The sequence below is a fragment of the Doryrhamphus excisus genome, chromosome 12 (assembly GCF_030265055.1).
Source record: "Doryrhamphus excisus isolate RoL2022-K1 chromosome 12, RoL_Dexc_1.0, whole genome shotgun sequence".
Lineage (NCBI taxonomy): Eukaryota > Metazoa > Chordata > Actinopteri > Syngnathiformes > Syngnathidae > Doryrhamphus > Doryrhamphus excisus.
Genome location: NC_080477.1, coordinates 8,706,325 through 8,778,413, shown reverse-complemented (window position 1 = coordinate 8,778,413; position 72,089 = coordinate 8,706,325). Strand labels below are relative to the sequence as shown.

General features: G+C 39.3%; 1 protein-coding gene and 1 long non-coding RNA gene across 2 annotated transcripts; one reads left to right on the top strand and one right to left on the bottom strand.

Annotated features, from left to right (window-relative positions):
• Positions 1-11,741: 11,741 nt before the first annotated feature.
• LOC131139849 (glycine N-acyltransferase-like protein 3) lies at positions 11,742-22,984 on the top strand. The gene is made up of 8 exons (XM_058089776.1): positions 11,742-11,819; positions 11,923-12,030; positions 12,238-12,358; positions 12,798-12,921; positions 12,994-13,330; positions 16,745-16,876; positions 20,025-20,091; positions 22,923-22,984. Exons 1-8 carry the CDS (start codon positions 11,742-11,744, stop codon positions 22,982-22,984), a joined length of 1,029 nt encoding a protein of 342 aa, XP_057945759.1.
• A 17,853-nt stretch (positions 22,985-40,837) lies between these two features.
• On the bottom strand, positions 40,838-55,898 carry LOC131139576 (uncharacterized). The gene is made up of 3 exons (XR_009132263.1): positions 55,831-55,898; positions 55,577-55,629; positions 40,838-41,040 (listed from the first exon to the last, which is right to left on the bottom strand). It is a non-coding gene; the product is annotated as an uncharacterized LOC131139576 (long non-coding RNA).
• Positions 55,899-72,089: the final 16,191 nt, after the last annotated feature.

Sequence of the window (72,089 nt, the reverse complement as noted above, 5' to 3'; positions counted from 1 at the left end):
ATTCAACAATGATTTCACACTGGATATTTTGTCACTTTGGTCTGGCAAGCCTGTGGTCCTCTCTGACATTACCATTATGTTAATTTGGTCACAGAAAATCTGATATATTTGGTTTATTTCACAAAAAGAAGATCTCAATTTCAGCAATTTGCTGCTTAGCAATTGACTGTTCAATACATTTTTCAAGTACTGGAAAGTAACGATAGCAATAAGACAAAGCCACAAAATTCTGTGAGGAGGAAATGAGGCTCACAATAAAAAGCAATCAAAGCTCTGTTTAGTGAATTCCTTTTCATCTACAAGATAGAATTGTCTGCAGGTGGCAGAACTTCCAATTGTCATTTTCTCGTTCTTATTAAATTGTTGCGTGCCAATTGATCTTTCTTTGAAATTACTTCAGTCCAGAGTGCACCAGTTCTCAGGAAAATTGTATAGGATGCCGGACACACGTGTATATGACACATAGTGACATATAATTTAGGGTTGATTGATTTATGAAATAGTTGAAAAACATACAAGCTGTTATCTGTTGTTTCTGATATTCTGATATTGGCTAATATCCTTCACAGCGTGATTTCTATACATACAGTATTACAGAGGTTCAACAATTACTACTTACTGTATACACACCTGCACCAGATGCAGACTGCCTTTCTTTGTTTGAAACCTCATTTCAGATGCAACTGCAGCCCTGACATTATAGTCATTTGGACCTGGCATATCTGTTAAAGACTAATTAGTGTGGAAAACACTGTCAAGATACCATATGGTGGCGAAGACAAAGCAGCTTGCAAAGGTCTGCTGCCACAAAGTATACTTAAGAAATTTAAATGGTGGGAAGATGTTCTAGTAGGTAAGCCATATGCAAATTAGGTCAAACATTACTATTTGACATATTTGTTTCACATTCATAGAGCAAGAAAGAGAACTGAAGAACAAGTGGGGGGGTTGGGTTATTTAAAGGGATGAGTAAGTGCACCATTGTGTTTATCTGTTCACCCTTGTAAATTATCTATAGAACTATGGTTCACTATATTTTACTCAAAAGCAACTCATTCAGTAGTACAGTAAACCTCGGATATATCGGACTCGGATATATCGGAAATTCGCTCAAAACGGACAGATAAAAAAGAACCAATTTTTCTGTAATGCATTTCCAATAAAAATTCATTGCATATATCGGATTTTTTATAACGGATTTCGCCTATTTCGGACAAAATCTCCAGTCCCGTTCCAATGCATTTCCATTACATTTCCCTCGCATATAGTATCGGATGGCCGCATCGTGGCGCTCTGATTCGCCGAATCGTGACAGGCCGCTATACGACGTCATTTGCAGCGTTTGCAGCGTTGCCTGCGCGTCCAGGTACATTGGAAACATAATCAAGGAAGTGCCTTTTTATAACGGATAAAATCCGATATATGCGTAAAACGGTCATTTTCCGGTATACGCATATAACGGATTTCGCTTATATCGGACAAAACCAGTGGGAACAATTGAATCCGATATATCCGAGGTTTACTGTACAACTAAAGTTTTCTAACTGTTTCCCCACGTACATTTCGAAAAAATTTTAAGATTTCAACATTCATTCATTCATTCATTCATTTCCTCACGATCCCAGCTGTCTTCGGGCGAGAGGTGGGGTACACCCTGGACTGGTCGCCAGCCAATTACAGAGCACATATAGACAAACAACCATTCACACTCACATTCATACCTATGGACAATTTGGAGTCGCCAATTAACATAGCATGTTTTTGGAATGTGGGCCTCCTAGCTGTGAGGTCTGCGCGCTAACCACTAGACCGCCGTGCCGCCCCCCACGTACATTTCGAAAAAAATTTAACATTGCAACTTGTTTACTGCAATTTATATATATATAATTTAGTATAATAGCCGTACAGGCGGAATGTTTGATGTAGCTCTTGCACTTACTTCTGTGTAGGTGTACCTAATATTATGGCTAGTCAATGCAATACATTTCAAGGAAAAAAGCGGTCTTCCTTTGTTGTTGTTGCATAAGTGACTGACCCAACACAAGCCTGAATGAAACACGTTTACCAAGTAACTTTCAATGCAAACCGAAACAGAGGCGAAAGCCTAATAAATGGAGGCAGTGGGCAATGCTATGCAAGCCGTTTTCAACTTGCCAATTGCACTGTGATTATGAATGAGACCGCAGAGCCAGCTTCGGGAGGGATGGTCGCTTTGTGTGACTAGCCAATCACAGAGCATGAAGAGTGACTACATCATTACGGATAATGGTGAGATGTACTAGTTATCCGTAACCGATACTCGTTACGAGTCTCATCCCTAATTATATGGTACAAATGTACCCATTATTTATTTCAAGCATCATATGCATCATAGCGCATATCGTAATAGAAATGTGACATGCTGAATAATCTCAATCTTCAAAGTTTTATATGATTTCTTTGAACTATGCTATAGATGAGAGGGTAAAGCACAGGGTGAGCTGTATCTCAAGAGATTATGCTAATGGTGGAAAGAAGGAACAAGAGTCTTGTCCTCAGTCAACTGAGACAAATCCTTGTGTGATGCCATTTTATAGAAGTATTCTATGTGACTTTCTACCTGATTGGTAGAGTATGTTACAGTGAAAGCAGCAATGGGAATTGTTCAAGTTGACCTCAAATGCTCCTTGCATGTTAACTTAAATGCAGATTAATATTTTGGGCATTCTATTTAAATCTATTCCAAAGGGAATGTTGTGGGTATTTTGGAAATTTTGGACGTAAGCTCTGCTGCAGTAGCACACAAATTTAAACAATTCCAGAGATTGTCAAATGCAGGCAATTTAATATGTCAGTTAAAAAACGACTTCAATTTGTCTTCTGCTTATGCAAGGTTGGGTTGCCCCTTATGGAAAAAAATATATTGCAGTATATTGGCAAATATAATGCAATGTATTAGGAAATATATTTCCATATATGGGATCTTATGTTTATATTTTCCAATATATTGCAATATATGCATCGATCATATGTGTGTATATATTGATACATATAAAAAAATATCTTGCGATCAAGACCAAAAAAGGACTATATTTTTACATATATAAAATTGCATATAATTTGGGATATATCAACTCATATATTATATATTTGGATTTAATATATTTCAATATATTGAAAGCGGCAATCATTTGTATATTCTGCAATATATTGCCATATATTACATGAAAATATAATATATTGTATAATATATGTACAAAAATATATTATTCCATGTATTTATAATATATAATGTATTGGAAAATATAATGGAAAAATAATATATTCTAATATAATACAATATATTTAAAGTAATATATTGATAAATATATTTTCTTTTCGTAAGGGCAGGGGCAACAAAGCCGAAGCAGGGAGACTCCCTGGCTACTTCGTCCAGGTCTTCCCAGCAAATCCCAAGGTGTTCCCAGGCTAGTTGAGAGACATTGCCGCTTCAATGTGCCCTGGACACCTCCCCAGGGAGGTCTGGGACCATCTTGACCAGATGCCCGAGCCCCTGATCTGGCTCCTCTCCATGCAGAAGACCAACAGTTCTACTCAACAGTTCTACTCATTCTACCGGATGACAGTGCTTCTCACCTTATCTATAAGGGATAACCTGGCCACCAAGAAAACAGAATTTGAACACTTGTACCCACAACCTGGTGCTTTCGGTCACTATCCAATAAGTGCTGGTCGGAATGTAGATTGGAAAACTGAGAGCTTTGCCCATCCTTGTCTTAGCCACTTAACACCTTTAAAGGTGTGCCCCAAGGTTCCATCTTTGGCCCAACCTTGTTCACCATCTACATGAATGATGTGGCCAAGTCTATCGGTGCCTCCAGGATACACCTTTATGCTGATGACACCATCATCCATTCATCTGGCATTTCACTTCACTCTGTGGCATCCACACTTCAACACAGCCTCACTTCCATCCAGTCTTTCAATGACCTTCACCTGTGTCTCAATTAAAAAAAAGACCAAGTGTATGTTATTTGATTGGAAAAAAGAGTCCTCCTAACCCTCCAAATTACCTGTGCTGACAGCTCAGAAATGGAGTTTGTCAGGTCCTACAAATACCTGGCTTTCTGGTTGCACCACTCACTCTTTTTCAAGTTACCTATCAATAATAAGCAGGGCAAAGTTAAGGCCAGGTTAAGGTTCATTTATCGTAATAAGGTCTCTTTCACCCGCACTGCCAAACATACCCTGGTGAAAATGACCATACTCCCCATGTTTGATTATGGGGGTGTCGTCTACAAAATGGCCCCTAAATGTGCCCTTAACGGAGTGGATGTTCTCTATCATTCAGCCATCCGTTTTGCCTCTGGGACACCTTTTTCAACACATTACTGTGACCTTTACAAATTGATAGGTTGGCCCTCCCACCAAACTTGGTGGCTTCTTGTCTGTAAGACTCTTGTCGAGAAAACACCTCAATATCTCACCAAGTTCATGCAAGTTTCCTACAACAACTATCACCTGACACGCAGTAACATTATCAGTGTATTCCAATGGTTCACACTCTTTGGCCAAAATTCCTTCAGTTTTGCTGCAGAGACACTTTACCTGGTAAAATAAAGGTGAATTAAATAAATTGTAACAAGACCAAGAGATCCCTGCATGTGACACATATATTTATTCCTCAATTACAAACAGTAGGAATGAGTTTGTTCAAGAATACAGGGTTCCGAAAGTATCTGCTATCTTGATCTCTCTCAAAGGTCAAGAAAGACCTGATAAAACCATCCTGATGATACCTCAAGAAGTAGTTCAAAAACACAAGTTCATTAAGTATCTGACATCTTCACCTCTTGAAAGGTCAGTAAAGACTTGACCCTTCTGGCGACCTCTCAAGAAGTACAAGATCAAAAGGTTCTTGAAGTATCTGATAGCTTGAATCTCCCTACCTCTCCCAATGGTCGAGATTAACTTGACAAAACCATTCAAGAAATTAAAAGGATCCGAGAGGTGAGGTGAGGTGAGGTACTTTTTCATTAAACTGAAATGACTGGGAGCTGCACTTTTTTTGGACTTTTGCCCATCATTCGCGACCCTTATGTGAAACACACATTTCTTTCCCTTTTCTGTGCATTATAAAATGAGAAAACAAGTTAATATGACCTAACTTACAATGCTGTCATTGGGACACATCTATTTTGACTATGAAACCCTTTAAAACAAATCCTCTAACAATGTTGCATCGTTTGGTATACATGTAATAGTGTGTAGACATGTAATAGTTGTAGTATCCTGCCCTGTTTTAATAATTTAAAATACTACCGAAACTTGTTTTCTCTGCGCATTGATACACATACTTATGTAAGTTTTACATAAGTATAAGTTTTTGTAAGTCCAACCCCATTGGGTTGGAGTGTGCTCCAGGCTGCTGTTGAACTCGTCACATAGCACATACTGTTTGGAAGAAAAAAAAAAGTTAAAAAAAAAGTTAAAAAGTTAAAAAACATATTTCTGTGCAACATCTTTCTCTGTACTAAATATCCCAGGATATCTACGGCTTATAGACTGGTGCGTATATGCTGCATACACCATTTGTTTTTCTTTAAATACGGCAATGTAAGGTCTGGGAATTACGGTATCTATGATGCAAAATTAGATCCAAGATTTATCCATTAATTAAAAAGGTAGATTGCATAAAACTAACAAAGCCAATTAGTTATTAATTATTTTGATTATGCGTACTTATTTGTAAGTATCCCATCTGTCAAACATAGAAATTATATTTTTTTTTCTAAATCCAATTGACTTACTTTTAATTACATTTTATATTTTAAACAAAGCATCCCTCCAAGGAGAAACTACTATTACATTATGGATGAAGTTAAGAACTAAAAATCATGCTTGGTTAAAAATGCAATATTTGTCACAATAATGTAGCAAAGCAGCAGGGAGCAACTTTTTTTTTTTTAGCTTGTCATGCAAACATGTACCATGCAAACTCCACACAGAGATGGCCAAGGGTGGAATCGAACTCGGGTCTCCTAGCTGTGTGGTTTGCGCGCTACCAACACCATGCAGCCCACATACATACTATAGCACTGAATAATACACCATACATATAGCAACTTCTGATCAATCCAAATTAATTTCAGACTTAAAATAATGTACAGCTTTGAGCCCAGCTTTAAGCCCCGCCCGTCTCTGGTTAAACCACGCCCATATGTGTAATGTTTATGCCCCACCCAGAGTACAGATCCGAATACAAATTATTTAGATTGGAGAACATATACAGATACATGTAGTGGTGTACGTGATCATACCTACTAAAAATACAATTTAACAAGAAAACTAAAAAAAACATAACAGCAGAAAGAAGAATAAATGTCAAAATCTTCCGGCTGGATTGCAACCTGGAAGCTTGTGTGTCTCAGTGACCCCTAGAGCTATGCCAGCGGGATATGTATCTCCTAGTAAGGTCCCCTATGCCGGACAGGTTGAAGGGTAGAGGCCAGACAAAGAGCAATCCACTTGTCCTGCAGGTTTTGGGGTTGAGCACAGAGCTAACAAGTCAGTCTTGTAATGAACTTTCAGGGCAATCATTAGATTCTAGGATGAATGCCATTGATGAAAGCCAAAGGAAAAAAAACAATGGCGGGAAGATAGAAAGTTGTGAATACCAGAACCAAAATTAGAATAGGTTTTTGGAATGTTAGGACAATGTATGATACATGAAAATTAGCCCAAGTGACATCAGAGATGAGAAGATATCACATGTATGTTTGATACATACAGTGAAAGCAGATGGACAGGATCAGTGAGGCTTACAACATCCAAAGGAGAAACGGTGCTGTACTCTGGAAGGGATGACCAGCAAAATAGAGCAGGAGTCGCCATCATTTTTGAAGAAAGAGGTAGAGAAGAGTTTGATAGAGTGGCAACCTATCAGCAGTAGGTTTATGACAGTAAGTCTGAGGGAGAAATAAATCAACACATCTATTATCCTGTGTTATGCTCCAACAAACAACAGCAAATAATGCTCAAAGGATGAATTCTATGAACATTCCGTTTTAGAAGTGGAACTACACCTAAACGCCAAAGTCGGAACAACAACATTGAGCATGACAGGGCAATGGCTAGAGAAAGCTACAAAAGAATGAACAAGAGTGAAGAGAGGTTGGCAGATTTTTCTCCATGTGTTCCATCACAAGAAGAACCACAAGCTAATATGGCACTCTCCAAATGGAAGGGATCAAAATAAAATCAAGCATCTACTGATAAATGGCACCTGGAGACGCTCTTGGCTTGACAAAACATGAAGCCGATGTTGGTAGCCACCACCATTTGGTTACAGCTTTGCTGAGAGTAAAAAAGAAGGTCACTTGAAAACAGCCAAAAAGCATTTTAATATTAGAAAGTTACAAAACAGCAAAGTCAAAGATTTATTACTACTGCACCTAAAAAACAGATTCCAAGATTCCGGATATGTTAAACCACACAGAATCATAGGATATCAATACCATGTGGGAGCAGACCAAAGTAGGGAAAAAGTAAATTTTGCCTTGATACAAACACAACAACAGGAAGGAATGGATAAGTGAAGACACTTGGCAAGCAATTGAAGGAAGAAGGGCTTTGAAGAAGCAAATAAATGACACTAAGTCTGAAAGACTGAAAAAAAAAAAAAACAAGAAGCAATACCAAGACAGAAACAAATCAACACAAAGAAAAACCAGAACTGATAAACAAGCGTACAAAGATGATCTTGCAAGCCAGGCAGAAGAAGCAACTAAAAAAGGGGGGGGCGAGTGTACAAGATCACCAAAGTAGTGAGTGAAAAACACAGACGAGCAACTGAGACGCCAATAGAAGACAAAAAGGGTCAGCTGTTAACTGAGGCACAACAAGAAGCTGTTTGGGCTGAGCACTTTTGAGGAAGTGCTAAACCGACCCTCACCCACAACAGAACCAGATGTAGCACCTGGAGGAGATGACCTGGAAATTAGCATCGATCCACCAACAAGGGAGGAAATTGTCTCAGCCATTAAGACCTTAAAAAGTGGAAAAGCCCCTGGCCAATGCCAAGACAACCTGATATGGCCTCCAAACTACTTCAACCACTTTTAACAGCTATTTTGGAAGAAGGAAATACCTGATAATTGTCTGTATTGTGTCAAACAAGAGGCTGCACGGCGGTCGAGTGGTTAGCGCGCAGACCTCACAGCTAGGAGACCAGGGTTCAATTCCACCCTCGGCCATCTCTGTGTGGAGTTTGCATGTTCTCCCCGTGCATGCGTGGGTTTTCTCCGGGTACTCCGGTTTCCTCCCACATTCCAAAAACATGCTAGGTTAATTAATTGGTGACTCCAAATTGTCCATTGGTATGAATGTGAGTGTGAATGGTTGTTTGTCTATATGTGCCCTGTGATTGGCTGGCCACCAGTCCAGGGTGTACCCCGCCTCTCGCCCAAAGACAGCTGGGATAGGCTCCAGCACCCCCGCGACCCTCGTGAGGAAAAAGCGGTAGAAAATGAATGAATGAATGTCAAACAAGAGTACAATTTACAGCATCCAAATGTAAATCTACAAGTCTCCTTTTCTCTGTTCACATCCGCAACTATCACGTTGATATGGCGATGGCGTCTCAGCCATACAAGCACTTGTAGCTAATTGACATAGGTAGCTACCTATGTGATGACTGCTTCCCACTCTGTCCCACTCATGCACTGCAAATATAATGTGGCATGCATTAAAGGAGAAAATGAAGAAATTTAATTTCATGCACTGTGTAATCAACAAGTAGCTCACGAGAGGCTTGCTGCTGGATCACCACTATGATGAGTGGGAGTAGCAGGAATGTGGAAATAGTGACAATCGCAGTATAATGCATGGCAGGAAATATACTTTTAATAGCGTAGAAAGCAGCAGTGGTTACCTCATATTCCTCCTCTCCCTCAGTTTATTTGATGTTTGCATTGTAAACAGGCCCAAAGCACCAATGAGTGGGTGGGGCATTTGATTGACAGCATTATTACTGAACTCGTTTGACTTATCACTACGATGGCTTTTATGTCCTTCCATGAATAATTACATATTTAAGACAAGGAATAAAATTACACAAATAACAACAGTGTCAATAATATTTAAAGGTGTGACTGTGGTTACTTTGCAAATTGGTATAACGGCACTTGGATGGTGATAGTGAAGATATTAAAGCAGATAGCTCAAACTAGTATAACCAAAATGATCATTTTGAAAGCATTCAAGGACCTGATTCTGACAAATACCACCCACCACTATCTGCCACAGCTATCCTGACTGGGCAAAAATGTGAAGCTCAAATTAAGTCTATTCAAATTAAATTGATTCAAAAGGAAGAATGTCAATTTCAGAGTAGAATAAAATATTTGTAGGATGATAACTTATTTATATATCAGTGCTCATGTCAAACTTTATCCTAATGTCACCATGCAAAATACAAATTTTTCATTTGGACTTACTATAAAAATGAATAAACCATTGAATTAAATTCAATATTTCAAGTTGATTAACATAATAAGGTTTATGTTTTTAAGTGTGCAGGAGTTGCGTACTCAGGTCAGACACTGTAAAAAGTTTGGGAACCACTGATATAAATCATTGATCCTTCCATTTCTCATGTTGTTCTGACAAGATGATATTGCAAAAGACTTTAGAAGCATATAATGTTATAACTTATTGAATGATTTATTGTTTTCTTGTTGTTGTTTTATAGTGGCAGGCGCTAGAATAAAGCCAGGATGAAGAAGAAGGAGGATGGTGACGAATAGGGATGAGGCGGATATAAGTATGTTTTACTCGCCATTATCCGCATTCGTGTTTAAACATGATAATCATTATTTATTCACTCTTCACAATCTGTGATTGGCCAGTCACACGGAGCGACTGCCTCTCCTTAGACCGACTCTTTAAGTGGCAGCCACAGAGGAGCTCAGCTGTGCCTCATTCACGTACACGGTGCAATTGGGAAGTTTAAAACGACTCTGCGTTTTTCACAATGCCTCCACTTCATTAGGATTTTTTTCAGCTCACCTATACTTTGATTTGTATCTAAAGTTACATGGTAAAGTTGTTCCATAACATGCTCCAGTGGGTTAGCATGACCGAAATCGTCACTTGAAATGTGTTTGTTTTTTTTTTTTGTCTTATTCCATGAAGTCATCATAAAACAGGCGTGCTACCTACAATATAAAAATTTTGTTAATTTTCAGTTATCAGTACACAGACAGCGGTAATGGTACGCTGCATTAACTGGTCACATTACATACAGTTGCACAGCATCACAAGAGCGATCAAGCATTCAGCATATTCAGTATATATGGCTGACATAAGCATGCTAAAATATTACACCCTCCCAATACATTACAGTATGCACCATGCAATCCTAAACTTTTTTAACTTTTTTAACTTTAAACTCATACAAGACAATCGTTCATCAGTTACTGTGCTTTTTTTTTTTTTTACCTCGCCTCTCACCCAAAGACAGCTGGGATATACTCCAGCATACCTGTGACCCGAGTGAGGATAAGCGGCATAGAAAATAGATGGATGCTTCGGCTGGTGATATACAGTCAGTTGGAAAAGTGCTTGTACTGAGTGCGGTGCTTTTGAAATAAATACAGTCAACAAAGCTGATATATTGTTTCCCTGGTTGCCATGTTGGCATGAATCACCAACTTCACACAGCTCATTAAAATTAATACAATAATAAAGTGTCAATCATTTACACAGATTCACAGTATATATATATAGCGGAACAATAAACAATACATATAGCTACTTCTGATTAATCCATTTCAATTTCAGATTCAAAAACCACACTTACGGATATAGATAATTTAGATGGGTGAACAGATACAGATACAGATAACGGTATACTCGCACATTCCTAATTATGTCAGCCATACAGGCGGAATTAACAAAATTCTTATATTGTAAGTAGCACGCCTGTTTTATGGTGACTTCACGGAATAAGACAAAACACATTTCACTGTACACATATAGCTGAATATTAAACGAGTAAATTTCAGACTTAAGTTCAGATTTAAGTCAATTTCTTGTTAGACCACGCCCACATGTGGTTTATGCTGCGGCCATTACTAGTACAGATGCAGATACAGATAATTTAGATAGATGAATAGATACAGATACTCATAGTGGTGAACTCAGTCCTTTACCTTTTAAATATTCACTTTTCTTGATCAACTTCTAGCTATTGAGCCAGTCATGGTTCTATTAAAAGATTAACAGCATCGGAAATGGATGGACGAATGGTTCCCGGTGTAAACAAACTACTTTATTGGCTACCAAGAGTAACCATAATATTTCAAGTAATTATGCGGGTAAGCTGCAGTTCGCAAGAATGTGGATATGTTATTATATTTCCCATTCACTTAAATCAGTCACAGACCCACAAAGGGCCATAACTGGGTCCGGATCCGGGCCGTGGTTGACCATTTGGTGATGCCGCTGTATACTATAGGTCTTAAAGCTCAATAAACACAAGTTAAATAAAGAGAGAGCTGTTCATATGAACCATCTCTGAATAATTACATATTCAAAACAAAGGAAAGCAATTACATAAACAATGACACTGTGGGGCTGTTCTTCACACGGTGACTAATATTTGATGGTGTAACCGTGGTTACTTTGCAAATTGGTATACATGCATTTGTATGGGGATAGTGAAGACATTGAAGCAGGCAGCTCAAACTAGTATAACCAAAATGATCATCTTGAAAGCATTCAAGGACCTGATTCTGATGAAAAATATTCTCTCCAGAAAACTGCCACACTCAATTCATGTAAGAAGTTAGCTTCTTTAGTTTGCTTTCTATAACAACTATACGACGATATCCAGCATCCACATTGTAAGTAATAATTCTTCAATGCTGCATTGTATTTCAGGTACTTGGAGGATTGTCCCATATACTGGAAGGCAACATGTTTCAACTGAAGATGTGCGTTGACTCTTGGCCTACATTCAGTACTGCCATCTGTTATCGTCAAAAACAGGTACAGCTTAAATGGACAATGCTAAGAATGTAAAAATCTAGATTTTATGACTTGTTTTATACAGTATATAATATTTATATTATTTCATATTAAATATGTTAATATCAAATAAATACTATATATTAAATATTTATTATTTATTAAATATATTTAAAATAAAACATTTATTTAATTAAATATTAATTTTACCTGCCGAAGGATTTGGAGGTCGAGGGCAGGTTGGAGATCCCTGATGTGTGCAGCATTTTTTCCAACAACCAAGACAAACTCAGAAGGCTTTTGACAGATGACAGCCTTTTTAAATGGGGGAAGAATCTTGAATTCAGAGGTACAGTATGGAAAAAGTTTTCATTTGATTCCCAAAGAATTAACTCTGAACAACCTGTTTTAAATAAGATGTACCATATCATTTTTTGAAATTTGAAGGCTCCAAAAATATTTTTCAATCAATGCCTATCTTACAAATACATTTAGACAGCAACATTTACAAGTAGCTATTTTTTCTTGTAAGCTTTGTTTAAGCATGCTTCAAATTAGAATTGGTTCTTAAGTATTGGTATAATCAATTATATTTAATTGCATGTATCCTAGTTTATTTTGACTTGCTTCAATCCTGCTTTGGCAAAGAATGTGATAAACTCATTCAATCAAATGACTGTGATCCTTTTGCAATGAGCAATTTTGTTTGATATGATATATCCAAGGAAATGTGCTGAGGGCAAGTTTAAAACAAATACTGTACATTTAGTCGTTATGTCTTTCTTTAGTTGAAAGCACTCATCATCAAATCCTAAAGGAAATTGCTTCTCTCAGAGGACTCCATCTCAAAGATATGTATGGACGCCTGCTTACCTACATCCACTACAGCCCAGAGACAATGAGCAGGCCACCGTAAGTTGAAAAGAAGTCTTCCATTGATTGAATTTCCATCTTTTTTTTCTTACATCGGTTTCTGATTATCAGGAAGACGTTCAAGGAACCAATGACAAGTTTGAGCGAGTGCCATGCTGAGCTTGTGCTAAAATCCATGTGTTGTGGAACAAGCAAGGAGGAAATCAATCTAGTGAAAACCTATATCAAATACCTCCCAAACTACTGTATGGTGGATGAGAAGGGAGAACCAGTGTCCTGGGTGCTGACAGATGAGTTCAATGAGATCAGGCTGGCCTACACCCAACCAGAGTATAGACGAGCTGGTCATTTGCGAGGATTGTACTATACCCTGATTGATCACATGGCTTCTGCAGGTCTGCCTATCTTCGGATGCATCCATGAAGAGAACAGGGCCTGTCAGAATGCTGTACAATCATTTGGCATGACCCCCTGTTTTGAGACATCCTGTGTGTTGACCTCTGATGACTGTATCACAGCACCCCCCAAAACTGGAAATCTGCCTGTATAGGCTACTAAGGCTGGTTATGTTGGACAATATCCTAAATCGAGTTGCTTTTTATATAAAAGTTTCTAAATCAAATAATCACAACTCAGTCCAATTCAGTCTGTCAGCACAGAGTCACAACAGTCAATACAACAACAACAGAATTGTCATGAACTGTCATGTTGTGGTTCTTGCAGGTTTCTGATGGTAGGTTGGGAACAGTCGGTAACCTGGCTCTTTCACTACAACTCCAAATCTGATTTATTATCCCCCTTTTTCTTTCACCTCGCATTTGCTCACGAATGCTGATACTATGTGGAAACGCATCAAGATAATATTTGATGACTTTGAGTGCTAATGTGCATAATTGTGGTAAACAAAAAAAATAAAGTCCACTAAGCGGGATGGTATTCATTTAGTGCTTTTCATTTGATGTTGTTCTTGCCATAGTTTGATACAAAACATCATAAATAGGATCAATCACATCGCTATGATATACATGTTTTAACGAGATGTTGAAAATCTTCCCCAACCTAGTTTGATACTAAATCACTAATGCTAGCACAACAGTACTAGTCAATAACAGCTATTTTTAGATGGCAGTTCCATGCAAAAAATTAGTGAGATGTAAAAATTGTAAAAAAAAAACAAAAAACACTTGTTAGTTGGGGCACTCTTATGCCTCGGTACCACTGTATATGAAAATAAAAACATTACCTGCACTGCTCCGGTCTCTGTTCCAGTTATTTATGATAACTCAAAAAGCAACATTAGCTACAAATACCTATGGTCTTGCTGCAAGAGCCATCTGCCAGGGCTTTGAAGCTAACTTCATCAATCAAAATACTATTTTCTTTCTCCATTTAAGCTCAATATTTGTTCCAGCTTGTGGCTACAGAGTTCGAGTACTTCAATAGTGTGGGCCGGGGGTCAATGAGGAGGAGCGCATGTTAATCGTGAGTCAAAAAAAAGTTTGCTCCGTTAAAGAAAACTTCTGTTAACGTGCCAACTCTGACAGCCCTAATTAGAATATATATAAATAATGAAATAATAAAGTCTGAAGAATGATTTACACATACACATATAGTTAAATAATAAACAATACATATAGGAACTTCTGATCAATCCAAATCAGTTTCAGACTTGGATGCTCTTATTTTGTATTAACTTCCTGCTTTGCTCCGTTTTCCTGTGTTGCGCTTATCGCCCACACCTATTCATAATTTCTGTTGTGTCTATTTAGTTCAGGTGTGTGCTTCTCTCTTTTGCGGAATATTTGTCATTTGTTAGTTTACTGTACTTAGTTGCTGTTTTCTGCTGCCGCAATCATTATTAAAATACTTTTTACCTGCACTCGGTCCTGCTCTGTGCATCCTGGGGTTGCACCGAAATGCCTACAAGCCTACCCATGACAGATTTAACATAAAAAACAGAAACACGGACAAAACAACCAGGCTAATAGTCAATTCGCTGCAGTGACACCAGCTGGCCTTTATCCATTAGCTCGGTAACGTTATGGCTGTTGACAGTGTAACGTTCACATTCGCTTTAAAAGGTAAAGTAAGTAAGACTTGTGAACTGTATGCACTTCTGGATGATATTTGGTACGTTTAAGTTAGTGTGGGGTTAAGTGTGGTGGGGTTCATGTTCACACAATTATATTGGCTGAATAACTACAAGTCAGGATGGCTGTATTCAGTTGGCCATTTATTTGTAACGGCATCATACAGCACTTATTTTCTTGCATGATGACTCTCGTCATGGCATGAACACTTCCCAACACTTCCTCAATCTCTTATCCTACCCTTTTTCCTCCAAATGTTTGCTGTAACCAGCATGCTGAACCTAACTGCCCTCTATAGCTTACACATGGAACAGCAGCTTTGAACAACACAATATACCCAACGCTACAATATTTTTGTATTCAACATTGTGGTATGCCCTACCTGTTAATAGTAGAGCTGCTACCTCAGTAGAAATGTTCAAGTCCCGACTTAAGGCTTATTTTTCGACTTTAGCATTTAGTTAATACTATCCCTGACCTGTTTGACTGCAGCTCCGTCTCCTCACCTGGAATCTGCAACTACAACTCCTTATGGTCGCCTCTTTAGTTAAGTTAGCTGTCATTCAAACCTGAACAAATACTACCTGGAAGCCATAAGCGCTAGCTCCGTTCTAACATGGTGAAATCAAAGCAGTGAAACAGTGCAGTAGAGCGAGGGGGGTTAACAGGCCGGTGTTAGAAAAAACTCTCTGAAACCAAGCGTTCAGAGCGATCCCAAGCTTCTTTCAACGCCCACTTCTAAATGCCCAAACCTCATTATCCGAAACTTTGGCATAGTTAACACAAGAATACAACATTCTAACAATATTTCTATGTCAGAAAAGCAAAAAAAAAGCATAGTAGGTCCCCTTAATAATAATTTTCATTATTCATTTTGACGAAAGATGACAACTACCAACACTCTAATCAGCACAAGAATAATTTACTATAGCAGGGGTCTCAAACTCAATTTACCTGGGGGCCACTGGAGCTACGGTCTGGGTGAGACTGGGCCGCATCAGGTTTAAAAAAAAAACAAAAAAAACAAACGCATTTATTAAAAACTGAAAAATGAATAAACTTTGCATTGGTTCCGATTTTCTACAAGAAAAGCTCTGATAAAACATTCCACTGTTCTTAAAAATCTTACTTTTTATTTTTCTACACAAAATAAGATGAAAAATAAATAAACAAATCAAGAATAAAGAAAATCAATCAATCAGTAATAAATAAATATAATAATAATAATAATAAAACGGCAAATAATAAAAATTTAAGAAACCACATATAGTTGGTGGGTAGACAGCATTTTTCAGATTAAAATGAACAAAGCATTATTAGAGCCCTGTAGACATGACAAAACACGACTATAGTCACATTTATACTCTTTTTATTTACAACATATTGCGCAACTGCAGGGTCTTGAGACACATGCTAACTCACAAACTAGAGAGCAAGCGACCTAAACGGTAGCCTTCAAGTTATTTCCTTTAAACTTAAATAGCCAAAAACTTACCACTTCCACATGGATAAGGAGGATAACTATTAACAGATATTTAACCTTTAACATGAACATTAATCAAACGTAATAACATTTTATGGTTACATGATACCATACAGCATCCATATCAAACAATAAATTTCATATCAAGACGGGGGCCTCAAACTAGTGTCAAGCGTGTCACATTTGGCCCGCGGGCCGCGTGTTTGAAACCCCTGTACTATAGTGTCATGATGGTTCACCATACTGACTCCTCATATTCTCTCATGACCTTGATCTCTTGTGTGTTCAGGTCACCTTGCCCGTGGGTCAGAAGGAGAGAATCCCCAGTGTGCATATTTGTTACCACTCTGAGGCTGGATCACAGATGTCCAGTGGGATTGGTTGGAAGGTGATATGCAATGTGGAGTCTTCCGGATTTCTGGTACAGCACAAACTCTCTGGGTGTTCACTGCATTATACTTGTGTTTTCTCTTGCTTTCTATCAGTATTCATTCTCATAAAATACAGCTAAAATCAGTGATGGCATTTAATGAATAGGAACAAATACAATGTGTCCCACTGTGGAATTTTCTTCATGCAACCCAGAGGGTATATTTACAATAAATGCATTTCAGCCCCTTTCTGTTGATGAAGCAGCAATTCAACATTGTGTATATGCCAGGAACTTTTAAGAGCTAAAAAAAAAGGCTGATAAAGTTGGAATGCTTTTACCCATAATATTTCCTTAATATAAACTCTAAATGAATAACGCCAGTGAAGAATGTCAGTCTCTATCCTCTGCTGAAGAGACACATTCATTTACATAAGTTTATAAGAAGCTTATTTTGTGGAATACTTTATTCAGTACATTAATTAAGTTCCTGTTGTTCACTTTTCATTGAGATATGTCTGTCTTGATTAGCTGGACTAAACTCTTGCCATAATAACTGTGTACCCTTTTATAGGCTAAACAATCTAACTAACTAATGATAAATTCCATCTCATAATTTATGGATCTTTGGTGATTGATCTGTATTCTTAGAATGCATTATCTGCGTCTGACATTCTGACATATAAATACTGTACAAAGAGATTCTACAGCTATTATTATAGGATACAGAATTAAAATAATCTTTATAAGTCTGATGGACGTTTTGCTCTGTTGTGAAAAGTTTAATGTTAATGGCAACCGTAATCACTGAATGCTAATCTATGAGCAGCAACACTTCACTCCAGATGGCTTTGGTTATATTTAAATATGACAATCTTGGTGAGTGGACCACAATTATTTTGAACAAAAAATTTGAACAAAATCAACACCTGCATTTTTTTAGAGGCTCCTATGGCCAAATGGTGTTCATGGTCTACTAAAGTAAATAACTGCTGGGTTGTCTAATGCTACGTTCCCACTAGGGTTCACGACATGGATTTTTGGCTAAAATCAGATTTTTTTATGAAGTCATTCACATTGCCAAAAAATGTGACTTCACTAATTTGTGAATGAATGACCTGGTTGTTTAGAACGGATAATGCATTTTTGACGAATACAAGCATGAAACAAGTATATCTCGTCATTATCTGTATTATTGATGAAAGAAAATACTCATTATGTATGCACTCGTCATGCTTGGCCATGATTGGCCAGGACCACAGGATGTAATTGGCAAGTTGAAAATGGCTTGTGTGCTGTCATACTGCCTCCACCTTTATAAGGTTTTTCTCCGTTTGCCTCTATTTCAGCTTGTTTTCTAAAGTTATTTGGTAAACTTGTTTCGTTCATAACGCATGCAGTGCATTTAACAAAACAGTGCTGTGCAAGTGTTGCGCCAGGCACTTATGCAATAACTGATCAGACCACTTTATTCCATGAAGTCATCATTAAACAACCATGCTACCTTAAATATAAGAATTTTGTTCATTTTCAGTTGGCAGTACACATACAGTAGGTAGTAACGCATGTGGTGCATTTGACAAGACAGCTGTGTATGTCTCATGTGTTTATTTGTTGTCTTCTTGCTTATAGTTTGACTTGTGATATAAAGTCAGTTTAAAAAATGCTTCTAGTACTGAACACAGTGCCTACTGTGAACAAGTCTGACAGATTATTACTCAGATTATTATTGTATGAATCACCACTTGCACTTTGAGATCATTTATTTGATGTAAAGTGCATTATACATTAAATTATTATTATTATTATTATTATTATTATTATTATTATTATTATTATTATTATTATTATTATTATTATTATTATTATTATTATTATTATTATTAACTTCACACAGATAATTAAAACAATTAAATAATCAAGTCTTACACACATACACAGTATTCATATAGCTGAATAATAAAAAATATAGCAAATTCTGATCAATCCATGTCACTTTCAGACATGGATAATAATTTATTATTAAGCCCCACCAATTTCCGGTCAGGCTACGGCCACTTTAAGTGTATGCCCCACCCACTCAGAATACAGATGCAGATAATTTTGATGGGTGGAGAGATACAGATACCAATAGTGGTGTACTCGCTCATCCTTACTAAATTGTTTTATGTAGGAAATTAAGAAGAAAGATTTTCTGGATAGCAGTTTGTGGGTCTGTTCCGAGCAGCCAGGAATGGTGGGACATTTATGTGAGCTGCTTCAGATTTGAAAAAAAAAAAATAATTGTACTGTTCACACTGACATGAAAAAAAAATCAGCTCCAGATCACATATGATCAAAAAGATCTGAATTATCCTGCAGTGTGAACGCAACCTATTTGATGTGTCAATGTCAAAATAGCAGCTTCTCTCCGCAGCTTATCACCTGCTTCCAAAGAATGCACCATCCTCTTTGCTCTATGCAGTAATAAATCATTGTAAATGCTGGAAACAGCGTTTAAACAGCACCATGCCACATTGCTATATGAATGTGCACACAGACATAGCAATGTCCCACTCAGGTGGAATGAATGACACAGAAGAAAAAATATTGGCTCACCTGTTACATCGCTCATGCGCCGATTTCTGGAATCTTATTTTATGTGGTGCTAATGTGACTTTTTTGTTGAAAACCTGCAGGGTCTGCAGAATAAGGGAATATATGTTCCATTTGTGGCAGTCTTTCCCGTACAGCTTAATTGTGTAACCATATTTGGTCACTAAAATTAATCTTTAAATGACATTTTTTTTCTTTCTCTTTAATTTTTCAGAAGTGCATTAACGCTAGTGTTTAACTGCAAAGTACCATTTGATTGAATTTATCATAAAAACTATATTTGAATCAAGGGAAGTCAGTGCTGACTTGCAAAATATATTAGCTTTAAATGACGAATTATCCTACCCAATTAGTCTTCTGCTTTTTAGCTTAAGACAGATAAATGTTCTTGCCTCTGCTATATTCAGCTCTCCTGCTCATTTTTCGGAACATTTTAATATTCATGTGATAATAAGAGAGATTAGAAGTGAAGTGAATCGCAGTCGGTCAAAAAGGTCTTTACTATGGATGAGCGATTGACTTATCTAATACAGATAATGCATTTTTGCCGGGATACGAGTATGAAACGAGTACATATCGTCATTATCCGTATTCGTGTTTAAAGAAAATGCTCACACGCAGCGACCGCCTCTCCCAGGACGGCGGCAGCTCAGCCATGCCTCCTTCAAAAGGTGCAATTCAAAAATGCCACTTTTTGCATTGGTTACACTTCCTCCACTTTATTAGGATTTCTTCAGCTTGCCTCTATTTTGGTTTATGTCAAAAGTCACTTGGTAAATTTGTCACGCCTAGGGTCAAATATTACACCCCCCTCAATATGCTACAGTATAGACATTGCAATGTTAAACTTGTTTCCTACGCTGTGCATTTCACAAGAGAGATTTATATGGCTTGTTGTGTCACAACGTGGCTGATGAGATAAAGTCCCTTAGAAAACTTTGCTTCAAATACTGAACACTTTCCTTTTTGAGAAAAATACAGTGAACAAGGCTGACAGATGACTCCCCTATCCGCCATAATCGCACATCTGCATGAATTCTTGGTTGATGGCAATCATGCACTCATTGCCCATTTTATCAGGTGTATCTGGAATCTCAGGCAATCCAATAGAATAGAGGATAGTCTTCAGTTTTGACTGACATTGCCAGGGATTCATCAATTTAGTATTATGTTCATTGGTAAGGTTGTAGTTGGACAGACTTTTTAAATAGACTTCACTACCCTTGTTCTCGGTATTCATGCCATGCGTGCTGTTTCTCTGTTTTCCTTCAATTTAATAGTTCCTGGTGTACACTCTTATTTTTGTATGCACTTGCCATTTTTGTGCAGCCACTTGATGCCAGGCTGGCAGTGTGCAGCAGCTGTCTGCAATTAAGAATCAATTGGACACTTAAGCCCATCAAAGTGTCAGAACTTGATGCAAGCATTGTGTTATGTCATTATTTTATACTTCTCAGTCTTTTCTAATGCTTCTAGTAGATAGATACTTTATTAATCTCCAAGACAAATTCATAGTACTAACCTGTATCGAGGTATTTTATCACAGAGCCCTTTCTTTCTCTGTCGACTTGTTTTTTCAATTCTGGCTGCAAAACTGAGTACTTGCATCAGCTCATTAATGAAAGACCTTTACCTGCGCTTCAACTCTGTCTCTGCATCCTGGATGTGCATAAATACTACCACAAGTTTGTACATACTTACGATGCTACCAAAGGCATAGGATGCAATTGGAATATGTTGGACTGTGTGACTACTGTTTTCTTCTTGACTTGTTAACATCCTACTTGTGTTGACATATTAAATCAAAATATGAGGAATGTTTCTTTGTTTACGAAATTGGCTGCTTCAACACAATGAGAACGATATTAAGCCCAGATTCGCACATAGTGCTTCATTTCATCCTTCTGCAATAGAAAAGTAGTTCTCTTTTGTTTACCGCTTTTTTCTATATATTAGATTAAATATGAAAACAAAAACTTATGTGTAAACATGTAATTTTGTCCACATTGAAACATTCTCAAGGTTTAAAGAAGATTTTTTTAAAAGGTCATAGCAGCTTTTTTTTCTCCCCTTTACTCCCCTTTAGCCCCTGTCCCCAGGTTCTCACTGAAAATTCACTTTTTTCAATGCTGTGGTATAATCCAGGTTAATACTGCCTTGCTTTTATTTTGAAGTGGATTTTGCACTGAACACAGGGCTTAAAGTATTCCGGCACTGTACCGGATCTCTGGCGTTTTTATATGAAAAAAAAGTGTCGGACTGAGACAAACACAAACTCATTGTAGCCATGCGGTAGGGCTCTGAATGTAGCTATTGCTCCAAGAAGCTTGTGTATGCTACTAGCGGCAAAAAAGTCATCCGCCGCCACGACGAAGATGCTGGGCATAAAGCCGCTGTCCGCACCCTCGTACATACAAGCCGGTTACTAAGAGCAACAGCCACATCTGATGCAGCTACGTGTTTGCTCTTTCATCGCAGAACATCTTCATCTTTCACAATTACTCAACCCTCGTGGATATGTGCAAAAAAGTTTCAGTGGCTAAAAATGCCCTGTCCAAGTTGTCGATATCAAATCAACATGCAAGCTACATGAATACTCATGGGATGGCTCTTGAGATTTAAAAAAAAACTTTCTGCGCAGTTGAAAGGATGCATGTTTTCCATGAATATTGATCAGGCAACCACCCAAACATGGAAAAATATTAAATGTAATGGTTCGCTTTTTTTTGACAATGATGCAGGCAAAGTAATCACTCAAAATTTAGCAAGCAGGAAAGTAAACAATAGCAATTAATCTGCTCTTATGGCTGAAGTTCAAGATGTCCTGCGCTGCTAAAATCTTGTTTGGCAGCAAGTTACTAGTGTTTTAAAGGATAACTGTGCTGTGATGAGAGGCAAGAGGAAGATCTCTGGATCTCTGGAGACAAACTGCATATGGTGGCAAATGCTGCCATGGATGTGTTGAGCCCAGAAATGGAGGACTTGTGCTCTGATCTTTATTATGACATTGAGAAATCACCAAAGCAGAAAGAGATTTTTGCTGAGTTTCAGAGTTTGCTGCACCTCCTGCCCAGGACCTTGATACGACCTATGAGCAACAGAGTTATTAAAATTTTGGAGTTGTGCAACAGGCTGAATGAGCTCCTGGATGCACTGGTGGTGCACTACTATGACTGAAGTTGCTAGTATGATCCACTCAGCGGTGAGTCAAACTTTACTTAAACTTTATGAATCGCTGCAGCACTGCACTCGTGCTGTTCAAGAGTTACATTGGCGTAATGGCTAATCTACCATAGCAACAACCCCGGTCGGCGTAAACTTGTTAAATGCCCGCATTTTTACAAATGGCCCTATCAAGGAACTTTATTTTACAGCTTTTTTTCACCCACTGAACCTCTCTGACATTCCACACCTGAAGGCGACACGCATGATGGCAAGCTACCCTCACCCCGCTTTGCAGTAGGAACAATCTAACCCTTTTCCTTTTGGATCCCCCCATCAGCTTCCCTGCTTGTGGACTGGATCATGGATATCAAGGACACCATGCATCTCACCCTGGACTGAATCCCGACTGAAATCCATGTGTTGTCGAAAGTGTGTTGCATATTGTCTATGATGAAGCCATATCTACTTATACTAGTCCAAGTATCTATATACCCTGTACATGACTAATGCTTTATTTTTGTGTGTATATATAAATAATTATAACTATGAATAGCAATCTTTCTGTCCTTTTATTCACACCATGAGGCTCCAATAGTCAAACCATCTTCTGAGCGCTAAACTGCCCTATGCAATTGGTCGCAGTCAGCCCCTAGCCCCAGTAATGCATTACAAAAGCAGCAGAGTTCCTCCTCAAAAACCTACCACTGGACAACAGCATAATATCCTCACTGTCTCCTCTGAACCCATCTCTAATGCAGTGTGACGCTGTCTGTGGAGCTTTTGTCACATTAGGATAGGCCTTGCCCAATGCTGTTCCTCCAGAAGAGCTTGGTCAACTACAGGAAGAGGCTCAGGCATACCAGATTGATGTAGACCTGGTGCCTCATGCCCAGACCTACAATGAAGCCAATGACAGAGTGGACGTCAGTTGGTGGAGCTGCATCTCTGAAAAACCCAGAGAGAGGTGTAAGGTATCCAAACCTGTGTGAGCTGGTTAAAGCTCTTCTCTCCATTTTCACAGCCCCACTGGTGGAAGGGTGTAGAAATCCTCCCCCGAGGACTCTAAGTGGGTTTCGAATAGAGGATAAGGGAATCTTAAAGAATCAAATTGTAGAATGAGAACCAGATTATTTATTCCTGACAACAATACCTAATACAGACGTCCGGGCTTATTTGCAGTCCCTGTATGCCTACAAGTAAGTGGGTCTTATTACAGTGCAGCTGCAAAAAAGCACCTTTCCTTTCCCTCCCTGGTGTTTTATACACTCGAGGCTGGAGTCCTGGACCATTCAGTTTTCGCCACTGTCCTTGCTTGAACCACTTTCATGGGGTTTCTCCTTTTGTTTGTTCGCTGTGGCATCAAGGCATCTTTCCTTTGCAGGGGCATCAGGGCGTATTTTCCTTTGCAGGGGCATCAAGGCATCTGGAACATTCTGCTTTTCCTTTGTTGCAGAGCAAGCTGTCATATGTGTACTCGATGTTTCCACCTTAACTGTCAGTTGTCATGTTAGTCCTTTTTTTTGTGGGTGTGCGTGTATAAGTATATTTTGTCTGTATTTGTGAGACTATGTGTTTGTTTTAGCTTATATATTTAGCTAGCACAATTGAGCGAATATCTTCAAGGGTCATTCAATTTAATGGATGACCTCCTTGAAGCAGACAGGTGCTCCATGAATGTGGAAACCTATGAGAGCCTTGCAGTTATTAAGTCCTCGAAAAAGCCAGCAACTGAACAGCCTCAACTATGACCATAGACCAGTCTTTGAGGTGGTCCTGTCTGTTATCATACCAAAATTATCCGTTATATATGCACAAGAGGAAAGCAAAAGATCAGACACTAAAGGCAAAAAGGCTGAGTGAGGCAGCAAGAGTGCAGTCAGCAAAGATGGCAAACAAACTGGTACAACAGGCCAGGAAAACCAAAAGGCTAGCCACCACCTCCTCTGGAGCATCATCCTCCTCAGGACCAGCCAGAACCCCTCTCTCAGGAGCAGCCTCCTCCTCTGGACCAGCCAGACCTCCTCTGGACCAGCCACACCACCTCAGGACCAGTCAGAATCCCTCTCTCAGAAGCAGCACCCTCCTCAGGTCCAACCTCCTCCTCTGGACCAGCCAGACCTCCTCCTTTAGGTCCAGCCTCCTCCTCTGGACCAGCCAGACCTCCTCCTCTGGACCAGCCAGACCTCCTCTGGACCGGCCAGACCTTCTCAGGACCAGCCAGAATCCCTCTCTCCGGAGCAGCCCCCTCCTCAGGTCCAACCTCCTCCTCTGGACAAGTCAGACATCCTCCTTTAGGTCTAGCCTCCTCCTCTGGACCAGCCAGACTTCCTCCTCTGGACCAGCCAGACCTCCTCAGGACCAACCAGAATCCATCTCTCAGGAGCAGCCCCCTCCTCAGGTCCAACCTCCTCCTCTGGACCAGCCAGACCTCCTCCTTTAGGTCCAGCCTCCTCCTTTGGACCAGCCAGACCTCCTCCATTAGGTCTAGCCTCCTCCTCTGGACCAGCCAGACCTCCTCCTTTAGGTCCAGCCTCCTCCTTTGGACCAGCCAGACCTCCTCCATTAGGTCTAGCCTCCTCCTCTGGACCACCCAGACCTCCTCAGATTTAGTAGCTTTACTGACTTGACTTAGTTTTACTTTTCACTTACCACAATCATTTACTCTCTTCACATTTAACTTGTATGCCATCTTGTGCATTAACAAACAGCATTCCAAATAGTTGTTTGCCAAAGTGCTTATAATATGAATCGGCTCCACCCTCGCTCTCTGGGGAAAATAGTTCCGGCTCAGGATTTTTGTTTACTTTAAGCCCTGTGAACAGGAAGTCACTTGGTACATGTGTTAATGCAGTATAAATGTGGAGAAAAGCAGTTAATGTTTAAGTGTTCACTTTTTCATAATAACTTGGTGGACTGGTAATCAATAAGGTGTTTGACATAGATGGTTTGGTGACATAAGTGAATTGACTTAAACGTGTTTCACTGTACTGTACTGTAAATATAATGTGGCAGTCAAAACACAGTCAAAACATTCCAAGTTGTTACTTTCCATTCTTCTTTTCTAATAATTCAACAAAGAAAGTGAGTGCCCTTGAAGAATTTATACAGTATCACAAGGGGCTTCCAATTCACTTGTGATTCTTTGTAGATCCACAAGTGCAACTGACATTTCTTATTGAGCTGGTACAAATGGCATTTCCCCAGACAACTTGTTAACTTTTAAAGGTTGATGGATTCAATACACATCGGCCTCATATAAGCAGTGGATCACTGTGAAAAACAAAGCTCAGAGATTAGCCGCTGTCAACCCAAGGATGAGATGTGCAAGTTTGAGTGGCAAAAATGTGAACACCATTTTTCTGGTGACATGGAACATATTGATCTTGATGCATTTGTTGGAACAAAGACCCTAATTTGAGGGTCTCAGTTGTTCTGGCTGCAATTGTCCCACAACTGTAAATCCAGAGGCCTTTTGATATTAAAAAAGGCTCTATGGATTTCATGAAACAAGGACAGTTAGCTTGTATAACAAACTTTGTCAGGTTAAACAGACTTTAATACTTTCTCAGAGGACACCTTTCCTTAAATGATCAGCAATGAAACAAGGTAACCGTAAGAATTCATTAACAATAATTGTACATTTATGGTCATATGGAGGCTGGTACATCAGAACACTAAATTTAAAGTCATTATCCCTGCTTTTTCAAGGTCATCTCATAAACATTAACCTTCCAGGTGTGTGCATTTAGGCTCCACAAATGAAACTAACTGTAAAGATCAAAGTGGAGTCAAATTAAATTAAATGTGTATGACAGAACTTACAAAGTATATATGTATATCAATTAGGGCTGTCAAGAAAACGTCCCTATCTGCACTATTTTTTGCACACATCCTATTTGACCCTCAGCCCACACTTTTGTTTGATGAAACACAGTAGTGGATGTGGAGCCACAAGCGGGAACAAATATTCAGCAGAAAAGGGTATTTTCAATGGTAAGTTTAGCTTCAAAGCACTGGCAGATGGGTATCGCAACAAGATCAAAGTTATTTGTATTTACTGTCGCTGTGAGTTGTCACAGAGTACGTTGACTGCCAGAGAGAAGTGAGAATGTCCCGAAGCGCTGCCGGTATCTTTTTTTAATTGTCATTTATACTGTGGTATCTGGCAGTCAACAGCTAAGACCAAGCACTGTGGAGAATTTCCATCAAATAGATGCTGAAGTCACAGGACAATCTGAGTCAAATTAACTGACTGCAAGAGAGACTGTGGTACTTTTGCTTTGAACTGAGAACTAAAATTCGGATTACGAGCTGCTAGTTACCGGCAGACATAGCCAAAGACAGCTATTTGGGGGGCTTAGTATGTCAATGTGACCATGACTGAAGACGAAAATGGATCTAAATATCATTAGCAGCGCTAGCATTAGCAACATGCTAGCTAGTCACCATGAAGATTTTCCATGAAAGTCACCATGAAAATATTATGTATTGTATAAAACTAAGGCAGGAACAACATCAAATTAAAAACACTAAATGAACTTGGTTTTTCAGAGAGGTGCTCTGCACAAATAAATCAATAACATAATCATATCTGACTTTTATGGATTCCCACGTAGTAGCAACCAAATATGAAGTGAAAGAAAAGCGGGAAAAATACAGTATAGTAGTCTGCCTGTGTAGAATAAAGTTAGATGGTGGTTTCAAGGACCACCAAACAAAGTGGGACTAACTGTATATTACTTTTTGAATAAAATAATTTCCGAAATAGGGCGGCACGGTGTTCGAGTGGTTAGCGCGCATACCTCACAGCTAGGAGACCAGGGTTCAATTCCACCCTCGGCCATCTCTGTGTGGAGTTTGCATGTTCTCCCCGTGCATGCGTGGGTTTTCTCCGGGTACTCCGGTTTCCTCCCACATTCCAAAAACATGCTAGGTTAATTGGCCACTCCAAATTGTCCATAGGTATGAATGTGAGTGTGAATGGTTGTTTGTCTATATGTGCCCTGTGATTGGCTGGCGACCAGTCCAGGGTGTACCCCGCCTCTCGCCCAAAGACAGCTGGGATAGGCTCCAGCACCCCTGCAACCCTCGTGAGGATAAGCGGTAGAAAATGATTGAATGAATGAATTTCCAAAATAGATGTCCCTTCTTTCCTGTGTATCAAATAATTTACCACAAAGAGATGCACAATGGATAAAATGTGAATAATTGTGATTATAATTGATTACCAGCCCCTCAATTTATGTAATAAATCCTACACATAATTATGGATGCTTCAACATTTTTTCTTTCTTTCTATTTTATTTTTTTGTAGACAAATGACTGCCAAAGGATGTGTTTTGCTCCTCACAGTAGTACTGGAAGCCCAATCAAAAAGTGCAATTTTCATGGGGTTGGATAAGACGGCTCTATTAACTTCCCAGTATGCAGCACCACCCACACAAAGATAAAAAGCAGTGGAAACCAATGCAGGGACTCTCGAATATGCAACAAGGAAACAACAATGTACCCTGGATTGCTTTCATGTTGGGCAATATGGTTCCATCATTAGCTCTAGAACATTTAACCCCCTGCCACACAGTACAAATGTTTGCTGATAAATATGAGATTTCATTTTGGATGGCTTGGTCAATTTTGGCTGTGCTAATACATTCCATACTAAAACACCTAGGTATTCTACCTTCTATGCAGAATACATATACTTTCATCAAATAAGATTTCACAAAAAGCTTCTAAAATATACATACAAAGAGTGATGAGGAGAGGAGAGAGACAGCACTTACTTCCAACACATTTTTCTCACACATATGTAATTGCTGCATGTTTTTTTTGCTGGCATAAAACTGGTCCGTGTGTTTGGTCAGTGTGTGGTTTACATTTGAGTTCAAGTGAAGAATTGACAGCAGACTGAGACCCATTTATCAAGCGGTCTAGGTCTTACATGTTTGGTGATTGCATTCACACTTGACCTAGCAATCCGTACTAAGAGTGAATGTGAACTAGCATCCATCCCAGCAGGTTTCTTCCTTTTAAACCCAAACGGCAACAAAAATCTTCAACCTACCAGATATGTTTTAAAGTTTCTAAAGCATTATAACCATTAATAGAGAATGCAAAATAACATTACTCTATTACTCTTTATGTGTAAGTAGGGCACTTGTTAATTACACTGAAAATGCAAATGTAAAAATGTAAAAATAAATGTTTATCAAAACTTTTTTGACTTAAGATTAATTTATTTACTCATGCAACATCCTAATTAAAAAAACAAAATTTAATAATAAGCAATGTTTTATTTATTTTTTAATGTTTTTATTTAATTTGGTCAATGTGACAATTGAGGTTTCAGTAAACACTGCTGTGCTGCGATGAAGTATACCAAAATGTGATATTGTCTTGCATGTTTGTTTTTTTTTTTACAAACTGAAATGGAATAAGTGATATTTATTTTAATATGCAAATTGATTAGAAAATAAGTACTTTAATTTTTGCTTGCTATGTCACATATTTGGTACTCTTTTCAAGAAAATGATCCATAGATGTTTGTTTCTTTTTGAGCTTACTTTTCTATTTCAGTAGTGATGTTTTGTGATTTTAGCTGAGTAACTTTATGGAAATGGCAGGCGTAGTTTTGTCATGTCCACCATAGATTGGAATGCATCTACTAATGAGAGTGACTATTCACATCCTTTTGACTGCAATTGACTGTTGCTATGTTGAAACAACGGCCATTTATTGTTGTTCTCCTACTTCGTTATGAACTGTGCTGGCATTAGACCAACGTTTAAAATGCAGCCCAGTCTCAATCACATTTTAATATGTGTGCTTTGTTCCAACTCATCTATTCCACATCATCATTTGCAGCATCCACTCATTCTCTCTTTGTGTGCAAAGAGCTGCAGGCCCCTCCTTCAATTCCTTGGCATGATTGCTGGTAGACTTTTAGACATTTTTAAGCTCCTTATCTATTTTGTTGTTCTGTCTAGGGTTTACTAGCTCCTTGTTAACTTCTAAGTTCTCCTTCCTAATGTTCAACATCATTATTAGCTCTTAGAGAGCACCTGTTACCTGGCACTCTTCCCACATCCTCCAGCTCTGGATTTGAGTTGACAGAAACTTTTTTTTTCTACCCACACATTTGAAGTCTTGCCACCAGCAATGTTTAGTTTGTCTTGCTAGTGAAAAATTGTAGCTGCATTTCTTTTCGATGCGTTAATTCCTGATTCCAGTCAGTGATGCCAGCAAAAAATTAATGGTCAAGATATTCAGTCAAAAAAAGTGCCAAATTCGTCCCAAATGCCGATATTGGGGCGAGAGTGACAGATCAACATTTGCAATAAAAAGGACAAGTTGCAACTCCAATAAAACATCCCATTATTATTTAATTGCCATTGTTCACAAGCAACTTAGGAACCTAGCAAGCATTTGCATTTAAGCTCAGCCAATAAAATGTCCCCCAGACAACCTTAGTATTAAGACAGGATTAGGATTTTGCCCTCAAATAAAAGCTTTCATGAAAACTGTGCATGTATGTGAGTGATGAGTAGTTCAGGCAAGAATAGTAGACATCAATGCCTGGTACATTTATTCATGTCCGGCAATAATAAATCACCACACTAATTCTAAGCATGTAGTATATCATGTATTAAAAGTGCTATCCCCTTTGGCTCGAAATTACTTTTTTTCACCCCACAAGGCATTGTGGACTCTGGTGCACAGTCCAGTCCTTGGCATTTAAAAGCAACAAGAGGCATTCATTTGATTGGTTAAGATTACACTTGGCTGTGGATGCATTAAACCCTCTCACACCTTGCGCCGGTGGGAGGGATGGAGGCGTGGGTTTGCCGCGATGTGCCGGACTGCGCTGCTCATGAAAGTGGCAAAATGTACTGGCCACACCCTGATGGCGCGGCCCACCTTCCCCGCGCTCGGTCTCTAGATTACAACATCCATACGGTAGCATATTAAGGTGGGTGTAATATTTGACCCTGGCATTTGATACTAGCAGAGCGTTTGATGCTGCAACTGCACAGGTGCACCGAATGTTGTTGCCAGTCAGTGCGACAGTCGGTTAATATTTATGTTAATGTTGACATCACACAAGCCTGCACACAAGCCCACATATGCTATGAGACAAGTTTACCAAGTAACTTTGGATACAAACTGAAATAGAGGTGAGCTGAAGTAAACCCAATAAAGTGGAAGGACTGTGACCAACGCAGCCCTGCCTAATGTGATGCCGCTGAGCTCCTCTCTGACCACCGCTTATAGAATCTGTCTCAGGAGAGGCGTTCGCTGTCTGTGACTGGTCATTGTGTGAATACACAATGAGCATTTTCTTTAAAAACGATTGAGGATAATGACCAAATGTACTTGTTTCATACTCGTATCCGGTGTAAAAATGCATTACCTGTAACCGATACTCATTTATAACGAGTATCCGGTTCATCCTTAATAATAGATTTAAAATAATGTACAACTTTAAGCTCCACCTATTTTCATTTAAACCACACCCATGTCTGGTTTATGCCCCTCCCTCTCCGAGTACGGATACAGATACATATAATTTAGATGGGCGAACAGATACAGATATAGATACAGATGCAAGTAGTGGTGTACTTAAGGTAAGGTAACTAATCAGAAAAACAAATAATGTTGAGTTGCTAATAAATTATATTTATATTCACAACTACAATATGTAATATACTTCTTCTGAATGTCCTTTCATGTTTTTGCAATTTGGCTAAAAATGACTGTGGAAGTACATGCATTAGGCCTTTAATTAGATGAAATTCATTCACATTGACTTCTAAAAAAGCCTCCATAATTTTCGTGCCCAATTGGCATTACAGCAGACTGGTTTAGGCATTTTACTGGATCCACCAGATGGATATCTAATGAGCACTTTTGTCAGGAATAACACACACAGATGGAGATAATATACAGTATGTATTCACAACTCACACAGTTACACATAATAATGGCACTGGCCATCATGTGCCTGCCACACCACACAAGACCACAAAGTGAGTGATAACTTGAGACTGTCCACTCACCCACAAATGCATGTAATGCATGTACATAGTACGTTAACTTAAAGGGGATTATGCTAATTTTTCGGTCCTTTGTGTTGAGATGCGGACTTCTACAGAGCAACTACACACGATGACCGGTGCATATTGCTTTCTAGTTTTTTCAGAATCTGCACCTATTCAGGTGTAAAACGGTCTGTTTTCAATTATTCCACCCATGGTCCGCCTCCAGGTACGCCTACTTCGCTGTGGTTGGTCACTATCATGAGTGCTTAAAAGGACTTCAGTTTTTTTTTTCTTTTTTTTTTGCTGCTAGCTTTGAACAGTATAGGTGTTGATAATAAACGGCCATGTACCTTTTTAAAATATTGGCTTTTAACGTACGTGTCGGATTGTGAATCCAACCGCGAAGTAGGGACTGGACAGTCCAGAGCTTCTAAAGAAAAGAGGTTACTTCAAGACGTCTCGTATTATCAAAGGTCTCATTCATTCATTCATTTTCTACCACTTATCCTCACATGGGTCGCGGGGGTGCTGGAGCCTATCCCAGCTGTCTTCAGGCGAGATAAACCCTGGACTGGTCGCCAGCCAATCATAGGGCACATATAGACAAACAACCATTCACACTCACATTCATACCTATGGACAATTTGGAGTCGCCAGTTAACCTAGCATGTTTTTGGAATGTGGGAGGAAACCGAGGGTGGAATTGAACCTGGTGTTCCTATGGAAGATCTCAACAATCTAAAATCAAGGCTCTCAGTCAGTTGGAAAGCATCATGACAGCTCCCTAAAGGACAGCGGCAATGTCATCAACACCAAAACCCAGCTGAACAACCGAACACAGTGAACTATTTTGGAGGTTTAAAGTCTGGTGCTTTCAGTATAGTATCAGCAAACTCAGCAGGTTCCATCTGGATTGGAAAATGCCAGATTGTTGATCCTCCACGTGTTCCGTCTCCACAGTATTCCGGTATATGTGGTGTTTGATAGGGGTCCCCAGTTTTCCCCGATGGCGTGGACGTTGTTCTGCAGGCCAAGGTAGCCACTATAAACCTTTCTTCGCATAGGATATAGCATGTATTCACCTGTGATTTTCATACAGAGCCAAGTAGAGATGGGACTCTTAAACTGGTTCTTGTGGAGTGTTTGAATTCCTTGCCAGTTTTGTAGGCCTTATACGTAGTTGTAAATAAACAGGATAGTGTCCAAGACTCAGTGTTGTCCCACTGTTTCACTGTGTTCCACAAAAGATAACAAAAGATGAAACGGCAAAAAGGTGTCGAAAAAGACACAAAAGTAACCTGGCAGGGCAAGTAGCTGCTGGAGGCACAAACCTATGCAAAAATTTAAGTTACAGCTCGAGAGACACAGCACTTGAGTTTGGGGGAGAGTTGGTGGAATAATACTGTTGACAGTTGACAGCTGACAGTATTCAGCCTTAGTAGCCTGGTGGAAATGGGTCAAGATGGGAGTGCGAGATACTGCCCTCACCAACACATTGCAGGGCCCTGAGAATACACAGCCTGGAGAGGGCGTTGGGTTTGTAGTTCTGGGAGCCAGGGCGGAAGTTTAATCTGGTAAGGAGGGCCCAGCTCACCTCTCTGGGAATCAGCCTCTTTGCGGAGCGAAGGTAAGCTAGATTTTTGTCTTTTGTGCATGTTATAAGGGACCTCTGATCCCTCCAGCCAGTGCATCCACTTGTGCAAAGCTAGGATGACAGCTAATAACTCCCTGTTGCCAATGTCATAGTTCTGTTCTGCAGGGATCAGTCAGTGTGAGAAGAAGTTGCACGAGTGCAGCTTGTGGAGGTGGCGCGCTGGGAGAAGGCTGCTCCCACACCAATGTCCGAAGCGTCAACCTCAACCGGAGGTCATGGTAGATGGATGGAACTATGGATATAACTATTACTTGAGGAGTGGCTCTTATTCTCTTCTCTGGTGGTAAGGTGCTTGTCAATGCGGACAGCTAGAGAGATGAGGTCATCAATGCCCGTGGGGGACTCCAAGGGCATCATGTGGTCTGTGATGGCATTTGATAGCCCAGAGAAGAACGGGTCAACGAGTGCTGAGGGCCTAGGGAGCTCAGGCCTAGAGAGCAGGCCTGTCGGCATCAGGAGCCACGGAAGGTCGGAGAGTAACACATACACTTCCATGGCCAGAAGAGGAGTGGAGGCGGTGTTGAGCTGAAGTGGCGACAGATGGGAGTATATTCGGGCATCAAGAGCCTCCAACGTGGTGTCTTGTCTCTCAGCCATTATAACCATGCAGGCACCAAGTGTGCCGACCTGCTCCTCTTGTTGGTCGAGGCATTGTGCAAGATTGCGGCGTGCCAATTTAAGCGGTCGGCGACATCATTTGGCCAAATTATTCTGTTACACTGTGAAGTGTGTCTGGACCCCAGAGGCAGGAGGCAGGTGAGTCTTACAAAGTCTTAAGATAACATTCATTCATTTTCTACCGCTTTTTCCTCACGAGGGTCGCGGGGGGTGCTGGAGCCTATCCCAGCTGTCTTCAGGCGAGAGGCGGGGTCCTCCCTGGACTGGTCGCCAGCCAATCACAGGGCACATATAGACAAACAGCCATGCACACTTTGGAGTCGACAATTTGGAGTCGCCAATTAACCTAGCATGTTTTTGGAATGTGGGAGGAAACCGGAGTACCCGGAGAAAACCCACGCATGCACGGGGAGAACATGCAAACTCACACACAGAGATGCCCAAGGGTGGAATTGAACCCTGGTCTCCTAGCTGTGAGGTCTGCGCGCTAACCACTAAAACGCCGTGCCGCCCCAAAACTATATTGTAAATCCAAATAAATAATAATGTAAATCCAATTAATTCATTCCTGACTCACAAAAATCTTAACACAAAACACACACACATATATATATATACACAATGTATTTTATGCCTGTGAATATTGTCAGTCATCCGGGCCATTGTATTATCAAGTCATATCTATCTGTTATCAATGCATTTTCGGCAGAAGAGTGCCCCACAGATGGTACAGCATATGCTGCTATTTCTGCATTTTTTTTTACATTTCGCTACCCCTCTCACCAATAACGGTGTTTTGATGCTACCCCGAACACTTCTTCACACTCCTTCATAGCAACATCCAATCCTCCTCTTCCCAACTGGACATGTCCCACAATGTTATCGTGTGTCATGGCTGACGTTCTTCTTCTGTCGCTCTTTTGCATCAGATGATGTCCATTTTCTTTCTGTTAAAAGAGGTTTTGTGGACAGTCTAATCTCTGTAGACCTTCAATGTCATCTGTAGTCTCATTTAAGATTCTTCAGCAAGGCTTGTGATTGGTAGTTCAATAACTCCTTTACCGTAGATGCTGATGTCTGATTGGTCAGACAGCATGTGACCCCAAGCCACTTCTTCACATCTTTCGCTCCATCCTCTCGACCATTGTTTTTGCGACCTCGTAGATTGGGAGTGGCAACATTACCCTAGGGAGAAGTCCATCGCAGCATTGTCTCTTTGATGGTGTCCAGACTGGTGGTGATGACCTGGTCTTTGTCCCTCAGGCTTGCATTGTACCATCTAGCCGGGCTTTTAACATGTCCTGCTCTAAGAGTGCAAGGCCTACATGAAAATTTTGAAACATTTTTATGACAAAAAAATGGGTACTCTGTTGACTTTTAAAACAAATGTCACAGCCTAAGCCTAATGCAAGTAATTATCTGATTATCAGGTTGTTTACACCAACATGTCAAACTAATTGCTGATGCTCTATCCATTAGCTTCACAACACGTGTTGATATGTCACACATATTGTGTGAACGTATACTAACAATCTTAAAGCAAAAGCAAAAAAAACAGCATCTATCGGTGCTGCATCAGCAACCTAAATCAAAAATGCTAATTAAAAAAACAACAATTAAGCAAGTCCCTGGGCAGAAGATTGGCCCAGCAAAACAATTGTCCCAACAGAGGCTTATCAGACATTCAGAAAATGAGCCATATAAATGTGTCTGTGTTTATTTGTTTTTTGAAATGTTGTCTTCATTTGAATTCAAAAGACTGTTTCACTCCCTTTGTGTTTTCAATTAGGAGAATATGCCAACTGCCCTGCTGCTGCCGCTGCCAAGGACGTTAGTGCCAATCCTACCAATGAAACTCTGAGGGAGAGCGTTTGCACCAAAGAAGAACCCAATCAATTTTAGAAAATCACTGCATTAAAGGACTGACGCTTGACAAATGAGAAATGCACCTAAATAATGTACGGTAAACCGTTTACAGTTTTTTGTGATTTAAAGTTAAATGGAGGAAAACACATTGTGCAGTTGCAATGGAATTGCAGCCATCTAAAGTATTCATTTTATCTGCATTCTGGACCTGAGACCATGTATGAACATTGCTCTTTTAGCTCACCTGTCTTTGGCTGATAGTGAATTACTGTGTTTTTCCAATTCATACACTAGTTGTTTCACAATTTAACACTAATAAGTGAATTAAACAGATGCATGAAGAATTGAACAACAAAAGTGCAATCATGATAAGAACAGTTAGTAGTCCCAATTAGTATGGGACTGGCTGTGAGCCCAGTCATAAAAAGTATAGTTTGGAGCTGAAGAAGGACATCCCCTTTAAGTCTTGTTGGAGATAACAGGGCTTTGTAACCATCCTACTGGACTCTCTGCAAGAATGACAACCTGGGTCTTCCCGATATTCTGATTGTGTGGCCTATGTGCTAACCACTTGGTCACCGTGCTGCCGTTCAAAGTCTCGTATGAACATAGAAACACCCACAAATGTTGCTGAGATTGAAGTTACAGATGTCCACCATGTTCCGGTGTAAAGTATTAACTACTGTACATGAGGTACCATATTTGCTGAAATGGTTTGTTTAATTCAGCAATGTTGCATGTCATAATTTTGCGACTTTGGTCCTGAGCGGGCTATAATAGAGCAAATGCAGTTTTTTTTTTTTTTTTTTTTCATGAAGGTTTCCTGATGGCCTCTCGCTCAGTGATTTATTCCAATAAAAGTAAGAATGCACAAACTCTAATGGGTTCTAATTCTAATGGAAATATTCAACATTCAAGCAATTAGTTCACTCAGGTGACTGATGAGGCACAGGAAATTGGGAAATCAATAAATACAGAAAGAGGTGAGATGCAAGGATATGCAACGTTAAAAATTACATTTTTATGTAAGCAGCTCATCTCTTGTGTGGTCTAAAATATACTGCTTTTAGTGGGGTGGGGGCTGTACTATCACACCATATTATACAGCAAATTAGTCACTGTGTAATTCAGCGAGTTTTTTTTTTTTCTCTCTCATTCCAAAACATACCGCTGTGCATGTATCTTTTTTGTATCTTATCTCAATCTTGCTGATGGAGTGCAAAGCAGAAACGGTTGGCCTTAGGCTACGTAACATGCTCACAATGTGCCACTGTGATTTATTGTTCATTTACTGTTTTATCTGGCTGTTGTCTTCATGGTTGTTTTTATAAAAAAGAACATTTGCATTCACCTGGATCCTGACACAAAAAACCTTTTTAAGAAATTATATTTGTATGACTTCCATGACAAAATGCATGCAATGAAAATACAGAGCAATGCATTGTTGTTGTTGTTTAGTGCAATAAAGCCAGACTGTTTTCTTGGTGGGCTGATTATGACGTATCACGATTGATCAATGGATACTTCATATGGAACTGATTTGAACTGAACTGAACTGAAAATGACACCATAGTAATCAGTGACTTTGTAAAACACTATAACACTACAGGTGGGTCAGGGCCCATCAAGGAGAACATTTTATTTTTTTCAATCATCCTACTGCTCCAATTGTGTTTTTGGACCACATTGAAAAAAATATACATATGGGATTTTGAGAATGTGGTAAATCGATGAGACAAAAAGCTGTACATTTACAAGAAAAAAACACAATATTACAAAAATAAAGTCATCAATTCAAGAGGAAAAAATAGCAAATTTACATGGATAAAGTCATAACACTTCAGTTCAAAGTCCAAGCAGTCGCACAGAACATGTGAGTGCCCAAAACAAATCATCTCATGCTTTGATAACCCCTCTATGATATCATCATCGGTTGATTCTGTTGTTCTTTCTTCAGTAACATAGTTAGACCAAAAGTCTCTGCTTTTTCTATTAAGTATGGCAGTACGGCTATACAAAAAGTGGATACAGATAATTGACAGCTGTACTAGTTTGATACCCATATCCGTAATGGATACTCATTCATAACGAGTATCCAGCTCATCCCTACTTGACAGTGCCCTCAGTCTACTATGGTGCTACTCCTACACCTCTGCACAAATGTTTGGTGTTTTTATTAATAGTCCTTTTAACCTTGCCAAGCAGATAAGTTCAGCTCAGACTCTTTGGGTCAAGGTCAAACCATACTTGGCACCAAACCAAAAAGAAATAGTGGCACACTCTCGCCTGGACTATTGTAACTCTTTATTCTTCAGGCTTTAACAGTCCTACACTCTCCGCTTACAACCCTACTCATCAAAAATGCGGCTCCACGACTAAAAGGCACTCCTGCGCTGGCTTCTCTACTGGCTGCCAGTTATTTATAGGATTCAGTTTCATATTTTTGGTTTAAAATTCCTTCATAGGGTGGCTCCATCTTATTTATTTGAATTGTGTGTTTTGCACACACCGGTCAGAGCTCTGATGTCTGGTTTTCCACTGGTTTGGCTGCAAGACCAACCATCACCCACCATGTTTTAATGTAAACTTATATAAATTAAATACTTTATTTACTTAATACATTACTTATGTTTATTTAAATTTGAAAAAGACTGGTTTGCAACGGTTACATGGTTGCCCAGAGAGTGTTAACCTTTGAACGTGTTGTAAGCATTACTGTATATCCCACCCTCTTTCTGCTATGTCAATTGCTTTACTAAGCACTTTTTCAGCCCGTTGCAAACAGTCCCTTTAATGAATAAAAAAAACAAAACATTAAGTGCAGTTTGAATTTGTGGTAGTGCAAAATAACATGGTGTGCAAGCATAAAACAAGTTTCTTGATCAGTTAAGCATCAATATGTTTTTATCCACAAATTTAAAAAAATATTTGAAATACAAAGTGTGTACAAACTTTCAGTACATGTTATATATGGGGAGTTGAATCACATAAAGTTAACAATCAAGTGAGTCTAGTCTGAAGTTGACATTGATTGATCAGAAGCTGCTATAGTTATTATTCTGCTAAATGTATACTGTGTATATCTGTAAGTGATCTGTAAGATCCATACATCCAATTTCATTTCCGCTTATGCTCACTAGAGTCACGGGTATGCTGGATCATACATCCAATAAAGTGTCTTAACATGGGAGCCTGCCCTTAATTGTTTCTGGCCCTCATAGGAGGAGAACATTTTTGGCATGACTCTCTCTCTCGAACAGTCTGTTCAGATTGTATTGATTTGTCTCCTTGAATGCACATTTTATTGAATTGTACCACTCATCATTCTCAAATAACTTGTCTTTTCTATATTCTATTTTGGAGCCAGCAGCAGGTTTTCCCTTGAGAAGAACAAATCTTTAATCGATTGTGATCTGTTTTATTGACGCCTTTACCCCCTTTTACAACATTGGTTTCCCTGGCTTTCTTTGCTAATATGATGATCCAAAATGGTTAAAGACGTTCACAAATGGGTTGCACCATTCCAGGTTGTGGGTTGTACTGATGTGTTGTTGTTTCCTCACCAAAAATGAAGATTCAACACATCTTCGACACATGTGATGTGGGCTTCCCGTACTTCCTTGGTACTTTGCAGTGAGGTACAAGTACATTGTACTTGTACAGCACTTTGGGGTACTAGTGGTTGTTTTTATATGCGCCATACAGTATAAATAAACACCTCTATCATCTGTGACTGACTAGTGACAAAGTCGAAGCTATAGTCTTGCCTTTTGCACATTGTCAGCTGGGAAAGGCATTGAATTTTGCTCAGCATTTAAAAATAAAAACATTCCCAACCCTCACAAATGCATTTCCTAAACCAGAGTTAAAAATAGGCTACTTAAAAAAATGCTGTTGGGAAAATGCAGCAGAAGTTTTTGCATACAACTAAGTACATTTATTCATATTCATGATTTATGTCTATAAGTTGCTTAAATGTAGCAGTAGTCTGCTTCGCATTGGCTCTTTTAATCGTGGAAGTATGACTTTCTTTTCAAAGCGGTTAATTTGATGTCCAAAACAAACTGGGAATAAAAAGATGCTGGAACTTTATCCATCCTAAACTCACAGAATGTAATAACATGTCAGGATTTTCTCCAATATATTTATTTACCCTCTCCGTGACATACTCTCTTGGAGCATTTCCATGTTTGTTTGGCTCTTAAAGCAGGGCAAATAATCTCTTAGAAGAAAACTCAGCAGACAACAACCAGTGATGCTCCACTGCCATTGGCCAAGTAGGCTATGTGGGATTATACTAGATCTGGCTAATACTTGTATTGCCTTGGTTAGACAGCTTCTTTATTTGCCTGTTTGTAGCTATTAACACACAAATGCTTTGAAGTATCTGACCATACAATTTTCTCTTGGTTTGGAATAGTCTGTGGTAACACAGTTTAAACAAATTATTACTTGGTGGTAGACATATTGTTAATCTTTTGGACTAATTGTCTATCATAAAAAATTAGGTGTCATCTTAATGTGCTGCTTGCTGATAAATATGAAATAAAAGCTGTTCATTTACATAATCCACATAATATCTGCAAGGATGTGTACTCTGTCTATGTGTACTAGTCAATGTATGTATATATCAGCTGGTATCTAAGCAAAAATAAATAAAGAAAGAACAGGGGAAATCTAAATAAGAATTCACTGCCCATATTGTGTCAAAAATGAAAATTGTTGCTCATGCGTTTCAGACATTCCAAGACATTCCTGCTCCAAATGTAACTCATAAAAACAGTGATTCTTATTTTTAGAGGATATTAACAATTGAAACTGTATTACCAGTTTTTTTAATGTACAGTCCTCTAATTCAGCAGACAAGGATTATCAGTAGAAGACTTGTCTTTAATTACTAGGCAGATATTCATTTAGATATGCAATCTGTTTTATTGACGTGGAAAAAGACACATGGATGAGTGTCTTCATGGCCATTAATATAAATATTACTAATCTAGATTTAGTAGGGATACAGCATCATATTTGATGTATGTTTGTTGCACAAAGAATTGTACAGTGTGAGACTGTGGAGGAGTGATATCGACTATTTAATCTGTCTTTAAGGTGTACAATATAACAAAGACTGTTTGGAGGTGTGACCTTCTCAAATGGTGGAGGACAGTCAAAGATTTATGTCACAGTTGAGAGCTTCTGTTGGGAGCCTGACAGACGGATAATCCTGGTGTTTAAACTTGGCAAATATTGATCCAGCGGTCCTCAGTAGCAGGCCTGTAGACCTGAAATAGGGTGAAATAGATTATTCTGCAGAGTCAAAAAGAAGACAAATGAGGAAGAGCAAAATATGCTATCTTGACCATCAAACTAGATAAGACACAGAAAGGAAGCATAGCCATCCATTCTTAGCTATCCCATTATCCCATTTGGAGCTGCATTGCGATGCTCTTCATTCAGGAAAGGATTGTCTTGTCCGGCTTTGCATTCAGGCTTTAAATGTGGAGTCTTGTCATCCATCAAAGCATGCATTATCCTGGCCTCTATTGACATTACCATGATAACGTAGCCTCACACAGTGAGTCTTTAGAGTGCCATGTAATCAAGAAGGTCAGTGGTGAGATATTTTTTTCCTTCTTGGAATATCTTTTTTGTCTTTGCTCAAAAACTGCGTGATGACATATTCCTTCTGTCTTTTTTATCACATAAAATTATTGTATGTAGAAAATTAGGAAGTTGAACTTTAACTCAGGGGTCTCAAACTCAATTTACCTGGGGGCCACTGGAGCTAGGGTCTGGGCAAGGCTGGGCCGCATCAGGTTTTCCAAAAAAAAAAAAAAAACAACGCATTTATTAAAAACATAAAAAACATACAAACTATTTCAGTGCTTTGGTTCCGATTATCTACAATAAAAGCTCTGATAAAACATTCCACTGTTCTCAAATATCTTATTTTTTATTTTTCTGCACAGAATAAGATGAAAAATAAATAAACAAATCAAGAATAAAGAAAATCAATCAATCAGTAATAAATAAATCTAATAATAATAATAATAATAATAATAATAATAATAATAATAATAATAATAATAATAATAATAATAATAATAATAATAATAATAAAACGGCAAATAATAAAAACTTCAGAAACCACATATAGTTGGTGGGTAGACAAATTTCAGATTAAAATTAACAAAGCATTATTAGAGCCCTGTAGACATGACAAAACACGACTATAGTCACATTTATACTCTTTATTTACAACATATTGCGCAACTGCAGGGTCTTGAGACACATGCTAACTCGCAAACTAGAGAGCTAGCGACCTAAACGGTAGCCTTCAAGTTATTTCCTTTAAACTTAAATAGCCAAAACCTACCACTTCCACACGGATAAGGAGGATTACTATTAATAGTTATTTAACCTTTAAGATGAACATTAATCAAACGTAATATTTTTTTCTGGGTACATGATACCATACAGCATCCATATCAAACTTGCACGGGCCGCACTAACATTAAACGTTCATATCAAGGCCTCAAAGGGGCCTCAAACTAGTGTCCTGCGGGCCACATTTGGCCCGCGGGCCGCATGTTTGAGACCACTGCTTTAACTGATCGGTAGAGAACGACAGTCTTGAAGTTTGAATTACAATCCCTAACATCGACAGAAGATAAAACTCAACTCTGAACCCCTACTGTCTGCCCCTCACACATTTACACTGACACACGCGCATGAGTAATATTTTTGTTTATATTGGGCAATGAGTGTAAAGATGACTATAGGGTAGGACAAGATGATATATCAATATTATTAATATCTATAATTATCATAAGCATGATATCAAACACAACCATATCATTCATAATTGATACTGAATTTGCGCTGTATCTTACTCATCACTCTGCATTGAGTGAGCTCCTGTCCAACCCCCCTCTGTGCATGCAGGGGGGAGCAGAAGCTCGGTGGCTCAGTCAAAGCAGCAGCGTCTGCGGTGGAGGAATTAGTCAGCAAGGAAAATGCAGTGGCTCAGTTATTTGGAGGTACTTTAGATTCAGCATATAAAAAAATATTTTCACCCACCTAAAACTTGGCACTAACCCCAATTTAAGGAATGTGTGAAGCTGCGTCCTGGCTGCTGCCACAACACAAAGCTCAGTGCTTGATTTTTTTTTCCTGTTATTACTAAAGCACTATCACTTTGCTAAAGATATGGTCCCTGTTGCAACAGTGGAAAAAGCTTTAAAAACCTGCTGAAACAATAGATTCACAATGTCCACTTAATTTCCCAGTCACCATTATTTAGCATAACAAGCTCGACTACAAATGCACAAGGAAGTGAGACAGAGACTTGCTAAGCCAGATGCAATTGACAAGTTGTTGTTCCAAGCACAAAATAAGGACATCTACTAAAAATGTTTACCTAAAAAACACTAAAAAGTATTTTTGAGTTGCTGATATACTATTATATAACATCATTTTTTTTTACTCTAACGAAGAAAATATTGTATTCATAAAGGAATCCTACTTCATGGAAACTCACTTGTCACGGTCGAGGCTAGGACCAATTAACCGACAATGATGCAGTGATGCAAACCGACAAGTTCCTTCTCTTATGCAATATTAAATTGGGATGTGTAATGAATACACTTACACAAAAAAAGGCACGGCTCAGAGTTTACAGATCTTATTTTACACTGGCTGACACAGCAAAAAGGTTTCCTATTTTTTACCAATCCATTAACAATTCAGCTGAGGTTCAATGTTCATAGAGGTGAAATGTTGAATTGCATTTTTTTTTCTCCTTTTTACACTGCATTCGAGTTGACTCATAATGGGACATTCAAGCATATGATTGCAATTCAGCTCACATGGCTTCTGAATAATTAAAGGCTTCAGTGGTGTTTGCACTTCTTATGTGACATATGAATGAAACATTGCATATGTGTGATAACAAGGAAGGCCTTGTAAATGTGTAAACCTGGGGTCACCGGTCAATCTTTGGGATGTGAGAATATTAGAAAAAATAAAGTATTATTACATCAGTACACCCTCCCCCCCTCCCAGAGAGGCATGCATTTTGACCACTGAACATATCCACATGCCTTGCCACCCCCCAGGCATGAAACCCGCAAGCTATAGCTTGGAGCACAGTCCTCAAAACTCGGCTGGAGGTTTCCCATCGCATGTACACTGGCTAGCCTCGCCCCGCAAGCAACAAACACAGACAGCGGAAGAGGGAGTGACAGACTGATGTGCCTACACCGTAGTAATTGCAGACTAACATGGCTCAAAATCGGATAGTACAACATCGAAATGAAAACACATAATATAACTCCATAGATGTGCATTTACATTTAATTTGAATAAAGTGCAACCAACACTTGAGGTTGCATTAACAATGAATGAATGACATTTGTTTTAAAAGTTAACTAAATACCGATTTACATATTTTTGATCATCAAAAGCCCAGAGAAAAAATGTAAGTGTACATACATTGCATGTACACAGTAATTCCGGACATCAGCGGGGGGACCAAAATTACAGTACTCAGGATATGTGTTTTTAGCATCCTACAGTATGCCTGTGAAACTCGGACACTCAAAAAATATAGACATTACAAAACATCTTCGGAATTAAATGCTACAGATGTTTGTGGAGCATCAGTTGGTTCCACAGAATATTGAAGAATGAAGTACGATAGAGGGTGGACATGATGGACGGCATAAAGAAAAACATGGATACAAACTGTCATGCAGAGAAAGCTGAATTTTTTTTGGCCGCATCTGCCGACTGCCAGACCACAGACTAGTCAAAACAACAGTCTTTGGCATCATTGAAGGCAACAACAAACGTGGCAGACCCAAGACAGAGATGACACATGACTATATGACATCAAAGAATGGTGCCAGAAGAGCATATGGCAAACCAAGACCACTGACGTGGACAGAGACAAGTGGAGGAAATTCGTGGGCGCCTCTATCAGCACTCATAAGCAAAATTAACAATGTTTGCACCATCAGATTTTCTGCAGCAATTTGCTGTGGCATGTAGTGTCGCAAACTGCCAACTCAAAGCATGAGTGGTGGATAACAGCATTTTGTTAATGTTCGAGTAAAAATAGCACATTGGGTTTGTTTGACTTAAAATAAGCTATGTGGCTTTTTTCCATTTGCATTTTGTAAAAGTAACTCTCATAAGAAAAAAAAAAAATAGTAACGCCCAATAGAGCTAGTAGTACAATTAAACATTTACACTTCACCAATGTGATTAGAATTGGTATCGGTATCAGCCGATTTCACTCATGGATGATGGGGATCGGTATTGGCAGCATAAAATCCTGATCGGAACATTCCAACTCTAAAAATATACAGTATATGGTATTTCTAAAATTAAGCCAGTGCATGACAATGTCCTTCCACAACAGAAAAGGTCACTTGTAAGCTATAAAGTAATCTTCCAAAGTGCAATGATGGCTCCATCTTGCCCTTGGAAAGCTTGACACTCTTAGGTTCATAACAGTAAATCTTTGGGCTATCGCGTTTAATGCATTATGAAAACATGCATCACTGCTTCCTGTTGGTTTTACTTTGAAAACGTAAGTCATCAGAGAGCCTACATCTAATGACACATGATTGATCCTTGTCTTAAATGTTAGAGGTAATGTTAAATTCAGTCTATGCCTCATTTTATTCCCTTTTGACTTTGTCAATATGACTCAGAAATCAGGTGTCTCTGGGACATGTATTTGTATCTGTAGTATCACATGCTTGCAGCATTTCGAGAATGAGAGGTGCAACACTGGCTTACAACAGGCTGTCGTTACAGGAAATACTATATATTGGACATCAAGTGTCCACCCTGACTTACAACCAAACTTCCCAGCTATGGCGCCATAACGTATTGTTCCATTCGAGGTGAATGAGAAATGTTTCATCAAAGGACCAGTGATGTTTCGCTGTTTTCATATGTTTCACTATCATTTCTTTCAGAGTTCCTTATTGGTCCCAGATCACCCACACTTCTGGTTCCATTGTTCGCCCAACACAATACGACTGAAAATGCAACCTGTACGAGATGTGTTTTCCCTTCTTTAAAGAGAATGAGTTTGCGAGTCAATTATAATTTGCTTGCTGATGGGAGAGTGATGAGCTACGATGCTACGAGTCCACTGGGCTGCCGCCAGTTAGTGCCAGTTTGCGCCAAAGATTATGTGATTGGCACGTAGTTGCTCGCTGTGGTGCCAAATTCATGTTCGCTCGCATGTTGGCATTAATTGCCAATGCAATTTGCTGTGGCACGTAGTGTCGCCAATAAGGTGCCTAGTGGCATGCAGTGGCTCAAACTGCCTCCCAACTGGCTCGTGGTGGCCTGTAAAGGCGGCAAAAATTGAGTTTGGCGGCAAGTAAATTTCAAAATGTTTAAAATTTTCATTGCGCCGATTGCTTGATGGAACCAAATGTCGCAAAAATCCGCTTATTGGAATCCACAGGTTTGTAAAATTGTAAAACGTATGTCAGACGGGGCTGGCTCTACGTGCCCCCAAATCAGAAGTGAAAACTCCACCAGAAAAAGCATATGGCAGCTCCACTCATCTCCATGACCGAACTGCATGTGTTTGCACGGCCAATATCCCCACCCCAGTAAACATAAAATCACTGTTACTATGCAAATGAGCCAGGAGCAGCGCTGTGGTGTCAGATTTCAAGAAAGAGCAGACAGAGAAATTCACCTGTTGGACAACTAATAATTAACAACAATTACAAACAAAGGTTAATATAACGTTATAACGTTGGTTGGTTGTTAAAACCTGGATGTAGGATTGTATTTTATGTCCAAGGATTGCCACCTTGCTGTAGTCAGGGGTTTGTATGACAGCTATAACAGCAGGAACTGAGTCTTCAGGTAGGACACGTCTTCATGTCGTGAACAAAACACTCTATCCCACAAAGATTTAGCCACATGTTTCGACACTGTGTCCTTCTCGTCCATCTCTGCCATGGGCACTTGCTTTCCCCGTTGTTTGATATCGTTCCCAGTGTTCCTGCTGCACCTGTCAACAATCCCTCGAATTAAGCAGCACCCGAAGTCTTCTGCCCCGGTCGCACATCTTGGGCTGCATCACATGAAGTCCCAGCTGTGGCTCATCAGCTCACTTGACACGTCCAAAGAAACAAAACCAACAAATCTAACTCAAACCATGCATAACAAAAAACAGAAAATATGAATATACAAAAACCATACAAAACACACACACTGATGAAATGAAAGACTCCTCCCTGAGACATGTATTCATGGTGATTGACAAAAAAAGTGACAGTGCCACATATTGCTTTGGCTTACAATTAACATTGTGCAAATGTGTTTTCATTTGTGTGCCCTGCTATTGGCTGGCGACCAGTTCCGGGTTTACCCGGCCCCTCGCCCAAAGTCAGCTGGGACAGGCTCCAGCACCCTTGGGAGGAAAAGCAGCATAGACATTTTTTTTTCATTTGGATAAATATATATATTTTTAATGCCATTGGTGAGATTGAACACTTCGGGTAAAATAGTGTTGTTTTTTTTTTTTTTTAGTTTCTCAATTGCTTAGTCACAATTCTTGTAACAACAACCCATTTTTTCAACTCTTCACACGCAACAGTACACATATCTAACTTCAGAGTCCCGATCCTGTTTTTACCCTCAAACAAAACACGTATGCTGTCAAAACACAGAATACATGAGTGTTACATGCTGGAGGGTTCCAATGTTTCTGGATTGCTAAAACACAAACCTTTTCCCTGAATCATTATATGTATATAGAAATAAATATATATATATATATATATATATATATATATATATATATATATATATATATATATATATATATATATATAAAAAGTTGTTACGGATAATGCGTTTTTGCCGGATACAAGTATGAAATTAGTACATTTCGTCATTATCCGTATTCGTGTTTAAAGAAAATACTCATTATGTATTCAGTCTTCACGCTCTGTGATTGGCCAGTCGCACACAGTGACCGACATCATTTTTACAACTTTCTCAGAGTTCATATTTCCCCTATCCATATGGGACTTTATGCATCAAATATTAATGTTGTATCAACAGAAAATGGTTACTCCAAAAAAGGGATGACCTACTTTCACTTTGCCCCAAAGGAAAAAGGACATACATAAGAGAGGGAACCTCTTTTAGGGTTAGATGGTCATAGTTTTAAATTAACGATTGCACTGTCACCTCTCAAAGATCCTACTATAAATGATATAAATTGAAAATAAATAGATTGATAAATTGATATAAAACACTGTCTGTTAATCCAAATAACATAACATAACACTGACATAACATTTTTGTAGATGACGGAAATCTGTTTTCTTCGCCCAATGGTATGAAAGAATACACCACTGTCTTAACCCACTGATAATACGAGCCAATCAGAAGAGATACTATTGTCATAATTTCAGTATATCAGATATCATCCAGTTCTGCAGTAAACATGTGCATTTGTTTCTCTCTTGTGGCCTCTTTGATAACCCCCCCCCCAAAAAAAAAAAAAACTAGAGTCGGCAGAGTTGGTCAGCCCCAGGGGTTTCTGATTCACCACTGTCACAGAGGCTTTACATGACCAGATATCGGTTGGTGAGAAGGGCACAGATGTGCTTTTTCAGATGTGCAGAGCTGAGACTGCCATGATATATACTGTACATCTTATGATACAGATTACAAGGCTTTTCACAAAATTGAAGCAGCGATAATGCCCAGATGCTTTGAAGGGGAACTGCACTTTTTTTTTTTCAATCATACACAATTCTGATGTGAAACACATTTATTTCCCACATTTCCCAACACATTTTTCGTGCACTCGAGCACAATAAAATGTGTCAATATGAGGTAGCTAACAATGATGTCATGGGAAATACGTATTTTGATGCTAAAGCCCTCACAAAAAACGTAAAAAAAAATGCAGACAATGTCCATTTACATAACTGACTGACTAATTGTAGCAGCTAACACAAATTATATTGATCTAGTGGGTTAACACAATGCCTCGCTAGTGATTTGTGTCAGTGTCGCTCACAGACGGAACAGTGGACTCCTAGCATCATTGGCTAACGCCATTACATTCCAGTGGATTCCAATAGGCGGATTGTTTGCGCCACTACACTCCAGTGGATTCCAATAGGCAACAATTCCTTATTGGCGACACTAGGCGTCCCAGCAAGTTGCATTGGCGGGAACTGGCACCAACTGGCACTGGCCCAGTGGACTCCTAGCATTACATTGGATTGAGTCAATTTTACACCATATTTGTATCAGGGATTTGAAAGATGTGCATATTTTGCATCATAATAGACACAATAATTGTCATACTATGTGATGCTTATTTTAAACAATATACTGTACATATATTCATTTATCTGTTTTCTATGCATCCTATCCTCACTAGGGTCGATTCATTCATTCAATCATTCATTCCACAGTTTTGTGTGTGCGCATTTTAAAATATACTCGTCATGGATGTGTTTTTGGCGCGCAGCGTTAAATTACTAAATGCAGTTTTAGTTGAGGGCATAACAGAGGCCACTTGCTACTAATTGTATTTTTCAAATCTTGTGGCTCCATTAATAATACTGAGACTAATGTGGAACCTGAGTCTGTTTTTAATGGCATTTTTGCAATTTAATATGGCAGTGCAGCTACTGAAGCATTGCGTCACATTTCGCCTTATACTTTTGTTGCAAAGGACCCACCAACTATAATTTATATATCTGAGCTTTCTGGTGTGTACACTGGGCATTTTGCTAAAACCAAAACCCTGTCTTTTTTGTCGGTCTTGAAAAATATAGCCATATTATCATGCATTGAAAACAAAGATATGTTGAGACACATGATGGCTCAGATTGGGCTGGCTGTCAAAACATTTGGACCCCAAACTGAGCAATCCATGGAAAAGGAAGCTGCCACTCCGCCTTCTCAGACTACTCAATTTCTAAAGCTTGAGATGAAGCACCCATTGTCATCAGAGCCAACACCACAGCCTGGAATGAGATGGTCAGCTTCCAGAAATCCCAGCAGTTTCTTCACAGTTTTTGAAGAATGAGGAAGGTTCAGGAAATTCTTGCAGGTGCAGAATGTTGTCTGGAAGATCACCAAGACCTGCAAGTTAATCTGACTGCAAGACTTGTTGGTCAAGAGTGGATCGAATGTTGAAAAATCCATCAATATCCGACCTTCAACGATCCAGGATCATGGTGGATAGACTGTTACCTCCTGCTGCTGACATGACTAAACATCTACTACTTGCACTACAAGTGCTTCCAAACTTTCTTCCAGTCCATAATTGCCAAAATATACAGTTCCCTCTATGTCCCCTCTACTCACTCGCTGTCCCCTGACCCACTGCTCTATGGCTCGATTCAGCGGCTCTCCCATTTCAAATCCATCTCACTGAACTCCTAACTGGCATCAAAACTCCCACCTGCGCCACGGATCCTATTTCTACCCCATTCATCAACATAATCTCTCCTTTGATTATAAGAATTATACTCCTCAATTATACTCCTAACTCCTCACTTACCACTGGCTCCGTTCCACAATCTCTCAAGCTGGCAGCAATCACGCCCCACACTCAAAAAGTCTGGTCTTGATTCAGACAACCTCTCAAATTTCCGGACCATATCAAACCACCACTGAAACAGCTCTTCTTAAAATCTTCTCTCCTACGACTCTGGCGATCTTAGTATCCTCATCCTCCTGGACATAACCGCAGTTTTTGACAACATCAGCCATTCTATCCTCCAATCCCACCTCAAGACCAGCCTCAAAATCACTAACTGGTCTGTCCTGGCTCCAGTCTTAGCTCAGAAATCATCAATAGTTTGTGCATATCAACAGCTGCGCCTCCTCCATAGCCCTTTTATCACAAGGTGTTCCCCAAGGTTAGGTGCTTGGTCCTCTCCTCTTCATTCTCCCACTTGGTAACATCATCTGTCATTATGGCCTTGGTTTTTTACAGTTATGCTGATGAAATACACTTATACATCTACAACACCTACATCTACTCCACCCTCACCAGCTGCTTAACTGACATTAAGACCTGGATGGAACACAACTTCCTCAAACTCAACAGTGATATAATCATCATTGGTCCCAAAAACATCACAAAATCTGCCCATACTTTCCATCTCAAACTTGACAACGCAACCTTCATTCCATCCCCTCTCTTCCGCAACCCCTGCATCCTCCTAGACCAGGGGTCGGCAACCTTTACGATCAAATGAGCCATTTTACCCCCATGCTCACTAAATAAAAATAGACTGGAGCCGCAAAATATAATTTAAAAACACTATCCTATAAACTTTCTTAGGTCTGTCTTAACTTTGGCAGTTATAGAAATGTAAGCCAGAGAAGCAGAGAAGACAAAGCCATCTGTCCATGCAGAATTAAAAACTCTAATGCTCCTTTTTTGGGGGAGGTGAGGGAGGATGGGAGGGGGTATATTCATGGTTAGCTTACCGTGTTGGAGGAAGATCTGTAACATCCCAACCAAAGCAGGCAGCCAAACAACTGCTTCCCCTCCATTCCTCAAGCTCATCCGATCTCTAGTCAGAACTCACTCAGGATTCAATCAGGGTCTCACAGAAAGTCATTAGAAAGATGCGCATTTTCCCCACTAGGGTGTTAAAAAATACTTGAGTTTTGCAAAGGGAGCCACAACAAAGAGGCTGAAGAGCCACAGGCAGCTTTGGAGCCGTGGGTTGCTGCCCTGTCCTAGACCTTACTCTTTCATTTGAACCCCACAATAAACAATTAACTGACTTTTTCATTTTAAGTCTATCACTTACATTCTCTGCCGCTACTGCAATAGCGTTCTCTTTGGTACACCATCCAAACTCAAAAGACTACAAAATATTCAAAACTCCGCTGCCCGCCTCCTCAACTCCACCGGCTCCCGTGAACACATTACCCCTGTTCTTGGGTCGATATCGAGGAACCTACATGAAGTAGACGGGTCTCTCCTCCTGGGCATGCTCTCCATCCAATTCCCTCAGTTGATTGTCCAAGAAAATGGTTAGATCGACGAGCCCATCCAAGGATGGTATATGGTGGTATGATGGTGGTATAATCCTGTTTGGTTAAACAGGGTTATAGCAGGCATTGCTAACTACTATGGCCGCAACTGCTATGACAATGCCACAGCATGGGCCATGGCCGTGAACAGACTCATTATGAATGACATTTTGATTGTTCCAAGGTGGACATCACCACTCACTGGGTTCCAAGTCACTAGGTAAGTCCCTGGCTGGTATAGTAGAAAAATAGTCAGCTCTGGGGTGTCCATCCATCTATAATCTATGTTGCCCATCCCTGCCCTATTCAATGCCTATCCTAGCTGTCTTTGGGCGAGAGGCGGGACTGGTTACAAAAAGTGGCTTCATAAGAAATAAATACATGCAACTATAACAGCAGGTACAAGTGTAGAAAAATCTAAGAATAGGCTAAGGCACACAACAAGGAAAAACACAAGGCACTGCCAGGTAAAAGACCTAGCAGGGAAAAATACTGATACAAGTAAAACTAAGGATGCTGCTAAAAAGTCAGGCAGAGAATAATTACTCACAGTACAGCAGGAGACCAGAAAGCTACTTCACAAAAAGCTAAACACAACAGGCGACTGGGATGCAGAGAAAGCAGGTGAAGACTAAGGTACGATCTAGCACCAAAAAGAGTTTTGCAGCCAAGCTTAAGTAGGCCAGATGAGTGATTGCTTGCAGGTGTACACTGGCAGCTCCACCTCTGCAGGAAGGCAGTGTACTGCAACACATGGCAGACAGGGGGCAGCAGAGCGACCAACACAGAATATGACAAAAAATATTAAAAGGCGGGTTTGACCCCTCCCACCCATCCTTCCTTTGCAATAGCAGAAGGTGCTCCAAAATATTTCACAATTAAAACTCAACTCACGAAAACAAATGAACAGTAGTTAGCCTACAGCCACCAAGTAACAACACCAGTATCCTATTTCATCACACCCATTCCATCACGTGGTGTACATAAAGTGATGATATAACTCCATACATTTATTTTCGTGCCGTTTCTCCATTTCTTCTTTCATCTTCTTTGTAAATTGTGCACCTGATAGCTTTTACTTTCTCTTTTCCGTCCATTTTCTATACCGCTTATCATCATTAGAGTCACGGGGTATGCTGGAGCGAATCCCAGCTGACTTCGGGCGAGAGGCGGGATACACCTTGGACTGGTGTAATTTGGAGCCACCAATTAACCTAAAATGCATGTTTTTGCAATGTGGGAGGAAGCTGGAGTACAGGAGAAAACCCATGGGGGAACATGCACATCCACACAGAGATACTAAGCAGAGAATCAAACTCAAGTCTTTGTGATCGCCTGACTGTGTGGTCAACATGCTAACCACTTGTCCACTGTGCGCTCCATTTTTTTCTTTTTGTTGACACAAATTAACTGCACTTTTATCATGATCTACCACCGTCACCCAACTAGCAGTTAAGGGTAAACAAACTCATATCAACTCCCAATTCCAAATAGTATTTCCAAATCCTAAATGAAAAATGGTAAAATAACATTTTTGAGATTGTTGGTATTGGATATAATTAATGTAATATAATGTTAACAATATTTTTGAGCAATTACTCTTGTGATTTACCTTGTAATTAACACACAAACTAGCAAGGGAGTCATTTTGACTGTTTTCAAAATTTGCAATGTCATATCTCATATCTTGGCTAAAAAAAAATACTTACATTATACATTACTTATATACACAAATATGTGTATATTTTATTCTAACATTGATTTGTCACAAACATTTAGTTTTGAGCATTACTTCCTCGAATGACCATAGCAGTCAAATTGACTGCAAGCTTTTTACAAGTCTTATTTTTACAGCTGTGTTTATTAGTCCCACAAGGGGAAAATCCAGGTTTATACAAACAAACGCACACAAGAGAAAGTGTGCTTCACAATGAAGTGAAGCCACTATTTATTCACTCCTCAGTCACACACAGTCACAGGGGCCCTGGGGTAGTCTGACGGAAATGGCTGCCAATTCGTGCCTAAAGCCTCTCTGACCACCACCAACCATCCATTCACATTTGGATGGATGGTGGCATCCCTTATAAGACCAACCCTAATCCTAATCACAAAAACACTAGGCTTGCTATTGGATGAAGAAGCTATCCCACAACATTCAGCACAGAGGCATGAAAGAGCAAAGATGGCACAGTGTGCATAGTCAGGCGTCAGAGTTACAATGTATTAACAGAAGCTGCAGGCCCAATCGTGGATGTGATGTTCAAGAAATGCACCAATGAGATCATGTCACAGAGGAACTTCATGATCGGTCAAAAATGAACCTGTCTTTGTGACACTTGACAGCAAAAGCCAGACAAATGATGATGCAAGGGCCCCGGTTGGAGAAGCAGAAGATGGAGAAGAGAAGGCAGTGTCAATTGCGAAAATAAAACACCCAATCATTACAGGTGTCATTTAGTGTCCTGATGTGTTGTTTACCTATTTCACTAATTTATTATTAGATCTTTGTTATGATAATCCAAATTGTATACAAATATTAACCATAACAGTCATAATGACTGCTATGGTCATTCAAGTAGTTTCAGAATTCTGGTAAACCAGGGTAGCACCTGCCCTCTCATTACTTGAGCATGGGTGCGCAAGTAGCATGCTTGTGGGGGATCTGCCACAGATATGCGCTGGTTTGACGAGGATATGGACGCCGGGCATTATTAAATATTTTTACCAATATTTTTAGTAAAGATTTTTTTCCCCCTTTCTCCCTTCTTTCTCCCTTGTAGTGACCCCGAGAGAATGTCACCCTGGGCAATTGCCCATATGGCCCATAGCTACAACCTCCACTGTAGGCGGTTATCTGCAGTGTTATCAGCAGAGAAAGTGCTAACATTGCCGCTGTTGGGTTGAGATTCACTTTGAAGTAGATTGAAAACAGTCAATCAAAGTTATTGAATAATGTATGTATTTGTAGTATTTCCTCCCTTTGATTAAATATAATCTTTGCAAAATTGCAAGAGGCTGCATTGTGTGGAGTGGTTAGCGTGCAGGCCACACAGCCAGGAGACACGAGTTCGATTCTCGTTTGCATGAGTTTTCACATTCCAAAAATGTGCATGCATGTTAGGTTAATTGGCGACTCCAATTGTGCCCCGTGATTGGCTGGCGAGAAAATATTTCAATATTGTGAATGTTTGCCATGTCGTCATTTGCGAGCAGTGTTCCTGCAAACATAATAATACTGTGTCAGCCTTGTTGACTGTATTTTTCACCACGTTCAGTACTACAAGCAGTTTTGTAAACAAAAAAAAACAAAACACCATTAGTGATGCACGATCGTGCCCGCTGTCTTGTTAAAAAAAACACATTTTATGTAGCAAGTTTAAGATTGCACGGTAGATATATGTATAATATATTTTAGTAATATTTTACCCATACATGCAAAGGGTGGCATCAAGTGTACCCAATTTGTGGCCAGTCAATGAAGGTCTGCACAGCGCTGCACAGCATGGTACGGAACAAGTTTACCAAATAGCATTAGATATAAACCAAAGTAGAGGCGAGCTGAATAAATCCTAATAAAGTGGAGGCATTGTAACAAATGCCTAGATATTTTCAACTTCCCAATTGCACCATGTGAATCACCACTGAGGTCCTCTCTGGCTGCAGCAAAGTGCATATTGTTTTAACAATGAATGGTGCAGTCCCTTTAAGTACATATTAAACACAAAAAACATTTGGCAATCAACATACCTGTAGAACAATGGCAAAGTCTGACTATTCGCTGGCACACTCAGCAGCATTCTCTACAGCAAGCCACAGAAGAGGGGGACTTTCATCAGACTTAAGTGGCATATGGACGTTTTTGTCAGCCCAACATCACCAAAATGGCTCCAAAGCAATTTAACAACATCTTATAATATTTACACAATCAAATTATATTGCAGAGAGTAATTGTTTTAAGCATTTTGTTTCACACAGGTGCAGAGAGCCCAAACACATCTTACCAGCTGCTTTAGCATCCACCTTATGGCAAGGGACATGTGATTCTCCCCATGTGTGCCGCTATAAAGAGTCCCCCTTGCAAAAGCAACCCTAAAGGAAATAATGTTCCACCAAAGAAGTAAAGGCATATTTTGAGAATATTCACATCAAAAATACACAGTATTTCAGTTTAACAATGTCAAAAAAAGCGGTAGAAAATGAATGAATGTTCCAATTGTTTTTTTTATCTTATTATAGAAACCAGTGACCATGACATGACAAATGTGAACTCATAGCTTCAACTAGCATGCTATGCTAATGCAGGCTAATAAACTTTTCCTCACCTCACTCCAGTTTTCTGACGTCAGTAGGGAACTATGAAGACTCGAACAAACTCTTGTAGCAACTATATTTTGAACATTCGTTGGCCTGGTCAACATCAGCTCACGTCTGGCTCACCGTCTTGCTAATGGTGAGTGGATCAATCCAAATATTGATGGTATCAATAATGCTCGATACCAATGTAATCGTACCAATGTTTTATACTTATAGAACACCACATTCAAGCATATAAATGTTTGAGGATTGGATCAAAGCAACCTTTTCAGATAACAATCAAAAAACAATTTTCATATGTGGAGACTTCAATATTGACCTGCTGAATTCACACAAGAACAAGGCAATTGACGATTTTATAGATACAATGTACAGCTTAAGTTTGTTTCCCAAAATCCCCAGACCAAAATTACGGAGGAAATCACTAATGCTATAGATCATAGGAAGTGTGCAACCACAGTATCCATGGTTCTGACAGAATCCTCTGATACAATCAATCATGACATCCTAATAACTAAATTAGAAAGGTACGGAATAAGAGGATTAGTTTGGAACTGGGTCAAAAGCTACTTAGCTGACAGGAAGCAATACATAAAGCTAGGAGAACACACATCTGCAAGTTTATATATTACATGCGGAGTACCCCAAGGGTCAATACTGGGACCAAAATTGTTCAACTTGTACATCAATGCCATCTCCAAAGTCACGAAAGACTTAAAGATGGTATGATGCCACTGTTTTTTGTTCCGGTGGGAGCACAGAGGAAATCTTTACAAAGGTCGTAGAAGAAATAGTCATATTTAAAAGATGGTTTGATGACAATAGATTGGCCTTGAACCTAAGTAAAACTAAAATCACACTGTTTGTTAGCAGCAGAAAGGACACGTACCAGCAAATACAAATAGACGCTGTAGACATTGAAAGGGTAAAGGAAAATAAATTTCTGGGTATCACAAGCTGCTGTGGGTGTTGCATTGACTTTGTATAACAAAAGTGCAAGGAACAGTGTAATGGTGCGTGGCTGCAAGGATACAACTCTGCATTGAGGGGGGTTGCAAGGGCAGGCCCATTCAAAATTTCAGCTGAAACGTTTGGGTTTTTATTTTTCTCGCATTTCTTTTTGTCTTTATTCCGCTCATTCAATTCTGTCCAATCAGTCCAAGCATGCCAATCACAAAGTCTGCTGTGTGTGCAACTACAATTTTTATCAGCACTACTTGACAGCGTGAGCACTTATATGGGTGGATGTATCTCAATTTTTCACTGCTTGTATTCTGTGTTCTCGTTCCTAGTGGGGTGCACATTCTCTTTTGCACCAAGATATGACTATTCCGTTCATGCATCCACACATCCTGCTCCAGCCATTGCAAAACCAGTCTGTGTGGGATCATTTTACAGTTGAAAAACTCCATAGTGCCCAAGCTCCAGTCGTCTAGCTGTTTATTTGTGAAGTGTAAGAATTTTGAGGCAGTCATGTCCCGTGTCACTGGCAGGAAAGCAGCCACAGAGCCAGAGTGACAGTTGGTACAGTGTTCCTACGCTAGAAATATAAACAGCGTTGACGCTACTAATCAACACTGCAAGTCCATTAGTTTGATTTAACTCATTTTTTCGGCTTTGCTACAGACATCATTTTCACAATTCACAAATGAGTGCATGAGCGGTGGTTACTGTCCTCATTTTGCTGATTTATCAACCACATCCACTCACACTGTCAAGATGCTAGACTTTCACTGTGTTTATGAATTACCCTTTTGTAACATGCGTCACTAAACCCTGTGTCCTTCTCCTCAAAGCCACTTTTTGTGTTCATGCATGGGCAGCATATCGGTGATGCTTCTGTCCATGAATGAATATAGTACAATATTAAAAGGTTACTGTCATCAATTATGGTTAAGGGAGGGGTGGTACATGGGAGGATAGAGTGTGAAATTGTGTTTTAAAGAAAAAGATGGTACAGCATGAGATGCCGTGGATTTAGGTCACCTCAGATTAAGATAAATGGTTGCCTCAGAAAGCCAAATAAGCTTCTCACTCCCAGCCAGAATGTCATTACAACATCTGAGCATACAGACACCCTCCCGTATACACACAAACACATGCAGCATGTAATAAACATTAACAAACATAGTTTTGTTCATCATGCTGAGATTAATCTCTTCATTTTGTGAAATTGACACAACAGTTGCTCCTTCTCGCTCTCTCTGCAAAGGTTAGTGAAATGTCTTAACAGTTTGGTGCTTCACTTGAAGGAATTAGAGTCAGATGACTTCCATATTTAACCCAAGCTCCATTTCCAGCATAATCAGTATTTTACTGTACCGATTAACAAGTAATCACTTAATCATGTATTACTAATAAGCCTCTTAGTTTACTGTCATATGTAGGATGACGTATGAATCTTGGGGGAGATGTCAGGAAATATTCCAAAGGTTTTGAAGGCTACGCAGTACAGTTAGTGAACTGACCCTCTGGAAACAAAGGACTTTCAACCAGGCCCTCTGAGGCCCATTAAAAGCATGCAAACATGGATCACTCTCGATGGTATTTTTACTGGAGCACAGTGGATGAAGGTCAGCGGATCAAAAGCTTTTGGCTGACATTTCTTGGTGCCTGATGAGCCCTCTTGGGTTTCATTGATTAGCCAATGAGAGACTGGGGGAACGACATTGAACAGATAAAAACAAAGTGACTTGTCCTGCTTCAGATGAAGAAAACTTATTTTCCCTTCAGCCGCCCCATGAGACATAAGTTATCTTGGGATTCTCTCCAGCAACAAGACACTTAATCTGAGTTTGTGCACTGTCAAAAATCCTAAAAGTGGCAATAAGAGCTCTGACACTTAATACATAGATATACACTGAGGTTTTATTTTATTTGTATTTTTTTTTTTATACCAAGTGGTCTCACAATATTGTAGATGAACTCCACAGAGGCAGACCTGATTAAAAACAACACTGTGCGACATTCTGCCCAAGTGTACTCTATTACAATATATCCATTACAGCATTCTCATTGCATTTGAAAAAGAATATTTGATTAAATTGGGACAGAAGTGACCCCTTTCATAATCCCACTAGTGTTTTTAATTAAGTCATTAATTATGAAGATGTGCTGTAGTGGAATAGAACAGAGAGCATAGGCAGTATTTTTGGTTAATTGAGAAAGTGTGTGTGTGTGTGTGTGTGTATACATATATGAGTGTGTGTCAGGTTGAAACTCCTGTGGCACTTTTAAAAACACTTAATTACAGAAGAGACAGACAACAAAATTCAAAGTTTTCTCACAGCGAGGAGAGTGAAACAACATACCCAGTGACATGCCGCTGCACTCTGAGTATGCCATTCATGCTCCTCTCTTTTTATTTTCTTTAGGAGGTCCCTAACACATTGTTGTGCAACTCTAAGGGGAGGGAGAAGCAAGCAGTTGCACAAGCTGTACTTGTTGTCTATGTGTGTGTGTGTATGTGAGAGCAATTACTTTTTTGTGCATGTGTTCTTATCTTGGCACATTTTGCATGATGAACAGGAACATCTTCAAGGTCACTGCTGGCGCTCCCAGGCACCTGCAAGATTAGTGGTGCTGGGAGTTGCTGGTCAGGGTCATGGAATGTTCTTGCCTTTAAAACATTCAAGACACTTTGCCTGATGTCTAAGCAAACGGATATAAGGGTGATAACTAGCGCTATAATAAATGTATTTACATTTTAATTCTAACAATATATCATATTCATTCATTCATTTTCTACCGCTTATCCTCACAAGGTTCGCGGGGGTGCTGGAGCCTATCCCAGCAGTCTTCCCAGATGGCCAAGGGTTCATATATATATATATATTATATATATATATATATATATATATATATATATATATATATATATATATATATATATATATATATATATATATATATATATATATATATATATATATATATATACACACACACAAACACACACATATATAAATAAAAGAATACAACATTCTAACTACATTTATAGGTCATAAATCTTAGATCGATTTTTGCTGTACAGAATGAAAAACATGTATTGTAGGAATATAAATCAATACATCAATATAGTGAATGAATTGTTACACCCCTATTATATACACAATATAAACCATTATTATTGTTACCCATCTTTCAAAAACTGATTCAAGAAAACAACAACAACAAAAAAAATGTATTCTTTGCAGCTAGTGGAGAAGAAATGTCAGGAATGATTTTGTCTAACTGGAAGGGAGAGTGCGAAGAGAATGATTGTTAACATTGTAAAAGAGCGGCATGTTAATGATTGTGTTCCCAAGCTTGTTGGCTTCTGCACTAAAATATGAAAATAAGCCCTGACTTTGACACCTGGGATTCACTGTTCTTGGAATGTATAATTCTCAAGTGAGATTAGCATCATAAAATAGATGCAAACCATTCTTTATTCTGCATGAGTGGGTTCCTCTGTACACAAACGCATTTTAGGGCCGCGTTGTCATCAGCATTGGTCAAAATGAGGCCCTTGGGCATTGTTTCAGATACATGTGGTTCTCTCCACCTCCATGGACGCACAGCTTGTCCGACATTAATCCACCTATCCCAGCGAGAGTGTGCTGATTCTGGCCTCACCAACAGTTTGGTGGATATTTCACCTTCATGTTATAAAGACAGTCCAAAAAACGGCAGAAAAGTGGGATTTCTTGCCTTCTTTAGGTCGTGCCGGGACCCCTGATGAATGTGTGGTGGGTTTTGCCCACCTCTTGGACCAGAAAAGTGTCATTTAAACAGCTCAAAGAAAGGAGAAAAAGCGACAGTCGAGCAAACAGCAAACAGGGGTGTAATTAGGGATGAGCCACTATAAATAAGTATCCATTATGGATAATGCATTTTTGCCAGATACGAGTATGACACAAATACATTTTGCTATCATCTGCATTTGTGTTTAAAGCAAATGCACATTATATATTCGCTCTTCATGCTCTGTGATTGGCCAATCAAACACAGCAACCACCTTTCCGTAGACGGACTCTGCAAGCGGCAGTCACAGAGGAGCTGAGCGCTGTCTCATACGGCAAGTTAAAAATGGCTTGTGTTGCGCTGGTCACATGCCTCCGCTTTTCAAACTCGTATCCGGCAAAAATGCATTGAGTATCCATCTCAACCCTAGTGGAAACAAACAAATACGGCAATTCTTTGACAGATATTCATGGCAAATAATGCGGAGTCACAGCTCTTTTGATATTACGCCCATACTGTAAGCGACTGTAATGGAAAATGAGTAAGACCAATCACAGTCATGGAATGTTCAATTTGAACTGTTAATTTGCCGTATATGAAGGACAAATATTAAGGCCATCCTGAAGAGAAGAAGGAAGTCGGGAGGAATTGGAACATCTCATATGATCCCAGTTCATAGCAGACACTTCAGTATGACATGGGTGTCTATTTAATGAGCAGCTTCACACCTTGCCAGCTGCCTCCTTAACACTAGCATATCTGTTCCTGTCACTTTAGGATGGCAGAAGTGGAAGAAAATCATTTTCCCCACACTGTTACTGGACATGAAATTGAGGAAGTGCCAAGGTGGTAAAGTCTCCTGGCGTACCTACCACACAAAACTCTTGATAGAATGAATTGATTTTTCCGTCATATTTGTACATGATAACTATTATTATAGGCTACATATATGATACGATAGTCGTAAATGGCCAGGCTAAAGGTTTCACACACAATGCAATCAGCTTATTTTTTAGGGGTATTTACAATCAGGAAACATCAGACCAAGTAGGCTGTGAAGGGTGGTAAACCCAGCATGTTTAAAGGGGACCAATTATGGTTTTCCCACTTTTCCACTGACCTATAAATGTAGTTAGAATGTTGTATTTTTGTGCTAAACGATGCCAAAGTTTGAGATAATGAGGTTTGCGCATTTGAAAGTGAGCCCTACAAAAAGTTTGGGATGGTTCTCAATGCTGGGTTTCAGAGAATTGTTTTCTAACAATCCCATGCTTCCTTATACGGGCGTGGCTGTAGGCCAGAAATGCTTTCTGTCCTCCGCAAAGCTCTGTTTACCCCACCATCCCCCAAGCTCTGCTTCTCTGTTAATGTTGTTAGGAATGTCTCCCAAGAGGTGTTTCTTCAGTTGTAAAGGAAAGCAAAATTTGTGTACAATTCCTAAGGCAAACATCGGGCAGAAGTGGTTGGAGTTCTTGATTCCCTATGAGCAAAAGAAAAATATATTAATTTGTCACCGGCATTTCACACTGGACTGTTTTGTGAACATGGGCCAGTATGTAGCTCGACTGGCTGACAAACTGTTGCTGAAGCCCAACGCCTCTCCAATATTATTGGTTGTCAAAGAGTCAAAAGAGAAAGCAGTGGTTAACAATTTATCAGTGTACTAACTGTGTTTATTTTGTGTAAGTAATGGAGCAAAGGCGTTTGTCTGTTTTGCATTATAGAGGTTGTTTTAAAAAGATAAATCGCCAGTTATTGTATTTATTTACAAACTCTTATGAAGTTGCTGTGGCAGCAATCCGGAAGTCCTCCTAAGCACCAGGTAGTGTGACCAACACACCATTTCCGTGGGTACAACGGAATCCAAAGAAATACTGCAATAGGTGAAGATTCTTGAAGCTCTAGAAGTGTTAGTGTTTAGCTGCTCAAGTCCACGACTCACGATTAAGTGACCAAAAATTAGCGTAAGAGGTCCCTTATAAGCAGATGTTTCTCAGACGTATTTGGACATAAGTCGTGCTGTTTTTTGCCATCCATGGCCAAAATATTATAATTTGCTGAATGGCACCATCAGATATAAATATTAAGACAGAGACAGAGAGAATTCTTAAATGGCAGTACAGGACAAAGCCTTGATATAGATATTTATGTGAATCACTTCTGTTAAAATAATGACGACTTGCTTATGTAAGCTAAAAAAGAGGAACACATGAGTATGATCGATGCATAAAAGTGGGGGTCATTTACTTAATATAAGTGAGAAAGCCTTCTATAATGTTCCCATATGACTGTGTATACAGAGACTTCCAATTGATTTTCATGTCTTATGCCAGAGTACAAGACATGTAGCGATTGAGTAATTAGCAAATTGGGGAGACCCTTCTTGGTCTACTGTGTCGTGACACACCTGTGAGACCATGGTTGACTGGTCACTTGAGCGCTTCTCATTAGTTCGGATTTTATTTCCTGTTCAGTCAAGCTGAAAATGTAAAAAAGGATAATTATTGACAGTGAAATGTGACTTTTCACAATGTGCTATAATTTATCATGAGATCATCTAATAGACCATTTGTAAATAAATCAATGAAAGCTGTTTATTTAGATCATGTTTAAATATTTACAAGCACAAGAAAATATTGAGTACAAATAAACATATCACAACTTGCACTTAAATAATTAAACATGTAGACGCAGGAGGAACCAGCGCTTGGCTGATTCTACCCCCGTCCTTTATGTGTCTGATGATGATGATATCAGAAAGTACTTCACCAGTTCTTCTACATTATACTTTGTAAACACCACACGTTTGTACTGTTTCTTAAACTTGGTTATATTAGTATATCATTTAAGTGTAAATGTATGGTTTCTACTTTTAGGTTTTATTATTATTTTTTGTTTAAATGTACAAGGTCTTTGAATTTCAATATTTTTTATTTAAAACACGGTACAACACGGCAGTCTCACAATGCAATGTATGATGGCCACATTTCCACTACCGATGTGCCAAGATTGTCTGCAGTTCGTAAACACGGCGCCCTCACTTCCGGCTTCTGAGCTTCAAGGCTCAAGTGGTGCCTCTGACAAAGTCTATCCGACAATGAGTTCTCCTCCTTGAGCAGGTGAGGTTGGAGAGGTAGAGGTAGGAGAGAACCAGCAGTGCCTACTCTTTGAGTTAATACGTAGTTTATGATCTGCCAGTAGCTCCTAAACACTTTTCAATTAGCTCTCTAAATACTTTATTTACTATCAACTCCTTTACCCACTAAATTAGAAAGTGTTGTTAGCAGTAGTCAGGAAGTCGTTTGGGCGTGTGACCAATCATAGCGGAGTGGGCGTGCAGTGGAATAAATTAAAACAGACTGTTTTGGTGGGGAGCACAAATCCAAGGAAAGACAGCGGGAATAGGTGCAGATTCTGGAAGATCAAGGACATTTTGTTTCTGGGTTATTGTGTGTAGCTGCTCTAAAGGAGTCTACAATACAAACAGTACAAAAAGAGCATAATAGTTCCCCTTTAATATTATCCATACTGTTAAAATAAAAGAACAGAAATACACAATCATGTAAAACACTATGACCACAATTACAGAAGAAAGACAGGAGACACAAGGCTTACACAGGCCAACACAATCCATTCAATTATTCGGCAGTGATCGTCTTTCAAATGTTAAGACCCATCTCTGTGGCTCGTCCCAAGACTTAAACACTAAAGCGGTGTGAGTGGCCAAGGGAAATAAGTGGGCCTAGTCTCAGTTATCACACAAAAGCGAAGTAGCATCATTACAGAATTAAGAAGTGTGTGTCGAAGCCCCAGGGGGTTCATGTCATCCACCAGTGTCTACCACCGGTTATCTTCCACCGAAGGTTTCCTCAATGACAATGTATTATTGCTCTCTCTCCTGTCACTGATTTTCTTCCTCTTGCTCTTGCTTTCCTCCCCCACTGTCTTCACTATCTTGTGCTGTCGCCCTACAATCCTTCTTGTAAGTGCCAGTGAACTGTGCCTCGCAGGCCTAAAAATACCTGCCCCTTGACAATGGTTTGGCGCATATATGAGACCGCTACCTGTTCTATTTGGGTTTACTTTTCTGGATCATCTTCACCAGCTCCATTTATTTCTCCTTGAGCTATGTCATGTTAATCAGGTTGTTTCAGAACAAAAGAACAAAACACTTATGACCTTTACCTTCTCCCATAGCTTTAGAGTCATAGTAAGGATTACATGTGCTTAAATTGTTATCATAAATTAAGATATTATTTTCATTTTAACCAGATTAACAATAAACTCTACATACAGGTTGTGGTTAACCATAAGGAGTGTTCTCATATTATCTTCTATTCTCATTTTAAATATCATAAGTTAGAAACTGAAGAGCAATGTAATTGAAATACTGATACATGTCAGTCCGAAAAGATATTTGACATGAAAACCATTTCCTCTTAAAGAAATGTAGTTAGCACGGTGTCCCTGTCTTGTCAACAGTGTTACGGTTCCATGACACAAGTAATTTCCTGAATCGACGAATGCAATTGATTGAGTTGTATTCACTTGAATTTCTCAAAGAATGCAATCAGCAATCACAGACACTATTGATTTCAGAAGAAGCGCTAATTTGGACAAACACTTAACAACATGTATAGTCATGCGCTCCATGTCACAGCCGATATAGATAGATGGTTAGATAGCTAGATAGATAGATGCAAGATTTACTTTTTCATAGCAAAAGCTGTTACATTTATTTTAATTGAGAGAAAAAGTTTATCAAAAATACATTTAATAAACAACTATGGGAGGTGAGACTGAAATGTGCCAACAGCTTGTCACATATAAAAAAAATACCCAAAATGGTATTAATGTACAATTCCATTAATTAGTTGGATGGTGAGATAGTGTAAGAAAATGTATTTATTTAAAAGTGAAAACTCAAATGCGCCTCACAATGAATTACAAAAAACAATCAGTAAAGCAATAAAGACAGAAATTCAATTAGTGGGTTTAGTAGGTAACAGACAACTGAACATATAATAAAATTGGAAATATTAAACACTGACACCCGGTGTGAAGAGGTGGGTTCTGGCAGTCTTGAAGGTGGAAATGTCAAGGATAGATAAACAATTGCACATGTACACACACAATGTGTGTGTGTAGATATCTGTTTGTGTGTCTTCAGAGGCTTTGTTAATGAGCCAAGGTAATCAATGCCAGAAGAGATTACTTTGATGGACGTCTTTGAGAAAACAATGTGTCGTGATGACCTCTGTCATGGGAAACCACAAAGCAAGGAATCCAAACAAGAAACGTGACCTTCAGCTGGTTCCAGCTAGCACACAACTGACCCATTAAATCACCGCTTGCACATGTTGATTTAGCTCACCTTGAAGAACAGAAATAAAAAGGTTCAGAAGATTGTGAAAAGCACTTTATTTAATTATGACTGACAATGACCCCCTTCAAGTGCCAGCTCAAGCTTTAAAGGGGACCTGCTCTTTTTGGGGAATTTTGCCCTTCATTCACAATCCTTATGTGAAACATGAACACATATTTATTGCCCTATTCTGTGCATTCTAGCGCAAGAAAACGAGTTAATATGAGCTAGCTAATAATGGACTACATGGGATATTTTGACGATAAAGTCCTCACAAAAAAAACCCTCACGGCAACAATGGTCCATCTGGCTATAAAGACAAGATGCTTGTTGGGTGTCAGGTGTGAGAACTGGAGCACACGTCTTGTGCTGGAAGACACAGCCATACCAAGGAGAGCGGACATCATAAGTGTTGTCGCTGTATCTATGCTGCTGTTGTTGACAAAAAGTAGCGTAAGCTAAATGTGAAATCAATGCACCTCGTTAACGGGAGTTTCCTTTACGGCAGTAATATTTTTGATGCGCGACTAACGTGCGTGCACTTCTGTTGGCCCACACCGTATTTGAAGCACTGTAACTCTGTAGCCACAAGCTGTAACAAATATTGAGCAGAAATTGAGAAAGAAAACAGTATTTCGAAATTTGCTTCAAAGCCCTGTCAGATGGCTCTTGCAGCAAGACCAAAGGTATTAATGTTTTTATTTTATTTTTGCATTGAACTACCAGCTAAAATTGGAGTTACAGCTGCTATTGTGATGACCGTGGCTGATTTGTCGAGTGTTGTGCGTGTATAAGCGATTTAGCATCAAACTAGCTAGGGGAAGATTTTCAACGTCTCTGTAAAACATACGTACAGTGATGTGATTGAGCCTATTTATAATGTATTGTATAAAACTATGTCAGGAACAACATCAAATAAAAAGCACTAAGTGAATACAGAGCCACCATCTTGCTTAGTGGACATTTTTTCATAGAGGTTGTGTATAACAATATATGTATATACGCACCACAGTATATAATACATTTAGATTCACAATCAGTCAAGTGATCAATTCCTATAAACAGAGACGTAAAGCATGAGCAAAATTTGCTTTGTTTTACCAACTCAAAATGATCAGTTGAATTCATTATGTAAAGCACTCCTCCTTTATTGAGGTTAATTGGTTCCAGACTCAACCATGTGTTCCTTATTTATTAATCAAATATTTTTATAGAGAATGTATATAGAAGAGTACAATACACTAAGATTACTGAGCTCTAGTGATTAGAATAGAATACTACATATTATCATGTGTTTTTAATGCATCTTCTGAATATATTCTATATTTGTATTTTCATTCATTTGTATGCTATATTTATATTTTATTTTTATGCTTGATTTAGGCAAATACATAGAATTTGCTTAAATGTGCAGATTTTTTTTTTACTTGTAATAGGCCATATTCAACCATGAAAAGCATGATTTCTTTAATATATTTTTGAAAAAAACATGGTACAGCAAAGCCAGGAAATGCAAAGCGGTGAGGGATTAGTGTATTACGCTAACATTTGTGCATTTTTGTGCCTCATAATAGCACAGGACTGCATTATCATTTTTTAAGTGAGCGTGACACCGTATATGGATGTGCGATATGTAGTCTATTTTGCATTTAGTGTTTTCTGTGCACTCAAGCATGGTGATTTGGGTATGTGTGTCTCATCACCCTTAAAGCTTGACATTGTTGCTTGTATAATGGCATATCACAAAGAATCATTTATATTTGGCAGTGAAGTATATCTATTACATCGCTGTGCTTGTCATGCTACCCATCTCGCCATCATGCATGTTTAATGGGAGGGCTACTGAAACATCATGGACATCATGCTGGGTCTAAGCAATTACTTTATAGTGAGCAACTAATATGCATGATGGAGATGGATCTGAACAGATCTTCCTGGGTTGCACATACTTTTGTTGTCAAGTTGCATTGTAGTTGAGACCGGTACATATACTGACACCTGTAAAATAGTAATGAGGTAAGACTTGCCTACATGCAGACAAGTGTTCTGGACACAAAACACATTTTAATTCTAGTTTTATATGCAGAAAACACAGCAAAGTACCATAAAATACGGACTGTTGAGCACACTTGAATATAAGTCACACCCACCAAATTTAAAGAGATTTTTTTTTTAACATATGCAAGCCAGGATATTTATTAGGGCGAGTACACCACTATATGTATCTGTATCTGTTCACCCACCTAAATTCTGTGTATCCGTATCCGTACTCATACCGGAAGTGGGCGTGGTTTACCTGGAAACGGGCAGGGTTTATATCTGAACATTATTTTAAAGTCTGAAATTGACTTAGATTGATGAGAAGTTTCCATCTTCTTCTTTGTCTTTCGGCTTTTCCCTTCAGGGGTTGCCACAGCAAATCAATTGCTTGCATTCCTTCCTGTCTTCTGCATCACATCTTCCTCCTCTCCTTTGACCAACAGTAACCCAATTTCCACCGGGAACCCTGTAGGCGAACAGAGCCAATGGCAGTTGTTAACCCGAGCCATGACCGATCCGGTATGGAAGTTGTGTGTTTGATTTGCATCAAGTTGCTATATGTATTATTTATTATTCAGCTATTTGTGTACTGTCTTGTGTGTAAGTGATCCTTGAGATTTTATTCTTTAATTATTTTTAATGAGCTCTGTGAAGTTGGTGATTCATGCAAACATGGCAATAACATAATAATAAGTAAATCTGTCAGCCTGTATTTGTCTCAAAAGTTCAGTGTTGGGTACTACAAGCAGTTTCCCCACCTGACTTTATATCACCAGCCAAAACACCATCAGTAGACGCAAAAGAAAAATAAGAAAACACAGTCTGATGCACGATTGTGGCCGCTGTCTCAAGAAAAATATGTTGTGTACGTTATGAAACAAGTTTAGGATTGCAAGGTGCATGGCAATGTATTTAGAGGGTTGTAATGTTTTAGCACAGGGGTGCTCACACTTTTTCAGCATGCAAGCTACTTTTAAAATGACCGAGTCAAAATGATCTACCCACTACAAAAATGCAAAACATCTATTTATTGTCAAATGTATTAAAGATTATTTGTACGTACAATGTATGTTGATGTACCTTACATAACCAAATGAGCCAATATTGCAAAACACACATAATTAACTATTAACATTTTTTGTAATTACCTGAGTTTACTTTGATGACTTGCACTGAATTGAACCAGCCAGGGATGCATAGTCCGGACAGTAGCTGCTGATAGCCAGCCTCAAGCACACTTCCAAATGTTCAGTCATGGATAATATCCGTATCATAATATCCGTATAATATTCCATATCCGTATGGAAGTGATATGTTTTTTGCCTTTTTAATTGGTCCAGTTTTTGCCTTTTTACTTGGTCCAGCTCCTTCACTCATTTTAGTGACCATAAACTTTAGCGAGGGCTTAAAATCTCGCAATTCGCCGACTAGCTTAGCACTTTGCATCGTTGTTTACGCATGAGCTAAAGGTTTGACCTAAAGGTCAAAATTCAGTTGTCATCTGACTGGTTGTCCTGTATGTCAATCAAGTAACGGCGATGGATGATAGGCTGACATCGTAAGTTCTGCTGCACTTAGAGACGTTGTTTGATTTGATTGGTCACCCGAAGGGCAACATTCAGTTGTCATCTGAATGGCTGCCCTGTATATCAATCAAGTGACGGCATTGATGCTGGGATGATATTTTTTTAATGTCACGCCGCGATCGACCAGCGATCGACCAGCGATCGACCAGTACCACCTCCGCGATCGACCGGTAGCTCGCGATCGACTTAATGAGCACCCCTGTTTTAGCACAATAAAATATAGCCATACATGCAGGATGCTGATCAAGTGTACCTAATGTTGTGGCCAGTCAATACAGGTTAGCATTGCCACTGTCCGTATACTGCTAACTGAAAATGAACAACATTTTATATTGTAGGTAGCACGCCTGTTTTATGATGATTTCATGGAATAAGACAAAAACTCATTTCAAGGGAAAAAAGCAGTCACGCTACACCAATTGAGTTGGTAAGTTAAAAATTAAGTTGGTCTGCACAGCGCTGTGCACCATGCATGCTACGGAACAAGTTTACCATGTAACTTTAGATAGAAACAAAATAGAGGCGAGCTGAAGAAAACCTAATAAAGTGGAGGTATTGTGACAATCGGCAAGCAGTTTTCAACTTCCCAATTGTGTCGTGTAATATACGTGAATGAGACACTGCTGAGGTCCGTTGCAGCCGTCTAGGGAGAGGCAGTCTCTGTTTGACTGGCCAATTACAAAGTGTGAATGCATAATGAGCATTTTCATTACACGCGAATACGGAACAATACCCGTAACGGTACTCGTTTTTTTTGTTTTTTTTAAACGAGTATGCGGCTCATCCCCGATATTTACACTGGAAGACACACTTTAAACATTGCAATACTAACTCAGGCTCTTTGAATTACGTTGTCTGCAACCTACTAGGTCAGTAACCTGCCCAGTCTACAAAGGCCAGACGTGCATAGGCTCCTACTGTACAATTCAGATGGTCAAGCCTTCCTCACACGTCCTGGTTTTGTCACATGTTTACCCTGACGTCCTGATAGAATATCTGCCTTCAATCGCGACAGTATAGTAACAAAATTATTATTTTTTTTATTAGGTTTTACAGGACAAAATGTTATGATTCTACAGATTTATCTCCAGATCACAGCTAAACCTGATATATTAAATAGTAGTGATATTCATATCTCCTTTATTTAGTTATTGCTTTTTGCCTACTGCCTTCATTTCTACAACACTGATCAGCAGCAACTCATAAGTTTTCAACAGGGATGTTGGTGACACCAAGCTAAACCACAAACGAAGACCATGGAGTTCCACTGCAATGTTTAATTGTCTTCCTTCACAGATATATCTGTGTGTGTGGTGAAAACTGCAACAGAAAAGGTGCATCTCAACATCTTGAGCGACTGCTACATTATCAAATGCCCCAAGCCCAATCAATCACAACAACCAATATCCAAATATATCAAAATAAACCACAATACAGTCAAACTCACGGCATTCCTGTGTGACAACTCAACGTGGGTGGCATCCACCACGTTCCCGTGCAGTCTCCATGAGCGACCCCCTCCTTGGCGACACCCGGAAGTGAACCGGAAGCGCATCTCCGGAAACCGGAAGTGGACCCAGCGATATTTTTTTTTACTCATCTAAACAACTTTTAATCACTTCTAGCAAAATACACACCCTTAGCATTACTTATTCAACTTATTTATTAAAAATGCCTTAAGGGCAGCACAAAGTGAATGAATGAATGAATGAATACCTGCAGTATTCATATTTAGTATTCACATTTTTTTTACAGGGCTGAACGGAAGCGCCCATAAAATGTTGGGATATGATATAGTGTTGGGTGACAGCCCAAGAGAGCTCGGACCCCAAGATGTGCAGGTGTTGAGTAGCAAAAAATTGTTTATTAACACGTGGAAAAAGGCATGATGACAAAGTACTACAGAAAAGTCGTGAGGGAAAAACATGTAACACAAAGACCTGCACAAAAGGTTGCAGAAAATAAAGAACTAAAAGTGCTGCAAAACAAAAATTCACTGCCGAAAACCAGGCAGGAACAAAAATAGGCAAATGTATCTCCGTTGGCAGACAGGCCAAACAGAGGACAAAGGCAAATAAAACTCACAGCAGCAGAAAGTGACCAGGAAGTAGCTACGAGCAAATACATAAGCTGTGGCAGTTAGGCTGTAGGTACAAGACTAGTACAAACTGGCACAGGTGTGTGGGAATGAGAAGCTTAAATACCAATCAGTGATTGGCAACAGGTGTAT

What these genes read in the sequence shown, in the direction of transcription:
- LOC131139849 (XM_058089776.1), top strand. Translation starts at nt 11,742, where the DNA reads ATGATCATCTTGAAAGCATTCAAGGACCTGATTCTGATGAAAAATATT. An exon ending in TCTGTTATCGTCAAAAACAG is followed by an intron (nt 12,031 to 12,237) that starts GTACAGCTTAAA and finishes AAGGATTTGGAG; the next exon opens with GTCGAGGGCAGGTTGGAGAT. An exon ending in GAAGAATCTTGAATTCAGAG is followed by an intron (nt 12,359 to 12,797) that starts GTACAGTATGGA and finishes GTCTTTCTTTAG; the next exon opens with TTGAAAGCACTCATCATCAA.